The sequence below is a fragment of the Mustela putorius genome, unplaced genomic scaffold (assembly GCF_011764305.1).
Source record: "Mustela putorius furo isolate JIRA1106 unplaced genomic scaffold, ASM1176430v1.1 tig00000682_pilon_pilon_pilon, whole genome shotgun sequence".
In the NCBI taxonomy this organism is placed as follows: Eukaryota; Metazoa; Chordata; class Mammalia; order Carnivora; family Mustelidae; genus Mustela; species Mustela putorius.
Window position 1 is genome coordinate 2,893,872 of NW_025421443.1, and position 72,089 is coordinate 2,965,960.

A 72,089-nucleotide genomic window follows, 5' to 3' on the forward strand; every position below is an offset into this window, starting at 1 on the left:
CTCCTCCAGTCCCAACCATGTTGATACAAAGGTTGGGTATTCATCCTTTCTGATGGAGGTATAATACTCCATTGTATATATGGACCATATCTTCTTTATCCATTTGTCTGTTGAAGGGCATCTTGGTTCTTTCCACAGTTTGGTGATTGTGACCATTGCTGCTATGAACATTGGGGTACAGATGGCCATTCTTTTCACCACATCTGTATCTTTGGAGTAAATATCCGGTAGTGCAATTGCAGGGTCAAATAGTAGCTCTATTTTTAATTTCTTAAGGAATCTCCAAACTGTTTTCCAAAATGGTTGCACTGACTGGCATCCCCACCAGCAGTGTAAGAGGTTTCCCCTTTCTCTACATCCTCTCCAACACTTGTTTACTGTCTTCTTGATTTTGGCCATTCTACCATCTTATGGTATCTCAACGTGGTCTTGATTTGAATCTCCCTGATAGCTAATGATGATGAACATTTTTTCATGAGTCTGTTAGCCATTTGTGTGTCTTCTTTGGAGAAGCGTCTGTTCATATCTTCTGCCCATTTTTCATTGTGATTATTTGTTTTGTGTGTGTTGAGTTTGAGGAGTTCTTTATAGATCTTGGATATCAGCCCTTTGTCTGTAGTGTCATTTGTGAATATCTTCTCCTATTCCGTGTGTTACCTCTTCGTTTTGTTGACTGCTTCCTTTGCTGTGCAGAAACTTTTGATCTTGGATTCCCTGGAGAATTCTATCAAACATTCAAAGCAGAACTAATACCTATTCTCCTGAAGCTATCTCAAAAAATAGAAACAAGGAAAACTTCCAGACTCTTTTTATGAAGCCAGCATTACCCTGATCCCCAAACCAGGCAAAGACCCCACCAAAAAGGAGAATTTCAGACCAATATCCCTGATGAATAGGATGCCAAGATTCTCAACAAGATCCTAGCTTAATAGGATCCAACAGTACATTAAAAAGATTATCCGCAGTGACCAGATGGGATTTATCCAGGGAATGTAAGTGGGGTTCAACATTCGCAAATCAATCAATGTAATAGAACAAATCAATAAGAGAAGAGAGAAGAACCACATGGTCCTCTCAATTGATGCAGAAAAAGCATTTGACAAGATACAGCATTTGTTCCTGATTAAAATGATTCACTGTATAGGGATAGAGGGAACACTCCTCAACTTCATAAAATCTATCTATGAAAAACCCACAGAGAGGGCACCTGGGTGGCTCAGTGGGTTAAGTCTCTGACTTTGGCCATGGTCTCAGGGTCCTGAGATTGAGTTCTGCATCGGGCTCTCTGCTCAGCAGGGAGCCTGCTTCCCCCTCTTCTTCTGCCTGACTCTCTGCCTACTTGTGATCTCTCTCTCTTTGTCAAATAAGTAAATAAATAAAAATCTTTTAAAAATATAAAAAAAGAAAAACCCACTGCGAATATCATCCTCAATGGGAAAAAGCTGACAGCCTTCCCTTTGAGAACAGGAACACGACAAGGATGTTCACTCTCACCACTGTTATTCAACATAGTACTGGAAGTTCTAGCAACAGCAATCAAACAACAAAAAGAAATAGAAGAAGATAGTCAAACTCTCTCTCATCACAGATGACATGATACTTTATATGGAAAACCCAAAAGACTCCACACCCAAACTTCTAGAATTCATATAGCCATTCAGTAATGTGGCAGGATACAAAATCAATGTACAGAAATCAGTTGCTTTCTTATACACTAACAATGAAAATATAGAAAGGGAAATTAGAAAATCAATTCCTTTTACTATAGCACCAAGAACCATAAGATACCTGGGAGAAAACCTAGCCAAAGAGGTAAAGGATCTGTACTCGAGGAACTATGGAACTCCTGATAGAAACTGAAGAAGACCCCAAAAGATGGAAGACCATTTTATGCTCATGGATTGAAAGAGTAAAGATTGTTAAAATATCTATACTGCCTAGAGCAATCTATACTTTCAATGCCATCCCAATCAAAATTGCACCAGTGTTTTTCAAAGAGCTGGAACAAACAATCCTAAAATTTGTATGGAATCAGAAGAGAACCCGAATTGCTAAGGAAATATTGAAAAAGAAAAACAAAACTGGGGCATCACGTTGCCTGATTTCAAGCTTTACTACAAATCTGTGATCACCAAGACAGCATGGTACTGGCACAAAAGCAGACACATAGACCAGTAGAACAGAGTAGAGAGCCCAGATATGGACTCACAACTCTATGGTCAAATAATCTTTGAAAAAGCAGGGAAAAAAATATACATTGGGAAAAAAAAGCCTCTTCAATAAATGATGCTGGGAAAATTGGACAGCTATGTATAGACGAATGAAACTCGACAATTCTCTTACACCATACTCAAAGAGAAACTTGAAATGGATAAAAGACCTCAAAGTGAGGCAGGAATCCATCAGAATCATAGAGAAGAACATAGGCAGTAACCTCCTTGAAATCAGCCACAGCAACATCTTTCAAGACATGTCCCAAGGCAAAAGAAACAAAAGCGAAAAAGAGTAGCTCATGAGAAGTCCAGCAGGTAAGGAACTGGGAAGAGTGCTACTATGAAATCTCTTCTTTTTAGAGCTGAGCATGCAAATTTTTTGCTTATCAACTTAAAGCAATATACATCTAATATCATGAGTCTTAATGCCTATGCACTGGAAATGGAGGGGATTGTCTGCCTAGCACCCCTCATTCTCATGGGTGCTATAGGGCCTTCTCTATAATCCCTCTCTCTTAAGACTGTCCGGTCTAGAGACAGACACCGTATGTGAACTGAACCAACTGGAATCTTTATAGGAGTTTTAGATATGGAAACCAAGAAATTGAAGTCAATATCTTTTAGTATGCGAGGTACAAAGGTGGGAGTGTGGGAGTAATTAGTAGCCATGTTGTCTACTCTGCGGATAGGAAAAGGCAGGGTGCACCCACTAGTGTGATATTTGAGTTAAACAAAGTTATGAAAAATATGCAAGCTCCAATATGCTATTTAAATCTAAAAGGAAACATAAAAAAAAGAATAATTGATTTAAAAAAAGTTAGCTGAAGTGCTAGGTGGCAGAATTCCATTTATTTGACTGAGGTGGAAATATTCGATAAAAGAATGTTTTGAACCCAGTTGTCAGTGGCAGGATTGATGTCAGTCTGTCTACTGTTCCAGGTCTTTCATTCTGTCCCCAAATGACAGGTCAATAACAATTTTAACACACTGCAACGGTGGTACCAATTCTTCTTTGAAGAATAAAATTGTCTCCTTGAGGAGGTTTAAAATTAAATCAGAGAATGTTCAGTACATCAAATTAGTGTTTTAGTAATAGGATAAGAATTATATGCCCATATTTGGTGTTAAGTATTTATAATGTTTAATAAATATATTAATTATCTATTGATGCTATGATGATTGATTTATGTGTCAGCTTGGCTAGGCCATGGTGCCCTGTTTAGTCAAATACCAGTCCAGTTATGGCTATAAAGGTAAGTTTTAGATGTGATTACTATTTACCGGTATATTTTGAACAAAGCAGATTACCTTCTATAAAGTGGATGGCCCTGATCCAAGCAGTTGAAAACCTTAAGAGACAAGATCGAGGTTCCTAAAAGAGGAGCGAGTTCTGCCACTCCCCTCCCCTGCCCCCACACCCCAGATTGCCTTTGGACTCCAGGTTGCAACAACAACTCTTGCTGGAACTGACTGCCTGTCAGCCTACTCAGCAGATTTTGGACTTGCCAACTCTCCATTCTCTCTCCTTCTGTACACACACACAACCACACCCCCACACCCACACACATTGGTTTGTTTTTCTGGAGAATCCTGACTGTACATACTTATGACAAATACTCAAAAAATTATTGACTTAAGGCAACAAACATTTATTATCTCACAGTGTCTATAGATCAGGAATCAAGGTGCAGCTTTGCTGAATGCTTCTGCCTTAACGTCTCTTCGAGGCTGTAATCAAGGAGTTGGAGATGCAGTCTCATCTGAAGGCCCATGTGGGGGGTGGATCTGCTTCTACATTCACTCACCTGGTGGTTGGTAGGATGTTTTCTCATGGCTTGTTGAACTGAATGTCCCAGTTCCTCACTGGTTGTTTCCTAAAGGTTTCTCTCATTTCCTTGCCTCGTGGGTCCTCTGTAGGAAAGCTCTCGATGTGGAAGGTGGCTACATTAGAGCAAGCAACCAAGGGAGGAAGAGAGATCACCACAGACAGAAGTCAGGTTTTTTACAATCTAATCTTAGAAATAAGAGAGTGTCATTTCTCATGGAAATTCACTAGAAGTCACAAAATACCAGCCCTCCAAGAGGAGGGTATTAGATAAGAATGCGACTACCAGCGGCATCTGGGTGGCTCAGTCGGTTAAGCATCTGCCTTCTGCTCAGGTCATGATCTCAGAGTCCTGGGATTGAGCCAGGTATTGGGCTTCCTGCTCAGCGGGGAGTCTGCTTTTCCCTTACCCCTGTGTGCACTCCTCTGTGCATGCTCTTTCTCCTGCTCTCTCTCAAATAAAATTTTAAAAATAGATATAATTGAATGATTGATTTGAACTTGTAATTTAATTAAAAATCAGGAGAAAATTTTTCTAAGTTTGCAAACATTGCTAAATGCATGAGAGAACTTCATATTTGGCATATTTATGAATTTGGTTTAGGAGATTTACTAGAGCAATTTAAATAGCTGAGAAAGTACCTGAGAAAATTTTGCTTCTTATGTCAAGCCAGATCAGGCAACAAATACGTTAATTATAAATGCGGTCTGTTAAAAGCAATTAAATTAACTAATTTGTAAGAAGGCTGATTGTTCAGTGAGTTCTGCAACCTGAGCTATTCAGACAGCAGCGACCAATCTGAAAGTGAGAGTTAAATTTTACTAATTTGAAAATAGAATTACATGATATATATAAGATAAAGTTAAAAGCTTAAGGAAAACTAAATTCTAGAATTTTTTCACTTTACAAAACTGAATATTAATTTAAAAAAATCCCAGTAACTAAGATATGTCCTCTCTGTGCAAAAAAAAGAAAAAAAAAAACTGAGAAAAAAAAAAAAAATCTTACATTGACAAAAGCCAGTCTGTGGAGAGAGAAAAAAAGTATTCAAATAGGTGAGAAGAAAAGGGCAGTGATGATACTTTGGTGATCTTTTCAGCAGTCCCTCCATACCCGTCCTTCTGTTCTTGGTGTGCTAAGAATTACTTTCACTGGAAACTAGGGGTGTCAACTCAGATACGTTTTTTCCCAGAATCCCTTTTGCAAAAATGTCATTCGTGAAATACAAACTGGGCATAGTATCTTCCCCAGTAATAGTAATTTTCTGAGAGCCAGAAATGCTCTCCAGTGTGGAAACCCTGAGACCCAGAGCTCACTCCTGAGCTGCCATTCTTCCTTTCCAGGTCAATTTCCTGTTTATTAAAATAATGTGAATTTAATACTGGACAGCTGCCTCATATAACTATCGAGAAAATAAATAATAAACTTTGACATGTGTTGAAAAGAATATTTAAAGTTGCTGGCACTCCAGTTCCATGTCCGTGGTCTCCCCAAGGTAGTTTAAATTTCATGTGTTTTGTAATATTGGGATAATAATGGCATCTGTCTTAGAAGATTGTTACCAGGTTGGAAGTGAAGAGCTTGACACGATGTCTGGAACAGCGCAAGCCCTCAATAAATGCCACTGATGATGTTGATACTGCTTTTTTAAACTTTGCACACGGCAACACAGAAAATCTGTCAGTGGCTCTCCCTCCTTTCCACTGCTCATTCCCCATACAGCGCGGCCGATTCTGATCTGTGATGGTGCTCCTGTCTGTGCCTACCTCTTCATCTCCATTATTATTACATTTATTAAGGCCTCATCATCTCTCCTATAGGATTTTGCAAATCTTTTCCCATTTAGTTATCTGCACATCCAGGACAGCTTTTGTCTATTCCATTCTGAACACATCCCAAGAATATCTTTTCAAACACAACCTTTTTCATACTTTTCCTTATGAACATCCATGAAAGGTTCTTTATTGCCAACACAAAGCACAGAGCTCTTAGAATGACACATGGGATGCTTTACACTAGCTTCCAGTACTCAATTTTATGCTGAACTCACAGAGAACTGATTATAGTTTGCTAAACTAATTATGCAGTACGCCTCTCCGTAGGACATCTTCCACACAAATTCTTAAAACTCTTTTGAGGCTGGGCTCAAAATTTTCCTTTTTTATGACGCTTCCTCTTCCCTGACTCACTCAGAGCAAAGTTTCCATTATAATTTTCCCATCAGCCTTCTGCATAAAGCCATTACAATCTTTATGTTTGTTTCCCAAACACAATTGAAGGCAAGCATGTGACTCACGTACTCAACCGTGGCTCCTTGATGTCTAGTACTATTCTTGAAGCAAAGGATTATTCAGTAAATGTATGTAAAATGGAAAGGTAGATCTATTGCTATTCTTGAAATGTACAATATTAAATGTAATTTAAATTGAAAATTAAATTTAAAACTTCAGTCAGTAAATATCCTACTTAAGATATCTAAGAAAATTGTTTTTTTTTAAGTTATTTGTTCTTTTAATTTAGTGATTCATCACTTAACATATAACACCCAGGGCTCATAACAAGTCCTCTCCTTAATGCCTGTCACCTTTCTAGCCCGTCCCCCACCCCACCTCCCTCTGTCGCCCCTCAGTTTGTTCTCTATAGTTAAGAGTCTTTTATGGTTTGCTTCCCTCTCTCTCTCTGTCTCTTTTTCTTCCCATAGGTTCACCTGTTTTGTTTCTTAAATTCCACACAAGTAAGATAAGAAAATTATTTAACTTTCCCTCCTATTGGGGAAGACTGTTTAGACTATAATACAGAACTAAATTAGTAAAGCAAGTTTATGGGACGCCTGGGTAGCTCAGTAGATTAAGCGTCTGCCTTCAGCTCCTCATGATCACATGTCATGGTCCTGGAATTGAGTCCCGCGTCTGGCTCCTTTCTCAGCGGGGAGCCTGCTTCTCCTTCTACCTGCTGCTCTCCTTGCTTGTGCTCTCTTTCTCTCTGGCAAATAAATAAATAAATAAAATCTTTTTTAAAAAATAAAGTAAATCAAGTTTGTCCCTTTAGGTAGTGGAAAAGGGAAGAACAGAAAAGTGTTTCATTCTTTGTTTTTCCGTGCAGCTTAAGACACAGTTCGAGTAATATTTTCTTTTTCATGGTATGTTCTTTTTTTGTTGTTGTGTAATTTTATTTTATTTTATTTTTTCAGTATTCCAAGATTCATGAATGTACCACACCCAGTGCTCCATGCAATATATGCCCTCCTTAATACCTACCACCAGGCTCAGGAATCTCCCCACCTCCGCCCCTCCAAAACCCTCAGTTTGTTTCTCAGTTAAAGTAAGATTTGTCACAAACTGCAATACAACAGAGTTGATGGACTGTATTTAAGTGAAACAAAAGGGAGCTTTAAGAATGGCTTACTATTTATTTATTTTTTTTGTTGTCCTGTTAACAAGGAGAACAGCAGAAGAGATGAATTCAGGGAAGCTTGTGACTGAGAATTCGTATGGGGATTCACCCTCTTCTCTCTACTCTAAAATGCTTGAGAAACCAAGAAGAGGTGAATGAAAAAAGACACTAGCATTTGCCTTAGAAACCTTTAAAAATGAGCAGTTTTTTAAAAGAGAAAGTTTTATTGGAGATTGCCAGCCTTTCTGGCTTTCTAGACATCAAGTTGTGTTGTGTTTTGTGTGTGTGGTGTGGTGTGTGTGTGTGTGTGTGTGTAAGAAGATCTCCAAAACGTGTTTATCTGCTGATTTATTTATTTATGTCTCTTTAAGTTTTGAATGTCTTATAGCAATGACGGAAAACAGGATTGTTTGGAGTTGGCAATTCCTCATTACGTACTCACCATAACTTGTAATAAGATGAACAAAGATGATGGGAAGAAGAGATCAATGCCCGCTCCCTTGCATTGTGCCTGAAGTGATACTGAGAGACAGCATCCCAGCAACCCTGGTGACTGACTTGTGGTGTGTTAGAACACATGAAAAAAGAATTGTCCGGGATGGAGTCCTGTGATGGACGAGGAGGTTTGGGATCCTTTCTCATACACGCCCTGCCCCCTCCAACCCACTAAACAGTTCAAGTCAACTGGCTAGTAAAAAGCACTTAACTTGAACCAGTGGGGTTTGGGGAGCCACGGAAAGGCCCGCTTTTCTGTCTTAGGTGCTACTATTACAATATGAAAAGCTTATTTATTGTTCAACTGAATCTGAATCAACGCTGATTACAAACATCTGTACGTAGGCAATTAAATTCAGAAATCTATGCCTTATGCTTTTAAACCAGGCTAAATCTGAAAAACATTTTTCTCTCTAGTTTAGCTAAATCTCCTTCTAGTATCTTTAGCCTAAAATTCGCTTCACCCCCATCACCCACCCCCTCAATTTTAATTCTCTTCGCTTTGCAGGAATCCTATCCTCACCATCCCCCTTGCACAGAGTCCTACGCCTGGCCTTATGGGATAGATTCAGAGAGAGGATAAAAGAGAAACAGGATAAGCAAAAGCCAGAGGCGGGGCTTGGGGAAGCCTGTAATTTGATAAGGATTAGCTCAGATAAGGCAGGATTGGCAAATTGTGGTCTGATTGTGAAAAGTCTGAAATGTCTGGCTGGAGCTCCAGATTTCATGCCTTTGGAAGTAGGAGGCAGGAAGTTTTGAGTTGGGGAGTGACCTGGTTAGATGATACAAACACAATATTGAGGGTTAATTGACTAGGACAGACATGGGAAGCTTGAGAGTAATTATGAGAAAATTAAAATATATTAGCACATGTAAGATGTTATGAGAATCTGATCTTAGGCAGTAGAAGTGGGTCAGAGAAAAAAGGATAGGGAAAACAAAAAGACCTCAGGCTAGAAAGATTGAATTCTCTGTCTCAGTTTTATAACAACATCATGTTCACCATCATGAAACCCTAGGTGTCTACTTGGGTAATCTCATAAATATATAACACCCCTTAACTGATAAGATATGGGAAGAGGATACAACAACAACAAAAAAATCATTTTATCATATCATCTTAGTGACCACCAGAAAAGAGTGATAAAATTCATTTAAGAAAACTGATGCTGGGCGCCTGGGTGGCTCAGTGGGTTGAGCCGCTGCCTTCGGCTCGGGTCATGATCTCAGGGTCCTGGGATCGAGTCCCGCATCGGGCTCTCTGCTCAGAGGGAAGCCTGCTTCCCTTCCTCTCTCTCTGCCTGCCTCTCTGCCTACTTGTGATCATTCTCTGTCAAATAAATATATAAAATCTTTAAAAAAAGAAAAAGAAAAAGAAAACTGATGCTTAAACCATCCTCATTGCCAAAGAAACCTTCATACCCTAACCCTCACTCCTACCCTGATGGGCAGGAAGAATGGAGCAGACTGTTAATCAAGTAATATTTTTTCAGCCCTTTACAACAATTCTCAATAAAATAAGCATTGATTTCTCCAAAATTAGGTGGCCACCGGGATCTATTTAAAACGGTCCTTGCTTTTATAAATGGATCACAAGGTAGGCTAGGAAGGCTAGGAAGGCTAGGAATTAAGGCCGCTCAGTTCTGGAGGCCAAAACGCTTAGCTATTAAATAGATATGAGAAAGTCAGACAGGAAGCAGAACAATGAAAGAATACCACAGTTACCCTTTATGATTAAGAAAAGTGTGACCATAAATGGTATTAACTTTGTATAAACTTAATCGCAAAGACCATTATTTAGAACTATAGAATAGACCTGAAGTTCAAAGTAATTTAAAGCTCTTTTGGCCAACTTCTCAGCTGTGCAGAGATGCTGTGTACAGGATTCCCAGCACATGCTTAGTATTAGACTTGCCTATCTCCATGATCAACACATTTTCTACTTTCAGGGCAAATGTATTTCACTTGGAGTATTCTCATTCCAATGGTATATTATACCACATCCCTTACACTTCTTCGTAGTCACAGCCTTGTTCCCTGGAGAAAACTGGGTCTATTCTACTTTCCTCCAAACAACTCCAAGTATGTGAAGCTCTGTGCGTTTCTCCTGTTGCACTTAAGACAAAAATCCAAACTCCAGATCTCCAAAGTCCTCCTAAAATGTGATACTTTGACTCCAACCCAGTATCCTAAAAGTCATCTGATCAAGACAAAGAAGAGTGGAAATGTTAACTTCTGGTGTTTGGGAAACTTACGTTTTTAAAGACAGTCTAGAATGCTTTAACCACTTAATAGACATTTCATTCAGCAATTCAATAATCTCTATTTGATGCACATCATATTCCATGTACTGGGTGTTTTTTTGTTGTTGTTGTTTTGTTTTGGTTTTTATTTTTTTAAATATTTTATTTATTATTTATTCAGAGAGAGAGAGAGAGAGAGAGAGAGCGAAAGCATGAGTGGGAGGGGCAAAGGTGGAGGGAGAGAGAAAATCCAAAGCAGAATCTTCGCTAAGTGCAGAGCCTGTTGTGGGGGTCCATCTCACAACTCTGAGATCATGACCTGAGCCAAAGTCAAGAGTCAGATACTGAACTGACTGCACCACTCAGGTGCCCCACCCCCATGTACTCTTTTCTATGCTGGGATTAGATGGAGAACAGAAACCGGATAAAGTTAGAGCAGAAAAGCCATAGCGCTGCAAAAAAAATAAATGACCAAGACAAACTCATTGACAATCAATGCTATGAAGGTAAAAACTAAAACAAGTGTGATGGGATGGCCTAGGGTAGGAGAGCTGAACGGGCTGACTCTTAAACTGGGGCTGACTCTTAAACTGTGTTCTTCCCCACATGTGATGCTGGTGCGAACAATGTTCCATTCTCTTAGCAGCCACTTTATATTAGCTTGTCTGCCTCTGAAACCAATATGCTTATGGGTTTTTGAATGGCATGTGCTGAAACTGGCTCCCAGCTTTGGGCTTTTCTTTCTGTACTTCCTTTTTCTCTATAATTCTGCTCTCTCAAATCCTTGCCACTTTGTTGTTGTCCTAAGCTCCAATACTTGTCCTGCCATCATGTACCATTTTTTTAAAAGATGTATTTATTTACTTTACAGAGAAAGTGACTGAGTGAGAGTAAGAGGAGCAGCAGAGGGAGAGGGGGTGAGAATCTCAAGCAGATTCCCCACCAAGTGTGGATCCTGATGTGCTCAATCTCATGACCCTGAGAATTGTTACTTGAGTTGAAATCACAACTGGACAGACACCCTTGCTTAATTGACTAAGTTACCCAGCCACTCCTGTGCAACATTTTACCTCCGTTCTATTTCACTTCTTTGCAACTTAGTAGCTGTGATCTACTGTTTTTCAGCACTCTTGAGGGTTTAAAAATTATCCAGTGTCTCCAAGGAGAAGTAGTAAAAACACCACACTTATTTCAGTGAGTTTCTATTCTCTCCCGCATCTTGGGCCCTCAAAATTCTGATTGCTTGGTTGGATAGCTTTCCTTTGCCATCAGTGAGATGTGTTTTATTATTATTATTCAATCAACCTTTTTGATTTTCATTTTTTTTTTAAGAATTTATTTATTTGAGAGAGAGAGACAGAAGAGAGAAAGGATGAGATGGGGAGGGCTGGAGGAAGAAGCTGACTTGCCACTGAGTGGGTACCCCCAAGTGGGACTTGATTCTAAGACTCAGCATCTTGCCCTGAGCTGAAGGCAGACACTTAACCAACTGAGTCACCCAGGAGCCCCATTAGTTTTCTTTTGCTTTCTATCTCCCTTTCCTTCCTCCTTCTCTTCTCCCCCCCTCCTCCCCTCTTTTTTTCTTTCTCTTTCTTTGTCTCTCCCTCCCTTGATTCTTTCCTTCTTTCCTTCCTTTCTTCCTTGAAGCCCATCAAGACCAGAGGCTACTTGGTAATTTTTGTTATCGAGCATACTGTATTTTAAATATTTTTTTTTCTGTTTTTAGATTTTCACATATTTTTCTATACAATCTTTGCTTTCAGAGACTTCTTATACCAGTTAGCATTTTCCCCATAACAAAGAACTCATACATTTGTGGATTAAAACAGCAATTTATTTATCTCACAATTCTATGGGTTGGCGATTTGGGCTGGGCTCAGCTGAGTAGCTCTGCTACATGAGTTAGGGTTGGCTAATCTTGGATGGTTCACTCACACATCTGTGGCAAGCTACTGAAGTCTCTGGGAACTGGCCAGTTAGCGGGGTTGGTTCTCCTCCATGTGGTCTTTCATGCATCAACTGGTTAATATCAGGCTTGTTCATGAGGAGGGGGGATTCCATGCACAAAAGTAGAAGCAAGCAAAACCCTCATCAGATATCACACAATACTCATTCTCCTGCACTGTTTTGACAGAGGAGGTCACAAGATCAGCCCATGCTGAGGTGCAGAAACAGACACCAGCTGTTGTTGAAAGAGACTGCAAAGAATTGTGGCCATTTTTTTTTTTTTTTACAGTCTACATGCTTGATAAATCATTAATTCTAATAATAGAAGTTTCTTGGACTTTTGTACATTGATAGTCACATTCACAGAAAATAATGATAGTTTATTTTTTTCCTTTCCAATTTTTATACTGCCTTTTCATTGCCTGATTGTAGTGGATAGATCATTCAGTCTCAAATGAAACCTGAGATAGTGAACATTCTTGATTTGTTCCCAATTATAGAGGGAAAGACTTTTTAAAACATTTCACTGCTAACATCCTTTACTTTTTTGGTGGATACTTTTCATGAGACTAAGAAATCACTCTTCTATTATTAGTTTTTTATACACATAATTAAGAAAAGATGTTGAATTTCATTTTTTCTGCATCTATTAAGATAATCATGTGATTTCCCTTTTTATTATGTTAATATGTTCATTTTCACTGAATATATTTGAAAGTTGAACTAAATTCAGTTACTATAACAGCCCAACTTGTTTTCTGTTATTTTTTGATGTGGAAGAATTTTTGTGTTTTAACTTTTAGGATTTTTATACTTTTATTCATTATGGGAAAAGTGTGATTGGTCTATTTTTTTTTTTTAATAGTGTCTTTGGCAGGTCTCAAAGTCAAGATTATAAATTGTGAATTGTCCACTTTTTCTGTACTCTGGAGGAGTGGATATAAAGTTGGAATCACTTCTTCAAATATTCGGGAGGATTAACCAGTGAAGAAATCCAGGCAAAAAAACCTCTTCTTGGCCTATTGTCTTCCATTTTGTGGGGGAGGGGATTGATGGTACCAAATCTCCTGGGAAGTGGTGTTATTTTTACACATTCTGTCCTGTCAATCCAAGTTTCATAACCCAAAGTTTATTTTAAGTCTTAAACACATAAAAGGTTTTTTCATTCTGATTTGTAATTTCTTTAGCTGAGCAATTCTCTAAAAAATTAGTAGATTTTTGATCTATTTACTCTAGTCAATTTTGTTTACCTGAAAAAAATCTCAAATATCTTTAATTGTGATAGTAGTCATAATTCTCAAGCCTGATATGTTTCTTTGTACCTCCTCCCCACATTCTTCTCTTCTTTCAGCACAAAAGCAGCTGTGTTGAGATAAGGAGGCCTAGCAATTGTGCAGACTTATACTTTTTTTTAAGTTTTATTTTAATGCCAGTTAGTGTAATATTAGTAATATTTTAGTGTAAAATTAGTAATATTAGTTTCAGGTGTACAATATAGTGGTTCAAGTTACACACAACACCTGGTGCTCAACACAGCTAGTGCCTTCTTAATTCCCATCTCCTATTTCGTCAGTCCCCCCTCACCTCCCCGCTGGTGGCTGGTGACCATCAGTGTGTTATCTATAGTTAAGAGTCTGTTTCTTGGTTTGCCTCTCTTTTTATCTCTTTGCTCATTTGCTTTGTTTCTTAAATTCTACATATGAATGAAATCATGTGGCATGTCTTTCTCCGACTGACTGACTTTGCCTAGCATAATACTCTTTACTTCCATCAATGTAGTTGCAAATGTCAAGATTTCATTCTTTTTTATAGCTGAGCAATATTCTTTTGTGTACACATACCACATCTTTATTCACTCGTAGTCGATAGACACTTGGGCTCTTTCCACAATTTGGGTGTTATAGATAATGCTGCTATAAACATGGGGGACTTTATACTTTAATGCATTTTTAATACATCTTTAATGTAGAAAATACTTCTTAGTCTTACCTTTTTGTATTTGAAATCTAAAGCCAGTTAAATTTTCCAAACCAAAGGCTCCAAATTTCTGGATTCTTTACTCTCCTCTCCCTGCCATTTTTATCACAAACTAGCCAGTTCCAGCCTGAGCGCACCTCTGGTTTCTCTGCCTTGCAAATGTATCCAGAAAATACTCAAACACATTACTAGCATTCTGTCTTCCAACCTCTTCACCTAGAAATCATCCTCAGAAGGCACAGAAGCAATATCATTAGCAAACGTTTTATTTTTGCTTTACATCGTCCTCCATTTTTCTAGCCTCACTGCCCACTATCACCTACTAAGCCAATGCCACATAGGTAGGATTTGGTTGTTGTTTAGCAGCATTCCATTTCTATAACAACTGTATAGCTAAGGTATAGTGCTATAGGAGATGCATCCCCAAATTGCAGAAACTTAACCAAATAGAATTTATTCCTGTCAGACACAGAATTCAATGTACAGTGGGCAGCATTCCAAGATGGTGAGTTAAGGATTCAGGCTCCTTCCGTCTTGCAGCTCCACCATACTTCAAATCCCCAGAGTTTACTCAGAGAGTGGACAAGGAAATTCCTCACTTCCAGGAGAGAGACCTCACAATGCTTACTTGTAGGATTGCTACCACTGCTATTGATCAGTGACCCTGGTCTCCCCTTTTCCAAGAGAGATTTTATTGTAGATTTTCTCCCACTGGTCATCATTACAAAGGGTGTGTGTGAACAAGTTAGATAAATTTTCTTTTGAGTTCACAGGTCACTGCTCATGAGAAGCCACATGTCTTGATGGAGAGGACTGTGAATCTACTGGAGATCTGGATTTGAGTTGCATGTGGTAACTGCATGGGATATTAGGTTGTTTCCCTCGAGCAGGAATGTGTGTATTCAGTGTGAGGAGCAAGGGCTTTATAGAGATTGCTAGGTGTGGCAAAAAATACACAAAGAATGCATTTGCTAGTCAAAAATGTATGCTCCTTTTCTATTGCGTAGAGTTGTTTTGGGAAGCCTGTGTCTACAGATTCTACATTTCCCAGCATTGCTTGCATTTGGATAGGGTCATAGGACTAGATCTCACCAATGGGCTATGAGTAAAAATAATTTATGTTACCTGCAGGCTGAAATGTTTAAGAAGCAGTTTTCTTTCCCAGTCTACTGCTGAAAGTAAACTACCCCAAAGCCCTAGACAGTGGAGCTATAAGGCAGAGGATCCTGAACCACTTCTGGAAAGTTGCACTCTGAATACTAGCATTGGATTGCTGTGGAAGCCAAGAAAAAAGTTTGATTATGTTAAGCCACGAATTTCCAGGTATGTCTGAATCTTCTGCTACTCTTACTCAATGATTACAAAGTATACATAGTTCTAAAAATTCATTTGTGATTACAGGAGCAAAACATTTGGAAGCCAGAGATCTATTCTAGTTCTTCCATTCTATCTATCTATCATCTATCATCTATTTATCTATTTACCTATATCATCTATCTCTTCGTGTATATGAAACTTATGTATATATATGCACATATATGAATTTAAGGGCAGATAAATAAAAATTTATTTACACTTACACACTTGAATTTTAGATAATGGTGTCTGATTAGCGTGCAGTTGCTTTAGGGCAAACTAAATCTGGGAATTTACCACCTCATTCTCTTACAGTTTAAACTCAACCAGTTGAGCCCAAGCATGATAGGATTTACTATGATGATCAACATGTTTTAGTATCACCGAATCCTTTTTTAGCTTCTATGCAGTAATGGTGAGACAGTATTTCTTTTTTTATTTTTGCAACAGTATTTCTTAAGTACGTAGCTAAAGTCACAGCATAAAACAAACAAGACAAATGATCTTAAGGATGAGTGATAGGAATTAGTAATAAATCGTACATCTGAGTGCATAAGTGCATGGGCTGTTAGTTATCTGCAAGTTGTCTACAGGATCATTAGCTACTGTGCAACCAAACCCCAGACCACTGCACCATTTTATTATGGAGTTAGAGTGCTATCTTTACTCATGGCTCTTAAAAAATAAGCTCTAGTGGGTGCTAAGTAGCAAGCTCAAATCTATGGTTGCAGCAGGATAAATATCAAATGTATGTTGTGTCTGTCACTTGTCTATTTATTCTCAAATCCATTCCCTTCCATTATATTGCTCAGCCCTGTATCACAATGGACAGATCCTGCAAACTCCATTTTCCTTCCTCAAGAACAGAACACTGAAGGACAGGCAGATAGGAGATTTCAGGATCATTTCCATCCTCTCCTCTCTCCTAAGGGGACATGTCTGGCAGTGGCTGCCTCCTGCAGGGTTCCAGCTCCCACCAGGCAGCTCCAACCCTGTAATCCTAGCCTTGCTTGGTAACCTTCCCAGTTGCTTCCTGGTTCTGACACCATCCTGAATCCCACCAAGATATGGAGGTGATCGGGCCTTCCTGCTGGTTGCTTTGTCATCCCATCCATTTCCTTTGGTTCTTCAGTTCCTCTAAAACCTTTGCATCTATTTCCCCATATTAGATTCCTCAGAATTGAATGCTCTGCCAGATCAGATCTTAATCAATGCATTAATATTTGTACTAATATCCACATAGAACACAATTTATTGAAACATGTACATATAAATGTATCAACAAAGTAACTGGGAATTTTTTGTTGAATGAGAGAATTTATGTGTGAAAGTGTCATTTGAAATCTGGGTCAAAAATATATTTTAATGGTTTAAAATTAAACATAAAAATTTCTTTTAAAGGGGCAACTGGGTGGCTCAGCCGGTAGAAGATCTGACTTTGGCTCAGGTCATGATCTCAGAGTCCTGGGATCCAGCCCTGCATCCGGCTCTGTACTCAGCAAGGAGTCTGCTTCTCCTTCTCCCTCTGCCCCTCTGCCTGCTTGTGCTCTCTCTCTCTGACTTTAAAAAAAAAAAAAATCTGTTAAAATTTAGTGTAACTATATGTTGATAATGAAATTTTAGTAAGAAACAGAAGTTGTGCTAAAACGTTTGAATGGAACCATTGGATTAAAATGGTAGTATAATTAGAAATTCAAAAATAAAATTAGAGGCAATGCTTGCAGTCAATATTAAAACAAGTAGCTTTTGAACCTTTTTGAAACTGACTGTGATTCACAATAATAAAGATCTTAGATAGAGAATGTATATATTACATATCATGAGACAACTGCTGTGTTTTCTACTCATTTTCTTCCATTCTCTTTCACCATATCCTAGTCAATGTGACCCACAGAGTTTTGAAAACATGGTTCTAGGTGTGCTATAGGAACCATAACAGTCTTCACAGATTTATCCAAGAGATTAAGTTATTACTAATCCTTGTTCACTCTGTCTTCCTCTATTGCTTTTGTTAGCTCAGCATATTTTCCCACATTTTGGTAATGGCAGCATAATTTTCCACTTGGAATTATTCCTGCCCACCTCTCCTGTCCCGCAATGCTCTTTTTTCACTACCTCTGGGAGAGGCATGTCATCTGGTTCTGGTCAAGCAGAATGATCTCTGACCACACAGACTGTCTCAATACCCAGTACATAATCTACACAAGGCCAATGAGATCTGCTGTCAGAAACAAGTACTTCTGCCAGACTGAAAGCTGGTGAAACTCTGGCTATCGATCCTGAAGCCATCATATGGACAGAGCTGCCTAGGAGGGAAGCTAACAAAAGGGAAGAGATGAAAGACTGAAGCCAGCATTTGTGACCCAGTAGACAGTCACCCCCCACCCCCTACCCCGCCAGTGCATGAGTAAATTCACCTTTAGAAATTCAAATGTGAGAAAGAAGCTCCCCTTCAGATGATATTTAGTATGCGAAATCACTGAATTTTATTAAAAATTTACATCCTCAGATCTCTTCAGTAGCCTCAACTTGTGAACAGATAGAAGAAAAATAGAAATCATCACAGTCACTTAAACTTTAAATGGCACAGTAAGTATCTGAAATTATTTGGATACAAAAATTAAGTTTGTTGGACATTTCAATGCCATTATCAAGTCTTAATCTTATTTCATTGTCCACATATTTTTAGTTAGGCTGTTCTGGGAACTCCCCATTTATTAAGAAAAGTACATTTGAAAAAAAAATACATATTATTTACATTAGGATTTTCACTGAAAAAATACAGTTAAAGAAATTAAGGCTTCCCCTCCCCCAAATTTAATTTTTTTTTCCCAACCAGTATGCAGAGATATTGTATAGCGGTATATATTTATTTAAAAAGCTATTTATAGCAGATACATTTTAATGTAAAATAAACTTTTACAACATAGCTCCCTTTTTTTCAGTTCTACTCCGTATTTGATTTTAAATGTCTGCAGAGTTCACTGATTTGGAACAAATTCCATTCAAAGCACAGAGTATACTAAAGGGTGCCCATACAAGAAAATCATCTATAAATGAGAAGTTTTTAGCTACAGCGGTTAACACTACAGTAGGAAAATATGTAAGGTAAGTGACATTGCCACATGCCTGTATTATTCCCTGATGAGTTGCCACCACAATGTATAACCCTTCTCTATCAGACATTCACAGATGCTCATTGTTGCTTTTCAAATACATTATGTGAAACTCTGGACAGGAGTTATTCTTATTAAAATTACTCCTAAAAAGTGAATACAGTAGGCAGTATTTCCCTATGGCAGAATTAAAGCAGAGCAAGTGATGGTAACACTCCGGTGTCTCTAGAAAATCCTCATGAGTCTCTCACATGGAGGCCATTTGCTCCAAGATGGGACCTTTGGACTTAACAGGCAGAGTGAATCACTTATACAATTTTCTATGAAAAAATGATTGGTTTGGAAATCTTGTGCTTTCACTAATTGTGGCATTAATTGCTTGCAAATAATGTTACCCAAAGCAGTTGCATTTACTGATCCTTTCTGAAAATACTTGACTGGGAAAATAGCAAAACTTCACAGGCTATCTTTACCTCTTGTTATTATGACTTGGAGCACACAAAAACATTTACAACTGAGGCTGTGGAAAAATTGATTTCTTCTCCTCAATAGCTATATATAGAATACTAATTAAATTCTGGAGATTAGAAAAAGAAGAGAGTTCTATTAAAAATTAGGCACTATGGAACTTGGTATAAATGAAGTAACCTGAAAAATGTTACATTTGAATTTTTTTCTTTAATGAGGTGATCTTAAATATAATATCTTAAGAGCACTACCGTTTTTGCTATAACTGTTAAATATTTCATTCCTGAGATTTCTGGAGGAAATTAAATTTCTTAAAGTAAGCAAACAGGAAAGAAATTGTTTTCCTAGATGGGAGGCTGAACTGTGGATCAATATCTCAGCCAGTTACTTTTCATTTTCCCATACATCAGATTCCTCATTTGGGATATATTCACACTGTAGTTTATTCTTTAACTACTGGTCCCAAAATGTGCCACATCTGTAAAGAGCTGAAATGTTCAGCCAAAAGATGGAATATAAGTAAAAGTTATTGTTACTAAAAATTTGCCATTTTAGGTAGCTTCTCTTTTTTCAAGTGAAAACATAAAAACAAAATGAGATTTTTACATCTGGATTGATTAAATAACAATTCAAGTATCTCCTTTAAAATGATATTCTGAAAAACATTAATGTTTATGTACCACAAATTTAAATACGTTTTCTGAAATGCAGAATATTCCTTGGATATTCTTTGTTTCAATCATTACATGGACTATAAAGATCAAGTTAGCTTTGGTTCACATCCTTATTTTTGATAGTTCCTGATTTTTATCCAAATACCTAACTAATCATTTAGAAATAAAGTTAATATCAAATGCATGGAAGAAAGCTTCAGAGAATAACACAATTACATTTCATTTAAAAAGCTATATTCTAATGAAGATATAGTCTAATAGAAGTCATTTGTTCTTGTTATGGCAGATATGTAAGATGTTCACTGAGTTTTTGCATGAAATGGAGTTGTTTCATAGTCCTGAAAATGAATTCCCTTAGAAGTTGTGATCTTCATAATAGCGCCATTCAAACCATCATCTTCAATAAGTGTTATTAATCCACTTGCAATCATTGATGGGCTAAAAATAAAGGGAACATTGGTTTTTAAAAACCCAACATAAGGCATAATTATCACTACACTTTGAATTGTTTTTGAAAAAAATCTACCTTTAACATGTAATAGGGAACTGGATATCATGAAGCTATGGTTACCTCCATATTTTAGTCAGCTAGATAGATATCAACTAAATCAGATGATAAACTGAGTGGTAGATTTCCATGCCATTCTGACAGGAAGAGTTTATGAACTTATATTTATTGTTCAGAAAATGATTATTTTCTCATCTTTATCTTATAGTAGATCTTAGGCTTACCAGATAAAAATGGTATCAAAATAGAAATGTGAGGAATTATAGAAAACATTAACTGAACATCTATTATCTACTTGTTGCTCTTTTAAAAACCTTCCACATATCAATGTATTCGCGGACTTTCCAAAAATGCTATTTTAGCATTATTTCTATTCTATAAGTGAGAAAATTGAGGTATCCATGGGTTGACAGATAAGTTTATGGTCAGGGTAGAGGCATGGTTTGCTCCCAGGTGATGGTCTAATTCCTTTCTCATGACAGTTATGACTCTGTGTTGTGAAACCAACTGCTTGAACTCAGACACTGTTCGCCAAATACGTGTGTTGAGAAACCATTTCTTAGGAAAACGGTTGAAGCTAGGGGGCCATATGAAATTTCACAAAAAGTAAATGTGAATATTGCTTGGAATTTAGTCAAATTAGGTATCATAACTTCCACAGGCAACTAAACACCATGTTTGTTTGTTTGTTTGTTTGTTTTAATATCTCATTATGGCCAACGGCATTATGATGCTCTGTTTCTTGGAATTCATAATGTGTAAACATTCTATTCAGACACCAAAAAAATATTTTTTTAGTGTGTCTGCCAAACCAGCACTTTGAAGCACCCTTAGTTTCTCAGATTTAAAGGGTTATTTTTTCCCATTTTATTGCTTATGTCCAGATAGTACTTTGCTCCATCATAAAAAGGAAGATTGGTATAGTTTTACTTACTCCAAAATTCCATAGAACTTCATCATATCCTTAATATGATCTTTATATTCTATATATTGTCCCATATTTTCTTCTTTCTCAATGGATTCGAGAATGGGTGTATTAACAAAGCCTGGGCAAATGGCATTCAGTCTAACACCACTGTTCATGAGATTAGCTGCCATCTGTGGATCAGAAGTAGAAGGTTGCAGGTTTCAGTTGCTTTGTAAATGTATACCATGGGACACACTGATAATTAAAACCATTTCAAAGACTCTGATGTGAAAAATACTAGTCAGATATCCTTCTAGCGATCTAACAAAGACAATGTTAAGGTTGACTGGTAGCAGAAAATAAAAGAATACATACTTAAAGCATTAAATTAATTCCTGAAAGCCTCAGATAATTAATTCTTTAAAAATCAATATTTCTGGGAAACTCCTGAAAATACTTGATTATCTAAGCTGCTCTTATCTACTGAACTCTGCAGGAAGCGAAACGTAAAAAGCCAAGGCTCAGAAATTAGTATCTCAGGTTTGCCTTCAAAGATTGTATAACAATCTTTGAAGAGAATATTTCCTTAAAAAATACTGTTAGGGGTAAGTCTGGGACTCTGATTCTAAAGACACTCCTGATAATATGCACTATGCAGAGGACAATTTAAGCATCTTCAGACTAGCATTTCTTGGCTCACATTCAACCTATTGATTTTATTTGAACTATTTATAAAACAAAATGTAGTCAATTATTTTTGGATTCCATTTACTTACTTGCTAAAGTTTCTTTGTAACCCTTAAAATCAACAGTCATGGAGTGCTTGGGGTCATTTATGGATGAGCACAGAGCAAATGTTCCAACCACGATCAAAAAAATGCCCTTGCTTCAGCTCTTACACTATAAACACACGTCCTCTTTGTGATATATTCAGTCTATGTTTTTCCCATTTTCGTGCTTTCTGTTGGTGACTTTGCTACTTAAAACGCCTCCCAAGCATAGTGGTCCCAAGCGAGGGAAGGCTGTCATGTGCCGTACAGAGGAAATTCATGTGTTAGATAAGGTTCCTTCAGGCATGAGGTATAAATACTGTTGCTCATGTTCATATATTACATAGTGAACACCATGCATATTAAATAACATGTCTTCACATAGAAATATATGTAAGACTAGGCTATGTATGGACTGATTGGTCAAGATGCTGTGAGCATAGGCTCGAAGGAACCCCACATTTCCCTGAGGAACAACAGTTCAGTATTCTCTGATGCAGTGTTCATAAGTGATTTTATAGAGCTAACTACCAAAAATAATGAGAATTGATGGTACAGATTTACATTCTTGTCATTGTAAATAGGAAATTTCTGGTATTTAAAAATTGTTTTATTTTTTAAATTTAAATTCAATTAGCCAACATATGGTACATCATTAGTTTTTGGTGTAGAGTTCAGTGATTCACTAGTTGCATATAATACCCAGTGCTCATCAGGATTATTTTGTTTTGTAATACTTTTATGTGTTCATTAAAAGTTGAATTAAAGATTAAATCTATGCAAGTAAATAAAAATTTCCAATAAATTTGAATTAAGAGCATGAGAGCTGCTTATCTTTCCTTTTGACTGAACACTTACCATTCATGCATCTAGTTTCTCTATCCCCATCTCTTCTCCAATTCTGTCTGGCCCTTCTCTTGTCTCACCTAGATTAATCATGGCAGAGATTCCCCAAACTGTTCTATCCTCTTCTACACCTGTCCTAATACATTCTCTCAACAATAGCCAGAATGGTCTTCTGAAAATGGAAACCTGATCTTGTCACTCCTTAGCATCAAAGATTTGCTGATGGCTGCAGTTAGAATCCATCTAAGCTCATTCCTGTGGTCCATAAGCTGCTTTTTGTCTAGCTTCTGCTTCTGACTCTCTCCTTGCTCCTCAGGTTCCATTCAAAAATGCCCCCTTTTCAGTTAATAAAAAGGCAAGCATTCTTACTTCATGCCACCATTGCATGTAGTCAATCAGGCCTACACTATTTTTCTTAGCTCTGTACACCTGTCACCCTAGGCCCCAGGGAGACATCATCCTTGACTACTCTCTCTGGTAAATTCCAGTCCCATCTCTCTGTGCTAGCATTTTTATCTCCAACAATAAGTAATATCTAGAGCACAATACATGTTCTACTCAAGAAGGCCTCAAGTTAACAATTTTTACATTTGGAGTCAATTTTAAAAATAAAGAGTGCCTTCCTTTTATTTTTGACCCTGAGGAAAATTTCAATAACATATCTGTGTTTAGAGACTTCATTCTTAAAAGATCTCTTCTTCATTTGCTCCTTGATGGGATCTGAAAACCATTTTTATAATCACGATTATAGGATAATTTATTTTTCGTTCTTTAAACCAGAGGCACTGAATTCCGAATTTATTCCTTCTGCTTTCTAGAACCCATGTTTCACATATGCACAGAAAGAGAACAAGAGATAGTTCGGTTGTTAGATCCTCACCGCTGCTGAGCGTGTGAATCCAATTATGCCGTGCTTGGAAGCACAATAAACAGGCTGTTGTGCCACAGGCATGAGCCCTGAAACAAACAAAACATTTACAGAATTTAACTAAAAAATAAGCAGACAAAAATCCAATAATTTCTACACGATTGAGTAATTTGTGCCTGTTCCATTTGAAACTTATTCTACAAAATACACGAAAATAATTATGAGACATTTTTCCTTCCATGATCTCTACTATATTGGCCAGAATTGATGGCGTGTAAGTTACAGCCTAGGAATGAAGCCAAGAGTGATATGGAAGTCTGTTTCCATGACCCTCGGTCGAGACAAGTACATGTTATCTGAAACATAAGCAGAATCACCTTTAAACCCAGTAAGTTACCACCAATTTTCAGTTTTTAAGACTTGATTTTTAAAAAGGATCTATTCTACATTTTGTAAAACTCCCACATGGCTGAAGTGTAAATTTCAGAAAAGAGACATAGAGAGGACTTCTCTTTGCTATGAATTAGTAGGCATTTCCCCCATCACTGACTGTACTGATGATCCCTCTAAAGTATTTAAGAAAATTCGAAGTAACTGCTTTTGATTCTGATCTATAAAAGATACCTAGTTCTTCTTGTCCATGACTCAGGTAAAGAAAGCCAGAAATTAAATTTAAAAAAAAAAAGAAAGAAAGAAAACCAGAAATAAAGATGTATGATGCTATTTTGTTTCATTTCATAATCATGTGCTCTAACAGAATTCAAGCAATTTCAGAATTGGTTTAATTTTCCACACATACACAATAGTAACTATTGGAATGTATGATTAAATTCCAGGCCTGCAGAAACAGTAATATTGTAACACACGTAGCTTCTCTTCCCCCCTACCTCCTCGCCCAACCCTCAAAAATACACAAAACAATAGGCAAGACCTTTTACTGAAATGTTACTATCTAGTTTATTTCTTATCATTGTCAATTCCATGATGAACAGCAAGGTTTTAAATTAGAGCCATCTGTACATTTCAGTTTTTAACAAATTTCCCCCATTAACTCATTTTAACATTTTTCTAGTTGGTGATTTCTGAGTCAAGAAACAGTGATCTCTGATTACTATAATGTTATTAATATCAAATGTCACGCTAATAAGACTAAATTATTCTGCTGAAACATGTTTATCTCCACCCAGCTAACCAGTCCCAGAGCACCACCAATCAGTTGTTGAGTGTGTTATGCCAAAGTTCAGCAATAAATGCAGACCTTAACCACACTCTGGGTGCCTGCCAGGTCTCAATTTATAAAGTATGTTTGCTCAACAGCACTTTAAATCACTGAGGACGGTAGATCACACATAGCGCGTCCACCCAGTGATCTCAAAGGACTGTACTGTGTGGCTCTCTCTTGTTGTTGTTGTTTCTTAGGTTAAGTAAAATGTGTGAGTTAATTAAGTTCATCGATGTCAGTCAGCAAGAATTTATGATGCCTGCACAGGGTACACAGGTGTGTTCGGGGTTGGGGACAAAGGGAATAAAGTAGGCGCAGCCAGGCATTGGGGCTGCGTGCTCTTCTAAGTTCCTTGCTGTTTGCCTCTCTGTAAAACTTTACAAGACAAAGGCAGTTGGTTGAAGAATGGTGTTCACGGATGGCAGGAAATGCAGAATGACCCTTCATCAGAGATATGCTGGCGCAGCCACCGAAACAAAAAGCATAAGGACTCCATTCATAAATGTTGTCAAAGATGAATTTAGGATGAATTTTTGTTACTTGTGTGAAGGCACTGAACTTCTGAACCCATGCTAGTTCAAAGTGTCACAGAAGTGAAATAAATCAAATAAGGTGGTTCCATTTAAGAAGCAAGCACAAAACATAGACATTCCTCTAAAGGTACAATTGGAGAGGTGACCAGAATGTGAAAAGTTTGTTTGCATTTTTAAAGTGGCACTTGCCTTTATGAATCTTATTAACATTATAATGACATTTTCACTGACATCCTGAAAAATGTCTACTTGTGCATTGCTTTCCCTTTCTGATATTAGCTCAAAGGCTGTATAAGTCAGTATCAAACATTCAGAAATCGTGTCCATTTTAATTTTTTTACAGCTTTACTGGGGTATAATGGACACACAATAAACTCCATATATTTAAAGCATTGGGTCTGATAAATTCTGACATATGTATACACTCATGAAACCATGAAACCATTATCATGGTTTCATGGAAATCAAGATAATGAACATCTCCATCACCAAAAAGTCTCCTCTTGCCCCTTTGTCGTCTCTTCCTTCTGCTTTCCCCCTCCCTCTAGGCAAACACGGTTCTGCTTTGTGTCACTGTAGTTTATTATACAAACATAATCATATATTATAAAATCTTTTGGTCTGACTTCTTTCACTCAGAATAATTATTAGAAGCTTTATCTATGCTGTAGTGTATATTAATAACTTCATTTTTTCTGAAAAGTATTCCACTGTAAGGATATACCCATCAATTGCATATACATTCATCTGTTGATAGATATCTGGATTGTTTTTACTTTTAGGGTATTATAAGTTAAGAGAATTCTTTTTTTCAATTACTTAAGCAAGTCATAGTTAACTTAGCTAAATAGAGGTTTTTTTTTTCTTTATCTTCCTATACATATAGATTTTTCACTGCTGCTTCTTATGTTTCAAACAGGTAGGGTGGGTTAGTGATCTGCAGTATTTTCCCCCCAGCTTGCCAATGGACAGTCCAGGTGGAGACTTACCATCTGTACCTCAGTTTGCTATTGTGAAAAGAAGACAAAATGGGTCGAGAAAGTTTTTTTTTAAGGTTTTTTTTAAATTTTTCACTATGATTTTTTCTGAATATTTCAGACATCCAACATTTTCTATTAGACCTCAAGAGCCACTTCTCTTTTACACACAATATTATTGCTATCGTGGTTTAGTTTCAGTATTGGTCAACTGTACTTCTGTTACTTACCTTCGCCCTACAATACTAATATATGTTGTTTCTATGTGCTTCAAATAAAAATATATTCTGAGGCTGGGAATCAGGGTCAGCACATAGAATTGTGCAGGGTGTGCATGCTATCACTCTGGAAACACCATTAACTTGGTCGTGTAAATTGTGCCGTGCCCTAGCCCTCCCACCCCCTACGCCCCCACCCCCACCAAATTTCTGCGGTTTACAACCTGCACAACTATACGTGACAGCCATCTCTGGTAGAGGAGGATGACTGAACAAAAGAGACTGTGAAGAAAGAACCAGTGGAGGTAGGAAGAAAACAAGTTAGGCACCCTGTCATAGAAATTAAAGATAGTATTCTAAGAAGCCTAGAGCGGTCACTGTTATCAAGAGAAAATCAAACAAGAGTCATACCCCTTGAGATATGAACATGTCTCAAGATCACTTATCTATAAGTAACACCCATAGTCTCACATTTTCCTCCAGCTACAATTCTGTATCTCTTGACAACACGAAGTATTGAAAAGAGTTTCTCTACTCCTTGTTTCTACTCTCCTTGCTTCCCATTTGCTGCCCAACTCACTCTACTCGAATTTTCATTTCACAGCTCCCATCAAACAGGTCTCATGACCAACATTTTCTTATGCTATTTAACCACTCAAAAATATCCTTTTAATCAAAGTTGTCGAGAGGGACTATAGCACAGTGGTTTGGACTTTGGGTGCTAGGCTGGCTGAGTTAAGAAAAAAAAAATTTTTTTTCAGTGAGAACATTTTATTTTTAAGATTATTTTTTAAAATTTATTTGAGAGAAAGAATGCATGCAAGCACAAGCAGGGGGAGTGACAGAAGGAGAGGGAGAAGCAGATTCCCCGCTGAGCAGGGGAGCCGGACGTAGGATTGGATCTTAGGACCCTGGGATCATGACCTGAGATGAAGGCAGACACTTAACTGACTGAGCCACCCAGGTGTCCCCAAATACAAATTGTGAATCCATCACAATGAGCTATGTGACCTTTGAAGAAGTGAGGGCTACCAAGGTGTTTCTGTTCTGTAAACTAGAGCCATCATGGTAGCTGCTGAGTCCCAAATGAGCTAATTTACATAAAATACTTTAAGCAGTGCCTGGCACATAATCAGCTGTACAATTTGCTATTATTTTGTCCCAAATGAGCTAATTTACATAAAATACTTTAAGCAGTGCCTGGCACATAATAAGCTGTACAATTTGCTATTATTTTATATAAATATTTTTCCTTAGGATGAAACATCTCCAAATCTTGTTTTATAGACTTATTTATCCGCATTATATCTTTTTGTCAGAATGTATATTTTGACATTTGAATTAAAATGCCACAAATCTGGTCCATGTCCTAACTTGTTTTGGTTTCTGGACCCTGGCAAACCGTGGACTCTTGTTAATACTAATTCAAGAGGATTTACAGAAGTACATTCATTTAAGATCTGTGTGTTTAGTAGCTTTCAAGTACAAGGCATAGAGAAGTAGTCTTTAAAATATATTGAAGGGTGCCTGGTTGGCTCAGTTGGTTGAGCACCTGCCTTCAGCCCAAGTCATGATCTCGGGATCCTGGGATTGAGTCCTGCATTGGGCTCCCTGCTCAGTGGGGAGTCTGCTTCTCTTTCTGCCTCTGCCCCTACTCCTGTGCTCGCTGTCTCTCACTCTCTTTTTCTCTCTTTCAAATAAATAAAAAATTAAATACTCTATTGAAATGTGTCATATTAATGGAAAGACCCCTGGTGCAGGGCAGAGAGTAGACCTTCATTGGCTGAACTGCTAGATCAGTGCCTGTCATCTGACTTCAAGGGACTTTTGCCAGTATTAGAACTCCATGACCAGCTGCTGGAATTAATTTGGGTTTCTAACATCTTGCAAATTGATACCTTCATGTTAAAGGCTCTTCATGTTAAAGGACTTAACAACAACAAAACAAGGGATTGTGGCAACAAGACGGCAGTCTCCAAGGAAATGACATTTTTAAAAAAATATTGTAAGACATTTTTATTTATATTTAAAAGGTCGAGAATAGAGTATTTATCTCTAAAACTCTCTGAAGCTTTTATCTTTAAAACTCTAGACCCAGAATGGTACAAAGTTCACTCTAGACCCAGAATGGTGCAAAGTTCACCTACAGAATCCCAAACCGACTCTCACCAAAATATAACATGTCTAATTAGTTACAGGATTGTTTATCACGACAATAGGTTTAGAAAAAAAAAATCAAAAGAAGGAGAAATTCTACCCACAAAATAGAGAAATCGTTTCTAAAACCACTCAGGATAATAACACCAAATAGTCACTGACTGATGAGATAATTACGAAGAAAAATTTAAATACCTGAAAATTACATATGCAATTACAGAACATACAAGGAAGTCATTTAGAAAAATATAATTTCCATTTCCACATTAGTTCTTCCATCTTTAATATCCTTCCTGCCCATATTTACAACAGATAGCTTTAATCCCTATGTCTCATAGAAGTTAAAAACTCAAAAAGATCTTGTGTAAAAAAACTGAAATCTGCTTGGACAGGGCAATTGTACTGGACCTCCAAACAGATTTTCTTTTAAATGGGTAGAAGCCATGTGAAACAGATTACAGAAGTGCTAAAGAAATTCAGTTTAGGAAAATAAATTGAGAGTCTAAGGATACCAGTCTTTGCATGATAAATGGTAGCTTAGCAGCTATGCCAAAAAGCAGGAACCCGAGCCCTTCATGTTTTCTTCACAATCCAAAAGGAAACCGTGTACCCACCTTTCTGTTTTTAACTATCACTTCTCTAAGATGAGAGAAAAGGGAGAACTGGTGAGAATCTGTGTATGTTCGTGCAGAAAGCTGACCAAAGTAATGGGGACACCTCCCCATTATGTGATGTGCCACATAACAGAACACATTATCTGCTGCTGCTTTTTTTCCTCTCAGTATCATGTCTGCCATTAACAAATCATGTTTTATGTATTTATTTGAGAGAGAGAGTGAGCGCACAAGCAAACAGTGGGAGGGGCAGAGGGGGAGGGAGAAGGAGGGGAAAGAATCCCACCCAGATTCCTGGCTGAGCATGGAGCCCTCCGTGGGGCTTGATCTCACAACTTGGAGATCATGACCTGAGCTGAAATCAGGAATCAGATGCTTAACCGACTGAGACACCTAGGTGCCCCTAAATCATGTTTTAAAGTGTGACAGGATATAAAAAGTGGTCTAAACCTTCCTAAAACCACTACATCTTCTACAATAAAAATCTTTCCAGAAAGGTAATTTTGTTTGTTAATAATTAACTTTATTAATTCTTGGAAAGTGGCTTCTAATGTTCCACCAAAAGTCTCCTTCCTAGAAGTTCAGGCATTGCCTGTGCTGTGATCATAGGAAATGGAGATGAACTTCGTAGCCATTCCATGAATCTCTGCAAACTGGAGGCTAGTTGCTCAAAGTGTGGTCCAAGGACTATCACCAGAATCTCATGACCTCTCCCAGACCTCCTGAGTCAGAATTTACATCTGAACCAAATCCCTAGGTATCTAATCATCTAGGTAATCATCTATACATGTTAGTTCCAGAAGACTATTCATTGCCTAATCTGTCTAGGAAACTCTAAACATTTTTATCCATTCCTCAAAAGACCAATTCATATATATTTCATCTTTCTTATTGATTCCTTCTAGTCTGTCCCTTCTTAATCATTTTAAGCCATAATACAGCACAATAGACACCATGAAGCATGTCGACAGTACTAAACAAGAAAGGTGGCTCGCAGGTTCTTAACAGTTGGCATTTGGCCAGTAAAGATCCAGATAATGTAGGATCACCTACTCTATGGCATACACTTAAAATAATGGCAAAATAAAAACTGCTGTTATTACTACTGCTAATTCTCATCACATTTTCCAAGTTATATACAGTTGTTTGGAATAAGTTGTAGGGAGTTGGTCAAAGGTAAAACTCATATAACTAAGATTTTATCACAATGCCTGTAACGTGGCATTTCCTAAGAATGTTAGGTCTTCTTTTTACTTTTGGCCTGGAGATGATAGAAGGTGATGAGTATTTTAGCTCACCTGAAATTTCTGCTCTGTTGTGACATTCCAGTCCCACTACTGCTCTTCAGGCCATGGGAGACCCAGGGCCTTGAAATTCAGTATCCTGTTTCTGTCTAAAAAGTCTGTGCCACTCTATCCATTTGGTTCTGCCATGCTCATAAGAGATACCAGTATATAGCTCTTCATGTAGAATATTTGCCTAGTTACTCTCACATCCCCCTTCTCCTTTCTGTACTCGCTCAATGTAGGTTTAAGTGGAAGCTGCCCCTTGGAGAAGTATCTTTAGCACATTCACCTCAACATTAACTTCAAGCTAATTATATCAGTTTAGATGAAACATAGCCAAGTAAGTAAGATACTGGGCTGGTATTTTAAAAATCAATGATTTTTCAAGTATTTTCTTAAGACTCTAAATGTTTTTAAGTTTTCTTACTTACCGTTTTCCATCTCAGGAAATGAGACCCTAACAGGATCTCTCACAAAATGCCCCTGAGTGGTTGTCTTAGAGGCACAGAGGATGCCCCCAGGGCTCACTAGGACTTCTGCAGCTAAGTACATAGGCAGGTGGGAGAAGGATTAGCAGGCAAATTGCTTTTCCTGTGACAACTACTTCTTCCTTCCCACTGTCAGAAGCAATGAACTGTGTAAGAAGCACACTTGACTCTCATGGGATGTCTTGTGCCAGGTGATGGGCATCAAACCCGACTTCAGGCTGATCTTTTGTTGTTCCTTTCAACTTTTTTTTTTTTTTTTTAATAGTTAAGGATGACTATGTCAACATGAGCGCAGCTTTACAGACTGTGTTTATAGACAGAAACTCATAGAGAGGAATCTAGTGGTCAACAGTGCTCAGAACATCTTCTGGAGCTCCCAGCTGGCGCACACCCTTCCCTCAATACACGGTGGAATCACTCTCCATTTGACTCCTGTTTGTTAAACTTATTAATTGCATTTGATACTTGGTCTGCGTCAGTGGTCATTACTCATTAACTTCTCTGCCCAAACCAGTGTTTCAACTTAAGGTTTTACTGACAGCGTAAGAGACTGTGAGGAAAGACTGGTAGAGTTGAACAGCACTCACAGCTATTCCATTAGTGAACTGACCAGTGGGAGGGAAGTAGGAACAAATCTGAGAAAGGAAAGTTCAGAAAGCACTTTTGGAAAACACAGAGGAAGTAAGCACTAGAAATTTGGTCATTTATACCTCAGTAAAGCTGAGGGGAAAAAATACTTTGACTCTGGCAACTCCTCAGACATTTTGGTCATCTGACCTCTCCCAACAGGCTATGACTTCAAGGGTATAAAACTGTTGGTAACATTTCTGAGGAAAATGTGAAGCCAAAGAGGTTCTCACTGATATTTTTCTACTATTACAAAACCCCGAGTGTTTATCAAACTCATCTCACTGTGGGAAGAAGAGATGTTCTTGCTGATAGGATAGACTACAGGGCAATGCATCTTCATCCTCTTTGTGAGATTAAAGGACATTAATGCCAAAGCCCAGGTGGGAAGAAAGGTGGCAAAGCCTGTCCAGGTTATCCAGAGACAAAAAAGAAACTGTATAAAGGCATCAGGTATGGAGGTCGGGCGTTATGGAGGGAGGGTACGTCCCTACATAAGGATGAAGGTACCAAATTAAACACAGTGGACAAAGATAAGCTAAGCAACTATTATAAGCAGAGACACCCTGCTGGCTGGGAGGCATAGTAAGTGGAGAAGAAGTCTGGAATGCTATGCTAGTCATTAAATTGTAAGAGTGCCAGAAAGGTAATTTGAAACCAAAATGATCTTATTGTTGAATTTGTATTTATTCAGTTTCATCTGCATGACTAGAGAAAGATCCACACATGGTTCCCAATGTTGACTCTGAAACAGGTAGAAGCCAATGAACACCCAGAGGTGGGTAGTGTGATAAAGCAAGCTCTTCGCCAAGAGAGCAAAGTGGACGTCTAATTGTAATCCTTAAATTGCGCTTGCCAAAGACGTGTTTTGACTTGTGCCTTTGGTAAGCTCCTCAGATGTTTTCAGAGCTTAACTCTGTGTGTCAAATGGGGCAAAAGCTTAAGATATCACTGAGAGTTAGTCATGTGGTCTTGAAATTAAAGCAGTGCCCAGAAGGCTTGAAGATAACTAGCACATTTCCCTGGTTTAATGGAGTTAGAGGAATTCAGTTTCTTTTACCTCACAGTTGGGCTAAACTCATCACGGATGGAGAGCCAAATTAACCATCTCATGGACAGAAGAGTTAGATAACCCGGTGGTTAAGACAGAAGAGGTCCTAAATCAGGTTGCTCATGTGGGAATACCAGCTTTACTGCTTCCTTGCTGTGTAAGCTTGTGGAAGATACTCAAATTCTCCTACCTGGATTTCCTTCCCTACAAAAGGGAGATTACAGAATCCACTTTGTGGGGTGGTTGTATTAAATGAGGTAAGGCACACACAATGTTTAAAATAGTAGCATGCAAACAGTAAGTGTTCAATGTGTTAAGTGTGATGACACCTTTAAATATTTTTATTGGCTAAAACGCAGTACTGCATTGCACATCTTTATTCATGCTCTGAGGCAAATAAACCTCCTTTTTTTTTTTTTTTAAGCCTCCTCTTATTGTACAGAATGTCTTGAACAGAGTTCTAAATTGATTCAACCTGGAGGCTTCCAGACTTCCTGGGAATGAAAGAAGTACTTCCAGTGACAGAAGGGCAAGAGGCTCCCTGAACAGGATTCAAGCTTCTCCAATCCTTGTTAGCTCTCTAGCTTTAAGACACAGCCCATAGGATTATCTCTTGATCACCACCCCAGATTTTTTTACATTTCTATTTTTATTAAGATATCGAATACTTCTTATTAAATCTCTAATTGTTTATGTATTTTTCTTTATAATTTTATTTCAAAATAGTGCAGATATAGCCATGGCAATTTGACTCTAGGGTTTCAGATTCCCAGAATTTAAATGTGGCTCTCTCTTAGGCCAAATATCTAAGTCTTGCCCATGCTCTCACCTTTTACCACATCCTCAGAATTGAAATCTTATCATTTATAAGTAGATATTACATTAGGAAAAATAACCAATTTACCCTGAAGAACTTGTAGAATTGGTTCTATAATAACTTTAGGGATGTTATTTTGTCTTTAAGCAACCCCGAAACGGAAATGCTCATTTGTTTTTTGAGAACTTCCCAAGAAGGAAATTTCTAAGCCTCCCTTGGTGGCAGTTTAAAGAGACTTAAGGACCATCTGACAATGACACCCAGAGGAAGGAGAAAGAACAATGCTGAGAAGCAGATCTCTGGTGTTGTCACAGGTGTCTCCACACCTGACCCCTGAAATACAACTGGAGCTGGGAGGTGGGGCACAGTGGGAGAGGCGGGGAACACCTGTTTTGAGCACCTGTTTTGAAATTACCACATGACTGAAACCAGATAATGTAAGGAAGTGTCCGTACTTTGGGACAAGCAGAGTTTAGACCACTCGCTGTCAATACTGGTCAGACTTCTGAAACTTTAAATGAAATTATCTTGCTGATTCCTGAGTTGATAATAAATGTACTTTGAATATCTACTTCTGTGATCCAAATTATCAGTAGGAAGTTATTATTAATGAAGATTTATTTTTGTGGCCCAAATTACCATTAGGAAATTGTTATGAATGTCATACTTGTCCTTACCTGCTAAAGAGGACATATTGATAATGATGCCGCCTTCACCTCCATTTTGCTTACTCATGTAATCCAAGCCAAGGTACGTTCCGCTGATAACAGAAACCTAATCCAGAGACATAAACGGGAAAAGTAACATAGCCATTATACTTTATTATATATCACAGACTGAAGTTTTTACGGTGATTGTAGACATTCAGGGAGATTTCTGCAAATACTATCTCTGAAAGGCTTTCAAGCGGCTATTTGCTTTTTTTTTTAAAGCGAGTCATTCTGTAGCTTTTCTTTGGTTTGCCTACAGTTGCCGAGCTTCTCACATCTCCCCAAAAGTTCACTTAGTTGCCCAATCTGAGACTTTATGAAAAAAATTGTATTTCCTTAGTGCTTTGTCACTTGACCTCAAATCTCAGAGCCTTAGAGAACTGCATATGCAATATTCTTTTTCTTCTCTAAATATTGGGCACAAAATTTATTTACCCTACTTAGCATATCATTCCCAGATCCAGGTCTTTCACACACATACATCTACTCTGTTTAATTCTCTTGGATTTGGGGATACATAATAGTGGAAACCCTTGATTTCCTACACCATTTTCATGCCATTTAAAAAAAATTTTTCTAATAAAAAGTCTATTTGGCATTTGTATCTACTTCTTCCCCATGTAACACAGAGGAAGGTGATCTCCCCAGGTTTAGGGTGGGCACTGATTAATTTCATTCAGTTGCAGAAATTCCATTCTCTTTGCTAGTGACTGGCTTAAGGCCCACAGGTGACCCATTTCTAGCCAGTGAGACCTGAGGTGCAGTCAGCAGGAGGAGGTCCAGGTCAAGAAAGGGCAGTGCGAGAGAATGTTGCTGAAAAGTCCGTTGCTTTTAAGAAAACCAGAAAGATATGATTAGTCCTTTCCCACCCCTCTGTATGGGTATAATGGCTAGAATATGTAGTTACATTGCTAACATCCTTAAAATGAAAGCTCTGGGAAGAGAGGCAGACCAGAGAGATGAAAAGACATTGCATTCTGGGATCACTGCATGGCAATATTAAGCACTCCTGACTTCTGTGTTGTGTGAGATCACATAACTCTTTCACTCTGTTTCAAGACCTTGACTTGGTCAGTTGGACAAGGAATCTTCTGTAATGTCCGCCTCTTAAACTTGTTCATCACTCTTGCACTGGCTTTTTGAGAGTTTACTCTGATTGGTGACTCTCCTCCCCATGTAGGCAACCTTTCTGGTTTTTTGTTTTGTTTTGTTTTGTTTTTAAGGTTTTGCTTATTTGTCAGAGAGAGAGAGAGTGTGCACAAGCAGCGGGTAGTGGCAGGCAGAGGGAGGAGCTGAGCAAGGAGCCCTACGTGGGACTCATCCCAGGACTCTGGGATCATGAGTTGAGCCTAAGGCAGCAGCTTAACTGATGGAGCTCCCCAGGCTTCCCTTTGTATTCTAACGTCAGAGAATTTACCACTACATAAACAACTTGCGGTCCAAAACTTCTACTTGAAGCTCATTTTCCATTTTAGATTTAAGAACTCTTCCTTCCAACTTGACTTTGAGAAGGTGAACATTTTCCTTTGACATCTTAATTCCTACTTTTTGTATTCTTTACAATACCACAAAGAAAATGACATGACAGTAATGAGTCTGGAACAGAGGGCATACAGTGGTGGTTACCTTCTTTTTTATTTTAAAAAGTCCCTTTGGAGTTTTCCTGACACACATTCAATGTTGCCACTCTCCCTAATACTAGTTCTAGAACAAAAAAGTAAATTGAAGATTCTATTCACTTAAACCATGTGTCAGTATGATATTAAGTAGGCTTAGGGAGAATGAGTAAAATTTCCATGAGTCCCTTTACAAAGAAAAAATACAAAACATTAAATGGTTTATATAAGAAGGAAAAAATGTCCATGGCTGAAATAACTAAAGTCAGTTAGATTCTGGTTGTTTCTGCCTAAGTCTCTAGCATGTCCGGACAGAATTTCTGTTTACGCATATTGGCGCTATGCTTTATTCTCAGGTATTTACGGCTTTGCTGACACCCTGCTTTTGTGTTTTCTAGATCTACTAGATGCAGCCAGATAAAAAATTTGGGAATACTTCAGCTTTAATTTTTTTTAAAAAAGGAAGATTTATTTCCAGGTCTTTGGTGGAGGAGGATAAAGGATTATTTTCCCATCCATTATCAAGTTAAGAACTGGGGAACTTTTCAAATGAGAGTGCTCCTCTGAATACATCTACAAAACAGGGTAATGCTTTGGCTGGGGCATATGTGATATTTTTACCTCCTCTCCTACAACAATCTCTTCCTTATTATCCCAGGCAATATAATCAGGAAAATGTTAGGAAGCCACAGAATAAAATGTTTTTGTTAATATTCTAATAATTCTAAATATTTTGTTAATATTCTAAATATTCTAAATAAATGTTTTGTTAATATTCTAAATATTCTTATTCCTTGGCAATATTTATATAGCACATAGATTGGGTCATTAAAATATCAAGCATCTAGGGGAAAAAAAATGAAAATTACAGGCTTGTTCTAGCTACAAACACAAAATAGCGGGGATCTATATAGTATTATTTTAGTCTATCATAAAGGTACTCTCAAATTTGTATTTGACCTCCAAAAAATTGGGATTTGACTCTCAAAAAGAGAAAAAGAAAATTTTATGGTTAATTTCACATAGTGTGAATAAAAATTCACTTACTGACAAAATGATCTAATTAACACATGCTTACTCAAGTTTTGATTATGAATAATTTCTAAATATAATACCAAAATTATAACTGTGCTCTATTCCAAATCTTAAATTAGTTTTTCCCACAGATTTAAGTACCCTATAAATTAAAACCACTCATAAATTTCCCTGTACTGGGAATAATTATTAAGTAACAAAGACAAATGGATAGATGGTAATAGCATATTTGTTTAACTCTTACCAGGTGTCATGTCTTCTTAATATATATTAATATATATTAAATATATTCATGTTAATACACTATATTCATATATTCACATTAATATATTAATTATAGCATATTAATTATATTTTAATATTAACTAACCACAATTAATTAATATCAATTAATTAAATCATATGTAAATTATATGTACAATACAGTATATATTGTTTATATAATATGTAATGTGCTATATATTATATATATATTTCCATAACCTATATACAAAAAACACATGTGCATGTATTCACTACTGAAATTTCCTAATATATCATTTTCCTTATCTTAGCTCTCTCCCTTCTGAGGTTCCTTTTAGTTTATTTCCGGTTCTTGTGCTATGCTCTTAACTCTCATTTTAAAAATTCTGTCATCTAAATCATGAAATATTGCCTTTCAGGTTTCTTATCTTTCCTTCAGCCCAATTCTTGAGGAGTACTAATACAGGTGACCACTCTTTTTTTTTTTTCTTTGAAATCCTTCTTCAGCTTTTGTTTCTCTGTGTTCAGTCTTTTTTCATTTTTCTAATGTGAGAAATATTATTGTATTCCCCTTTGCAGAGCTACTTAAAATTTAGCAAGTTCTGCCTAATCATAATAGTTCGACTAGATCTTTAAACATTATGGAGTAGGAGTAACAAAACAGAGAGCAGTTACTAATTTAATTTGTAATCAGCATCCTTGGGAGCCAAGAAACAGGAGTACATTTGACCACATTTCTTCCCATCTCCTCAACTCATCCTTAGAGGCAGAGTAGGACAGAGGAACCCACTTTGTATATAAATGAAGTATATAAATTGTATATAAATTCATTGTGACAATGAAGAAAATGTAAGGAGGAGAAATATAATTTATTGAGTGATGTTATGTAGTAGCCCTGTGCTGGATACTTCATGTAAATTAGGGCTTACTTAAGCTTAATCATCCTTCCGGATAAGGAAATTATCTTCATCTTTTACAACTGGGAAATTGAAGACCAGAGACATGAAATAAAAGTCCATGAATTCTAAATTCAGAACTTTCATCTAGTTTTGATGGAATCTAAATGCATACTCTTATTAGTACAAATCTTTTGTCAACCCTTGCATTTCTGAAAAAAATAATCAACCACAATAAGCCATCTATTTTGTTTCGTTTTTATTTGAGTACACTAAGAGATTCAATAAATTAGTTACATACCCAAATTAGATTATAAATCCTATATGAATGGGAATGAATTTATTTAGGCTTATTAAAGATCAGAAAGTAAAGAAGTATATTACAGAATGGGCTTATCAATATTCAAAGTTAAATCTACCTCTACCCACCCAATTGCCAGAGTAACCTTTGACAGTCAAAGATTCAGTCTTCCCTGAACATTCCTAATGAGCTCTGGGTAGCTATAAATAAAGCTACTGCAGTTGGCTTCAGATTAAGGAGGAAGCACCGAATAGCCTCATGAAAACAAAAGAATGGGAAGAGGTTTAATGTATCACTTGTGTTACATTAAAGTAACACAAGTGATAACATTGTGTTCTGCTAAGTTAAGGATAAGGAAGTGGTAAGTTTGGTAAGTAGTAAAAGTAGAAGGACAAAAGGTACAGCTTGGCAACACTGATGCATTAGGAAATAATCTAAACATTGTATTAAAATATGAAAATGAATATCCATGTATGTAAAATATCATAGAATGTTAGCTTATGTCTCCAGTAAATATCAATTGAACACCTACTCTGTACACAGAACAAAAATTTTATGCCTTGAAAGAGCTTATAGCCTACTGGCATAAATTGCACAGGTATAAAAGTAATTCTAATACAATTTTAAAATTTGTAAGCCCTATAAGCATGGTATCATTAGGGAATACAAGATTCCAGAAGAGGAAGAGATACATAGTAAAGTCCTTTAACTAAGTGGTTACTCTGACAGAGATGGGAACATAGAGGAACATGCAACAGAACATGCCTGGTCTCGTGGAAGGAGGCAAGTTACATCCAGAGTCTAAAAAATATACAAACCAAACACAAATATTTGCATTATATAACACAATAATCAAGTCAGAAGGATAATGATAGGTCAGACTCCAATCTAGTCTTGAACTGGGTGTTGCAGGTAGGAGAGGAAGTAACATGTTTTCAAGTTATATATAGGTAACAAAGGTTATATCCCGCTCTTTAGATGTAAGTTAAATAAATGTCCTTAGTTCCTGGAGTTAAGCTAAGGAGTGCCTTATGTCAGCAGAGTCCAAAGAAAAATAAAGGCCAGATAATTTCAATGAGGAAGAATCCAAGACAGTGAGTTGTAATCAAAGGAGTCAAATAAAATTCTCCTGGTCTTCTAGAATTTTCTATTTGCAGATATTGTAAGAATTTCTAGCCTGCAGGAAGTTTTTATTCACCCAGGACATGTTAGAGCAAACACGCCCTCTCAGCCAGATGAAGATTGATAATTCTAATCCCATTTTCTTTGTGATAATGTCTTCATTATTTTCATGTTCTTTATATTAACTCAAATCATTGCACTTTTCTGAGAGCTGATTTCTGTCTTTTTTTTTTTAAGATTTTATTTGTTTATTTCAAAGAACAGAGATAGCACAAGTGGGGAGGGGGGAGTGGGAGAGGGAGAAGCAAGACTCCCCATTGAGCAGGGAGCCTAATGAGGGACTCCATCCCAGGACCCCGGGGATCAGGACCTAAGCCTAAGGCAGATGCTTAGTTTTTTAACTGACAGAGCCACATAGACACCCTGACAACTGATTTCTTAAGGAAAAGACATAGTAGGTGTCCATTATGAATGCAACGAATTTAGGAACTTCATAGTGTAGTGATCTTTGTCTATGAAATATCTATAGATATTACAGATGAAACTATTAAAAATACCAGTAGGGAGAAAATTGTTGTGTGATTCGTGCCTTTTCACTAGTAGACCTTGATGCAAAGAAATTATTGTCACTTATGTGGTTGTGGAAAGTGCCATTAAGTTTATAAAAATATATTCTTAAATATTCCTGAAGTTTTCAATTCATTTTTTTTCCATCTGGCAACCACAGGATGCAATGAAATATGGTTCATAATAAGTCAGGGACAACCACCAAAGATTAATAAAATGTGTAATTTCCAGGGCGCTGGGGTGTGTCAATCAGTTAAGCATCTGCCTTTGGTTCAGGTCATGATTCCAGGGTTCTGCGATCCAGCTCTGAGTCGGGCTCCCTGCTCTGTGGGGAATTTGCTTCTCCTTCTCTGTCTGTACCTCCCCCCTGAACTCATTTGCATGCATGCTCTCGCTCTCTCTCAAATAAATAAAATCTTAAAAAAAAATAAAATGTTCAATTTTCTTATCAGTAGAGAAGAAGTAGAGGTATCCAGTGGAATTTAAGAAAAAAATGGAAAAAGATCGAGAGCAAAAAAAAGAGAACTTAGTAAATTCAAAATATGAACTGAAGGGACGCTTGGATGGCTCAGTCAGTTAAGTATTTGACTCCTGATTTCAGCTCAGGTTATGATCTCACAGGTCTTGGGATTGAGCCCTACATCGCGCTCTGTACTCAACAGTAAGTCTGTTTCTCTTTCTCTCTCCCTCTCTTGCTGCACTTCCCCCTTCTCATTCTCTTCTCTCTAAAATAAAGTCTTTAAAAGATTAATTTAAAAATAAAACATGAACAAAAGTGTAAGACATAAATCCCAATAAAGGGTGATGATGAGTATAAGTGGCTTAAATCCACAAATATAAAATGTAGATATGCTCAGATGTGACTTAAAAAATAAGAGCTCATGCTGTACTGTCAGCAAGAGACAAATTTAACATGAATATTGACAGGTCAGGTCTCTAAACACACACACATCTCCCAGAAAGACTTTGGGAGAAATCTGACACATAAATTTTAACGTTATTCTGAAAACTGATGATATCTAAGAACACTGGAGACAAATTTTAAAAAGAGCTGGAAGGAGTACCTTTCAATCCCAATTAAAGAACTTCAGGTATCTGTCAAGTATGGGGAGAAACTTTGTACCCTTATCAAAGTGGTTCAGCTCTTTTGTGAGGTACTGTAATTCTCACTACTCCCATCAAGTTATTAGAGTTAAGAAATTATTCATGGGAATGTAGATTCAAGGCAAATATTTATTGATAAAGCACTATCTTCAAGATATTGTGTTGATTACTGAGAAAGAAAGAAAGAAAAAAAAAACATAACACATCCTGTTTTAAGGAGCTTATCGTGAAGTAGGGGGCCACTCCCTGTATGTTGATACACACACAGTGGTTCTTCTGTACTTGACACATGCCTGCTTTGCAAGACTTGTAGAATGACCTTAGCAAGGGCAGGGTGACCCCGACACACAGCCTAGCCCTTACAGCTTTCTTTGGCTAAGGCTTAAGTTTTACTGAACCCCAACATCTTATGTCAAGTGTGTTTATAAAATGGGATAACCAATCAACTTGTGATACAGAGGATAAAACAGAAATTTTATTTTCTAATTCTACAGTTCTGTAATTTAAGAGCTAACTGATCATCAAACATTGTAGAAATTATACATAAACACATACACACACACACAAATACCGACTTTCAGATAAAAATCCCAATAATTACAAAGTAACAGTCACTTTAATCTTGCTTTCCGTTACATTTCTGGAATTAAATTAAGACTTAGTTTTTAAACAAGTTAAGTCAGGATTGGCAAACATTTTTTTGTAAGGGGCCAGATGGTAGTTTAGTTAGTGCACATCATGGGGTCATTGTCACAACTATTCAACTCAGCTGTTGCAGCAAAAAGTAGCCATAGACAATACATAGATGGATGACCAGAGCTGTGCTCCAAGAAAACTACAGACACTGAAATTTGAGTTCCATATATTCATGTATTTCATATGACTTTTACATTTTTTCAACAATTCAAAAATATATGACTCATTCTTAGCTTTAAGTTGTACAAAAACAGGTGGCAGGCTAGTTTCACCTATGGACCACAGTTTGCTCACTTCTAAGTTATGCAGTAAACTACAGGTTTTTTTTTTATATTTCCTTTTAATATTTTTAAGACAGATTTATTTGCATAATTAGAAGCCTCAAATGCCTGCCTTCCCATTTGTAAAAGGAAATGCTTCTTTTCCAGCTTTCTGCAACTTCCCTTTTTCTATGTTGTAAGTCATTGTATTGATTCCATGAACGTAAGAACCTTTTCTTCTTTAGAAGCATTGTTTTATTATACAAATTTAGACAATAAACATGGCGAAGATAGCTTACCAAATTAATCTGCACAGTTTTTTCCCAGTTTTTCTCATTATTCACACCAGCATTATTGACCAAAATGTCCAATCTCCCAAAGTGGTCTACAACTTTTCTAAAGGTATCTAAGAAAAAAAAAAAAAGAAGACATTACAGATATAGTCTTGTGTTCCATATGTACATTTCAATCCCACCCTGTGTCTTGAAATTAATTTTCATTTATCTACTTTTGTAATAAAAAATATGCTCTTAGACTGAGACTTAATGCCTTGCTTCCCAAAGCATGGTTTGTGAGCCAACAGTATTCACAGCATTACCTAGACACCTGTTAGAAATGCATCATCTGGAGTGCCTGGGTGGCTTGGGTGGTTGAAAATCTGACCTGGGATCAGGTCAAGTGAGGTTGAGCTCCGCTGGGGGCTCTGTGCTCGTTGGAACGCTGTTTGAAGATTCTTTCCCTCCCCCCTACACTGACTCGTGTGCACTCACAGACTCTAAAATTCTTTCCTGAAGAAATTTCCGAAGTTCTGTGGCTTAGACTATGACAAAAAAATCCTTTTTTAAATATGTGTTATATTAAACACAAGTCGTCTCATGTATTCAGATCCCTTATGATCATTTCAGAGAATCTGATATCCCAACTAGTAAAAGTGTACTTTTCATCCAGTTGATTTGGATACTGTAACTTCAATATTGACTATTCATTCTTTTCTCTTTCTCACTATTATTGCTACTTTGTATTACTCATTTGTGTAAAAACTCCACTGGACCTGACAAAGTCTTCATAGATCCTCAGGCCAGAAGTTCATCCATTACGTTGTCCAAAATCCACATACCCAGTCCAGTCCTTGTAAATCTTCCTCAGCCATTCATACTTGGCTTTACCACTTTTGTATCAGGAAACACATTATTTCTCAAAGCAGCATTTGACAAGAGTTCTATAGATTTAAATTCTTTTGTTGGGCCTTTTACAATTGGTTCTAGCTCTACTACCTGAGACTTTAGATAACAATCATGGCTGTTCTTCCAAATACCAGAAAAGTATTCTCTGGTCTTAGGGCCCATCTATGAGTTCCTTGAAAACAGCAAATCCACACAAACTTTATTTTGATTGAACAAAATCTAGAATGATTAACAACTACCACGCATACTGAAGAGGGCATGGATTCATCAGTTCCCAAATGGATAAATTACTAGGCAAGTTAATTGCCAAAAATATTACAAAGGCCATTATATATAGTATTGTACCATACTGGAATAGAAAACAACAAAATAAAAACTGTTTACTTTTTCATGGAATTTTTAAACTGCTTGAAATCTCAAATTGATTCCAGAAAGGCCCTCTAGCAGAAAGCATCTAAGGAACACCTTTTTTTTTTTTTTTTTTTTTTTTTTTTTTGGCATTCCACCTGAAGTATGTTCTACTCTTCAAAAATCACATCCATCTTATAGGAAATTGGGTTGTTAAGTTCATAAGTCTAATTGCTTCTTTAATTTTCTTTTTCATTCTGGTCTCTATTGCATTCCTTATACTCTGCCCTTATCAATATCTAATTCATCATCTTCTCTCTGGCATACCACAGAATTTTAGGCTCAGACAGTTTACAATTCAGCTCTTGTTGACATTTAGAAGCTTGGGAGACTCTATAATTTACTTACACTCTCGACATTGTATTATTTTCTTTTCTTTTCTTTTTTTTATTTAAGATTTTATTTATTTATTTGCCAGAGAGAGAGGAGCAAGAGTAAGCACAGGCAGACAGAGTGGCAGGCAGAGGCAGAGGGAGAAGCAGGCTCCCTGCCAAGCAAGGAGCCCAATGTGGGACTCGATCCCAGGATGCTGGGATCATGACCTGAGCTGAAGGCAGCTGCTTAACCAACTGAGCCACCCAGGCGTCCCAACGACATTGTATTATTTTCATTTGTAATATGAACTATATCCAGATCATCTCCAAGAAACTTTCACTTCTGTATTTATGTGATTTCAAAGAAGTCTCCCTTGGCCACAGCCTAAACAGTTTCAAAAGCTATAGATAGCATTAAATCCTAAAATTGTTGGATTCAAGGCCATGTCTTCCTTAAATGCAAATAAATGCTGATGTTCAGACAACATGTGGATTTCTCATGACCAACATGCCTTCTCCTGGTCACTCATGATGTGTCTGAGTTTCCTCCTCCACAATCACTTACCTTAAGGAATGTGTTTACAGCCAGGATACTAATTTTAAATACTGGGAAGCAAAACAATTAGGGTTAAATGTCACATGTGAAACTACATAAATTCAGGCAGAAATAGCTTTCAGATGAGCTATACTGTTTTCTACTTCATCAGCATGGATGTTGGAATTTGGCGTGACTTTATCCTTGATCCAAAATATCATGCACAATCAACAAAACTTTATCCTCTGGCAAATTATATTCCACTAGCACTGTGGTTCAAGATCTCTTCTAGTTGTGCTTGTAATTCACGTTATAGGTCTTTATTAGTGTTTTCAGATCTAATTACATAATATCCTTTAAAGCAATTATCTTTAGCTAGAGGGGAACATTCCCTTCTAAGGTACCTCTTCATTTTCATCCTCATACAGAATATCCCAACGTGTCAAAGAAATTCACATTTCAGTGTTTATTTAAGGATGGGGTGCTAGAATGACTTTTATGGAAGATTTTTGGCCCCTTGATTAATGAAGTGCCTAACAATTTAATATTTCTTTTTTTTTTCAAAGATTTTATTTATTTATTTGACAGACAGAGATCACAAATAGACAGAGAGGCAGGCAGAGAGAGAGAGAGAGAGAGGAGGAAGGGAAGCAGGCTCCCCGCTAAGCAGAGAGCCCGATGGTGGGGCTCGATCCCAGAACCCTGGGATCATGACCTGAGCCAAAGGCAGAGACTTTAACTCACTGAGCCACCCAGGTGCCCCCAATTTAGTCTTTCAAATAAACTTTGTGAAATACATATATATTACTTTTCTACTTATTTTTCCAGAAATTTTTTTTTCATACAAATCTATCAGGGCTCCATTTGACCAAATCTCTTTATCGTGCACACCAATATTGTCCTTGATATCTCACAAGCAGATGGTTCTATTTTAAAGGAGGAGACCAGAAACAGGAAAGCATTGAGGAAAGTCTGATAGAAACTTTTCTTCTGCAATTCTAACACTGCAGTACGGCTATTATTATTCTTAAAGTACCATATCAGAGAGAACATTTGGTTGGAAATATCTAGCACGTCTGTGATTATGGTCCTTGAACTTGCATTCTAGTATGTTTAAAAGGAAACATTGCCACATTTGGTTGTCATTGAACTTTGCATCTTCCAGCTTTCTGGGAGTTGTTTGCCACAGTTCCTTAGCCTATTTCAACTTTCCAAGTTCCATCTGCAAGTTCAATCTTTCAGTAATCACTGCAGCAGCACGGCCTTTGACTATATAAAGGAATTTTGATTACATCATGTGCTGCCAAATGACTAAAATAAAAGATTTCTCAAGCAGTCTTGGTTTTCCCCCCTTAGTTTTTAATGGCTATCGGGATGTCAGTAGGAAACCTAACAGTCCAGGCTATCTATTGGAGTTCAGAAGTGGCTGCTCTCCAGGAGGCAGCCGATCTGCCTGCACCGAGGCTGGCTCTCTGGCCAGGGCTGCCTTCAGGTCGTTGCTTGTTCAAGGCGTGTTCGGTGTTGATGGATTGATTCCCCTCTCTTACCTCTCAGTTGTTCCTGGTCAGCCACATCGCACTGAATGAAGAGAGTCTTCTGAGGTTCAAACTGCTCATCCAAGGCAGCTTTACATTTTACACCTGCTTCAAGGTTCCAATCGACCAGCGCTACCTATGGACGAGAGGAGAGGGAGGCATCGAGGTCATCGCAGCTAGTGAAACAGAAGAACAGTAAATAAACACCAGACGCTCCCCCTCTTGGACCTCAGATTATGCAGTTAAAGTTCGGGGTCTCTCCCTAGGCACTTTGGAGGTCTGCTCGAGACCGTCAGCCTTGGCAGCTTTTGAAAGCGGCACGTTGGGCAGCCCGGGGCGCGGCCCCCTGTCTCCTGCGGGAGTCCTTTGGTTGGTGCTGGAGTCTCGGGGTGGGAGGACAAGTTTCCGCGGCCGGGCGCCACGCTTGCTTACCTTAGCGCCCTTGTGCAGGAGCGCCTCCGCAAAGGCTCTGCCGATGCCCTGCGCCGCGCCGGTCACCAGCGCCACTTTGCCGTTCACGTGCATGGTGCGGCCGGGGCTCCGGGGCGGTGGGCAAACTCCCCGTCTCCGCGCGGCTGCAGCTTTTATGGTCCCCTGCGCGCGCGCGTGCAGCCCTGCCGGGCGCTCTCCTGCGAGTGGGCGGGGATGAAACTGTCAAGCCCGCGCCGGGGAACCCAGGGCTGTGTCACCTGGCCCTGAGCGCTCCCAGAAGCCAAGCTTGGCGATCTTTGCCTTCCTGACTGGCAGCTCGGGTCAGAGCCTCCCCTTGGCCTCTGGCTGAGTGGCTGGCAGGACGCTGACAGGAAAAACAGAAAGGTTATTTCTTAAAAAAAAAAAAAAAAAAAAAAAAGCAAACAAAACAAAACAAAAACCTTCAGTGCGCAAAGACCACCCTGAGAAGAGGAGGGAGAGGAGGGAGAGGAGGGGCTCGGGAGCTTGGTTTCCTCCTACCCTAACGTCTTCCCCTCTCTCACGCCCCCTTCCTTAAAATAAACAATAAAATAAAATAAAATAAAATAAAATAAAATAAAATAAAAAAAAAAAACAAGCAAACAGAGCAAAATCTTAGGGGTGTTGCTTTTTGTCTCAATCTAAGTTTATGTCTGAACTCCCAGGTCTTGGAGACTGGAGTGTCAATTGTGTGTCATCTTGAGAGGGCTCCCCAAGGGCGGTAATCATTTACTTGCACAGGACTTCCAGAGTCGCTGTTAGCCTGGTAAACTGTTGGCTCAATGGAATGCTTATTGAATCTTACTAGCTTTGAAGGCTCAGAGTCGCCAGAATGGAAAGAGGTTCTCAGTCCTCCAGGAACTTGAGTACAAGCTGTGTATCCAAGATGGGCTGTTCTTCTGACCTAACCACTCCTTTTCTTGTTATCACCTGCAGGCTTCAATTTTAATTCCATAAGCTTAATACCTGGTTGGCATGTATTATGAACAAAGAAACCTAAGCATTCGGGGACATGAAAGTCAGGCAAAAGGCTTAACTAACAGCAGAATGAAGCCTTTGTGTAAGTCTTTGCTGTTTACTGCAGATATGGTTGAAGGTGACTGGGTCAGCCGTGAAGGCATTGCGGAGGACTGTGTGATATACGTGTTGTCAGTAAGCTGCGGAAGAAAGACTTCCAAGTTGATCTGAAACTGGGTCTTCAAAAAATGTTGAGAAGTTAAGACAGGAAAAGAGATTTACATTCTATCATGATACTGCAAAGTCACAATGTGAAGAGCGCATTGAAGGATCATATTGAAAGGGAACAGCAGAGGACAAAAAAAAAAAAAAGGAAACAAGCAAAAACCCAATACCTCTAGTGGCATGCACAGAACAGAGAAGAAAAGGGACGAGCTCCTCAGCAGAAAGAAACGAATCACAGAAGAAACCACTAGAAGAGCATTGGACCATGCTGAGGGAGCAACCTGTTGCAGTACATATGGGGAAAAATAGCTTCAAGAAGAAAGGAGTGGTTAATTATTCAGACTAAGGAGCAAAAGCGAAAAACAGATGGAGGAGTGCTTTGAATTTTTCAAGAAAAGAATCAGTGTGAATAAATTTACAAAGCACAGAAACCAAATGGCTGAAATTTAAAGAGAAAATGGCTGGAGAGAAGATGGGTATCGCAGGAGTTCCAGACATTAAGTGGAAAGAAATAGATTGGATGGTAGTTGGAAAGATGAGAGAAGGCAGAAGGACTGATTCAGCTTAAAAGGCAAGCAGTCTGTGAGGGGCGGAGGAACCCGAAGCCACGCAGGTGCAGGAGAGCGCAGGCTTCAGACTCACACAGGGTGGATTTGGCTCTTACCTCTGCTTCTGACCAGCAGTGTGACCTTGGGCAAGTGTCTTCAACTCTCTGTGCCTCAGACTCCTTCGTAGTAGAGTAGCAGTTTCTGTAAGGATTTGGTGAAAATTAAGTTAGGTAATACCTATAAAGCACTCTTCCAGTTTCTGGCACAAAGTCATGCAATAAATACCTGTTCTAAATAATTATTTCTGGATCAATCGTAAATAATACATGTGAGATAGAAAAGGAAACATGAGAATGAGTTTGTTGGTTTGGTTGGGGTATTTATTTATTTATTTATTTATTTATGTATTTATAGTACATGGGAAGAATTGGGATCTAGGGCAGCGAGAACCTTTCAGTCCCTTTTCTCTCAGCTTCCATTGTCACCATCTTTGTTCAGACCCTTAACTTTCTCCTGTGGTAGCCATAGCAGTTAACATCCTGAATTACTTTGCCCACAAATTTCCTAAATCCAATTCAGCTTCCACACTGCTCCCAGGAAACATTGTAATTGATTGATCTAGTCACGTCTAGACATTCTCATTTTCAAAATCTGTGAAATATCCAAACTCTAGGGCACTGCATAGGAGGGGGAACAGCCTAGCCTTCTGTGCCCTGTGTCCTTCCTACAGCCCCTCTTTAGAGTCTAGGAAGCAAAATCAGTTAAAACGTACCCCACTCTCCCAACCTCAGACCCCTGCCATTTTCTGTCTTCTCACTTGAGGATGATTCCCTTCCTAGTTTCTTCGCTTGTCTTCCAACTCAGCTATGAAAATTCTGCAGTGGAAACACCAATCTCTTTATTCTAATGATCTGACTATCTCTGTCTCTCCAGCTTCCCTTAAAGGGAGAACTGAGTTTTTTTTTCTGGATATCTCTACCATCCAGCATAGGGCCACCTGTAGTGTGTGTTTGTACATGTTGAATGAAGAAAAGTACAGATAAATAGAGATATGTGTTTGAGAGAAGATGGAAAATTTGAACTAGATGGTGAGATTCCCCCCTCTATTGTGATTACCTTTTTACAAAATTTACAAGTTAAGACTGGAAAAAATATATTGGCATGGCATTTTTTGAAGCAGAGTGTCTTGATAGTTTTTCATATTTTGTATTAAATGTATGTTTTGACTTAAAAATACTTACAGGACACTATATATGTATATTCTAAAACCAAACTAAGTCCTCCTTGCCCAGTAAACACATACCCCCTGTGGTTTCTGATGTACATTTTTCAGCTTATGTGCTGATAACATTATTCAGTTTCATTGACACTAACTATACAGTTTTATCATCAATGTAATTTGTGTAAGTAAAAAAAATAATTCTTTGGTGAGACTAAGTTAAATCTGGGACAAACCATCATTCATGTAATTTTGTGAAGCATTCCTACTTACTGTTATACTTTATTAAGTAATTAAACAAAATTCTCTTTAAAAATTAAATAACAGATTAAAAGGGATGGTTCTTCTCTCAATACAATTCCAAGTATTGGGTACTGAACATTTACTCATCTCATAAAAACTAAAATCATAGCCTCAGGAATCAAACTGCCTGCCTCTGAATTCAGCTCTGCAGCCTTCTAGCTGTGTGACCATGAGTAAATTACTCAACTTCTCTGAATCTCAGCTTTTACATCAGTTAAATGAGGATGAAATAATATTTATTTCACAAAGTTTTTGTAAAGACTATATTGAGATAAATAAAATCAAGTGAAGTGCTTGGTCCAGTGACTGGTACATAGCAAATGCTCTGAAAATGTTACTGTCACTAAACACTGCACATATGTAATTGCATTTATTATTTACAACCAAACAGTGACGCAATTATTGTGGTAATTTCACAGATGAGGAAAATAGGGTTAAGGATGCTAGGGAATTTGGCCAAGGTCACTGATTTAGAAAATGGAAGGAGGCGGTTTTGAATCAAGGTGTGATATTGAGTGGTACTTCTTCTTCTTTATAATTAAACTTTTGAGATAATTATAGCTGAGCAGTAGTTTTAGCCATGATTGAATAGTGATTTCCTTAAGAAAGGCAAGGTAAAAATAGACTTAAATTCAAGTCAGAATTCCTAATCAAATACATGTTTTCAAACACACTTGTCTCTGTTGGCTCAGTTCTGACCCACTAAAACAAACCACTCTTAACTTGATTCTCCTTCAGCCCATGCGCGGGGTGTGCATAGACATTCCAAGATGCAACTCATGATGGGCCAAGTTAAAGATAGAGACAAATCAGTTACCTGCTAGTGATCAGCTTGTTTAATTTTGAAATGACTGCATATAAATAAATATAGCAGACTTTTTTTTTTTTTAAATAAAACCAAATAAGGCAGTTTCTACAAATGTTGGGATCTAGGATTCTTGTTCTGGATTTGCCTGCATGAACTAGAACAAAAGACTTCTCTATGCTTGAATCTATACTATGTTCTTAGTCTTTCGGGTGTTACCACATTTAGTCCTACAAGATACATAGTATTATCCTCATTTTACAGTTGAAGACACTGAGACTCATGGAAGGCAAGTGACCTGCCCAAAGTCACACTCTGCCATTTAGCTTCAAACCCAAGTCAAGTAACTCCCAGAGCCTTTGCTGTTTCTGTTCTACTCAGCTGTCTTAGGTGTATGCTCAATGCAGTCTCTTCTTCTTTGCTGATCTTATGATCTTGGGCCAATTACGATTACTCAACCTCTGTAGTCCTGAGTTCCCTGAGCTGTGAGATGGAGAAAATTTTGACAGACCACAGAGCTCCTGACAGTGTCTCGCACATATTTGGTGACCCATGAATTATTACTATTAGAGTCTTCTTCCTTAATGTTCATATTTCTTTCTGGACTTAGATATAAAGACTTCATTCAAAATGGGAAAACAGTGGTGTTAAGGGTAGAATTTCAGCTCCAGGATACAGGTACAAAGTGTTAAACTTTCATAGGGTATTAGTCTACAGGGGTTCCCATAACAAAATACCACAGTCTCTGCAACTTAAATGAGAGAAATTTGTTTTCTCACAGGTCTGGAGGCTAAAAGTCCAAGATCAAGGTGTCGGCAGGTTTGGTTCCCCCTGAAGTCTCTCTCTGGGGCTTGCAGATGGCTGCCTTCTCCCTGCGACTTCCCCTGGTCTTCCCTCTGTGCACGAGCACCTGGTGTCTCCCTGCCTATTCAGATTCCTCTTCAGACAAGGATACAAGTCAGATTGTATTAGGGACACCCCTAAAGGCCTCCTTTAATGTAAGCACATATTTAAAGGCCCTATCTCCAAACCCCGTCATGTTTGGAGGTACTGGGGGCTTCAACAGATGCCTTTAGGAGGCAGGTGGTGACACAATTCAGCCCACAACAGACGGGGTTTCTGGTTTGGAAATGGAAGTCTACTTATTGACTAAACTCTGTTAGTGGGGCGGGGCGGGGGGCGCTTCTGGGTGGCTCCATTGTAAAGCATCTGCCTTCGGCTCAGGTTATGATCTCAGGGTCCTGGGATCGAGTACCACATCAGGCTCCCAGTTCAGTGGGAAGCCTGCTTCTCCCTCTCCCACTCCCCTTGCTGTGTTCCTCTCTCTCTCTCTCTCTCTCTCTCTCTGTTAAAGAAATAAATAAACTCTATTGGAGAGCCCAATAGATGTAGTAAGGATTGAGCCTGTTTTGTAGCTTGTGATCACCAAAGCATCCCACATTCCTGTGACTGGAAAGAACTAGGAGGCCAGAGACCTGGGAGTCTCTGGGAGGAGATTGGTCAAGATGACACCCGTGTCGGTAAACTGGGCCAAGGAGGGAGAGAGAAAGAAATTCCTCTCTTGCCAGTGATCTGAGGATTGTGAGAAATGACTCTGAATAATTGCTGTACCCAGTACCAGCTGGAATCAGTTGTAAACCACAGCTCAGAGTTAACTTCCACTTACTATGCTATGCTTAGACAAATGTGCCCTAGGCACCAAAGATATGTCCTGCACTAGGACACAAGGACATGCCGTCAATAAAACACATGTTCCTACCCTCCACGGAGCTTGTAACCTAACCTGGCTGGGGAGGCAGACACTCATCGGGACACAGGCAGGTGTGTGGGAGGAGGGGGTCAGAGAAGCTTAACCTACAAGGTGCGACTGGGGAGAGGCGAGTCTTCCAGAGAAAGTGCTAGTTCTCCTGAAACCACTCCTTCTCCGAGAGCAGGAGAAAGTGTAGATCTGAAGATTCTAGGACCTCGAAGGAAGGGGAGGTCTAGGTATTCAAACAGTCAGGAGAAAGATAAGAGTTTGGGATGATGGTGGGTGTGTGAAAGATGCGGCTGAAGAAAAACGCAAGAGTCAGACCATGGAGAACCTTTGAAGCCATGCCCACTTAAGCCCCCATGTTGCATCACCACTTCCTCATATCAGGGAGATCATATAATAGTTGTCTTTCTCCGCTTGACTTATTTCGCTAATGAAATCAGCTTCAGATTTCACTCTCAGATGATAGCAAGTCACTGGATGGCTTTAAAAACCCGAGAGACCTCTCAGATTTGGGTGTTTGAAAGATTATCTTAGGCTGTGCTTGGAGAAGGAGCTGTAGTCAGGAGCAAGAGGAGCAGATCAACCGTATTGATCCTGCTTTACTGTTAACAGAATTTAGGGGTTTGGGAAGAACAGTGGAATTAGCGCACCGTTAAGACTCCAATACGATGCCGACCACAAAAATCAACCTGACAGGACAGAATCAAGTGGAAGAATGTCAGTGAAACCTCTGGGGACAGTCACCCATTCACATTTCCATTGGACTGTTTTCTATTTTGAGTTGGCTGTAGTCTGTATAACAATGAAAAAAATGTTGTATATAATTCTGGATGTCAGGGCTTGTACATTTGGATCTTAAATTTGTGGAAGGAAATTTTTTTGTATTTGGATGAGCTGTGCCCCATGTTGGAGGGTATTTATTCTTGCTGAATTTGGGGGTAGTATTCTAGAAAATCTTTTAGGACTGGCCCTTTGGCAGTTTAACAATCTTGGTCAGAGAAGAGTAATCACATTTCACAGTACGATGAGGAGAATGAAATTCAAGTTTCCCACATGTAAGGGATTCTTTATCATTTTTAGATCTTCCTAAACAGAGGGGAGAGAACAACTTCTATTTTTGTGGTTGTATAATAGGAGGTCTTATTAGACATGGAGACTTCTGAAAAGTACCAGCACAACTGACCTAAGTCTCAAATACACAGCCAGAGTCCTCTGTGGAGGAATGATTTGGAGTCTAGAATATGCGCATGTTGCGATGTGCCCTTAGCCATGAGAATTTTTTCAGGAGATGCCACCACAGGTCCTGGTCTTCAGTATCTGGTAACAATATGGGGTACATTTCAGAAGCTCATTGCTTAAACATTTTTTAATAAGTGATTTCCTATGTTTTGTAAATTCTTAGAGATTTTAAGTAGTAAACCTAAGAGACTTCATAGAGTAAGGTGAACACACAATCAGTGAATCCATTTTGGGTACCGAGGGATAGATATATCATAGAAATCTAGTCTTGGAAACTTGTAGGATTTGTGACTTGGAAGTCAAACAAATTTGACCTCGTGTGAGCTGATGTGAATAAGCTGCGTACACATTTGCAGATCAAATGCTCAGTGTTCTCATCTGTAACATCATGGCTTGACCATAGGCTGCAGCGGTTCACATCTGCCCATCCCACTTACCACATGCTCTCTGCTCTTAAACTATTTCTAAAGAGTAGTATTACTTTATAACAACTTAATTAAAATCACTAGAAAGAAAACAATATGGAGGCTAGATATAACACTTACTGGTACTATGAAATTTACAATATAGGTCTCTGCTATACTGGATCTAATAACACAAACTGCAACAAATCATATATGTTAGGTTGTAGAATTCAAACTGGCCATCTTTATGTCAGAAGCCTACAAATATCTATCTATCTATCTATTTATTTATTTATCTATTTGCTTCAACTCTCCCTTTCATTTTCATTTGAGATTGGAAGCAACATAGTGCAGAACTTGTCAGACAACAAGGGATTTTTGAATAATAAATAGGAGACACATTTGTTTCAAATGGGGACAAATACATTAACTTTTAGGTTGAAAAAATATTATACTCAAGTTATATAACTCAGTAACTCAAGTTATTGTCATATCCTGGGGCTGTCTTATGTTTATGAACTGACCTCATCAAGATAATCTAAAATGAACAAGTAGCAATAGTGAAGTGCCTTTACAATTTACTGAGTACATTTCATGAACATTTTCTAGGTGATCAGGGAACATGCTAGAACTTCTGGAGCTATAGCTGATTAAAGAAGCCTTTCACATTTCATCTGCTCCATGTCTCACAAAAGACCACAATTAATAAAGGAAGTCAGGACAAGTGTATATTCTTCCAGATACTCCTTTTAAAAAATGTTATAGTTTGTTTCATTTTGGTTTAAAATGTATTTGGATATATCTAGAGAACTCAAACTATCAGGCTTTTTAATTGAATCCTGACACTGAAGTTGTCTTTTCAAGATTTTTACTTCTGTATCGATATGCCAGCTTGTTTGCACTCTGCTTTGGAATTTAGTTTTTCTAATTGCTGTCAACCTTTGAACCTACAAGGTGAGATCTCATATTACACTGTGTAAACGACAGTACAAGCTAACTACAGAAAAATTTCCTACTGATAGGCCCTGTGGGTTTCAACTATAACTATGCAGTACCCTAAATATCCTGTGAAATTAGGGTAAGAGTCTGGCTTAGAAAGAAGAGTATGGACGTGAGGACAGAGACAGAGACAAAGACTGAGGAAGGGAGGAAGAAAGGAAGGAAGGAAGGAAGAAAAGAAGGAAGGAAGGAAGGAATGAGGAAGGAAGGGAGGGAAACATTAGCACAGAGCTGCCTGAATGGGTGTCTAAGCTTCTTGCTTGGGAAGCAAGTCCTCTCTGCTCTAAAGCACCGTGACTGTCTGGGAAGGCAGCTCTCAGTAACAGGAGCAATACGAATGACTGGTTTAACAGTCAGATAAGACCAGATGTCTTCCCAGTGACTCACTGTGAAGAAAAATTCAGTTTTTGTGCAGTTTCACTGTGTGAAGACAATAGCACTATTAGTAAACTTCTTTGAGAAGATTGGACACTTTGGAAACTTGCCTGATCTGGGTTTTGGGGGCAGTCCAGACTTGAAGAAAGGAAGGGAAATGATCTGTCCTTTCCCTATATTTCTCATCTGTTTAGCTCACTATCTCTCATCTTCCTTAGGTATACTGGAATCGTAGCTCACAAATTCAGTTTCTCCTTCTAGATTTCTACTCAATGTTCTGGGAAATTTTAGGCAAAATATGTATTTCCTCACTTTACATACAGGTGGCTTTTATTTTTCTCCTTCTAAGACAAAAAAAAATGCTTCTGCAACATGCTACTTGAGTAATTTATAGGGATTTTGTATGAGTTAATAAGGTAATAGAGCATAGCAGGTGAGTATACTTATTCCAAAGAATGCACCATTATGTCTAGTTGACATTGCATTGATTTTGGGGGAGTAAATACTTTATTAATTTCTACTAGAGAGAAAGGTCTTTGTGTCTTGTTATTTTTGTAGTTAAAATGATGTAATAATTCTCTCTGAGAGCTAGGAATCAATTTAGTGAACTGGGACTGGAGAAAAATTTATTCCTTTGCTACCACAGATGTTAATTATTTATCATAAAATGGAGCGGGCCAAGAGATAATCTTGGACCTTTGCTTTGGAAGAAGTCTTTGCTGTATATTATATGTTCCAATTCTTTTATGTTCTATATGAATAGATTAAAGCAGTAAGGTAAGTGTCTTTTCTTCGGTGGCACAGCTTTCACTGGTTGGGTCATATCTGAAAGCCTGATCAACTGTTACAGCAAGTACATTTTGTATTACATAGGTATCTTGCTGAAGAAGACAATTATAGGATTTATAGCTACTGAACATTACCGAAAACCTTACAGTAGAATAAAAGGAGTCTGTTACAGTGTTTAGGGTTACAGTGGCTTGTTTTGGTTAAATAGATGTGCATTGTTTTCCTGGAGTGTGTTTCCAAAATAGTGATGATGATGATGATGATGATGATGATAGTTAACATGCATTAAGTTAATAAATTAATTAACTTTTCTCACTAATGGCATTATATTTAGACATTGACACACATTATTTCATTTATTCCTTAAAGTGTTGTGGTGAGCTTGGAGCCTGTTATTTTTTTTCTGATTTACAGAAGAGGAAAGTGAGACTTAGAGATGTTTAGTAAATTGTATGAGTTGACACCATTAGAAATGGCATAGCTGGGGCACCTGGATGGCTCAGATGGATGGCGGTCTGCCTTTGACTCAGGGATCAAGCCCCACTTTGGGTTTCCAGCCTAGTGGGGAGTCTGCTTTTCCCTCTCTCTGCACCCCCCCCCACTTGTGCTCTCTCTGTCTCTCTCTCTCAAATGAATAAATAAAATCTTTAAAAAAAATGTTGTAGCTAACCCATGTGACACCACCCTGTGACTTGGCACTTAGTGTTCTGATATACATTTGAAAGTCTGCCAAATTTCATGATCATTTATATACTACTATTTTTTTTCTGACTTGTGTTGAAATGAATGACATTTCTAGAAGACAGTGTTGACAATATTTTAGGCAAATTTTAGAATTGTAGAGCAGGACTAAGGTACTGGACATTGAGTTATATATATATATATATAGGTGGTGCTGAGTAGCAAGATCCTTCTGGACTGAATTCTAGAAAGAAGAGTGGTAAGGGAAGTCTTCCCAAGTGGAAAGAGCGGTAAACACGTACCCCCCCTTACCACTTACCAGCTGTTCAACCAGAGGCAAAGTTACTTAATCTTTCTCACGTCAGTGAAATAAAATCTGAGATGAGGATATAGTTTTTCTAACGATATCAATAGGAAAGTCAAGTGATAAGATATATCTTAGCACAGCACAAGGAAGATCATTAAATGTTAATTGATCCCAGGGAGTTCCTGGCAAAGTTCGAACACATTTCAAGGGACTGTATTTTAGCAAAACATTTAGAGGAAGGGGGAAGTGATTAGATAAAATGAAAACCCAGATACTTTGTAATGGCTTCCTGGTAATTCTTAAATGAAAACAGGAGGAGAAAGAATTAAGAAATGTAGGGGAGTTGTGAATAATGAGTAAAATGAAATTTAAATTTAACCATAAATAGGTGAACATGTTCTTAATTGTTACTATGAACCAGTGAGATGGCAGAAATAGGTTGAGAGCAGGGACAGGGGAGTACAAAGCATATGCGCCATCACAATTCCAAGACTCTAAAAGAGAAATTATTTGAGCCAAGAAAGAAGGAAAAAGAGAGGTATGACATTACTTATATGGTGCATACTGAATCCAGTTTGTATGAATAAAAGGGTATATTCAAGTCCATTTAACTTAAAGTTACTGCTGCCACTTCCAGTCAAAGTCTGGTGCTGAATTTCGAAGGGATTTTTAAAAATGAAAAAATGAGTCTTGACTTTAAACAGTTTATTACCCAGTGGATGTGAGTTGAGCAGGTGGACAGCACTTGGCACGCAGGGAAGGCTCCAGAGTGATGAGGCTGGTATATTTTGTCTCTTTTCAGCAGAAAGAGCAAAGCGTGTCAGTTTGGAGTTTCTGAAGGTAGATGAAATGCAAAGAGGGAAGTATAACTGTGCTAAATTCTAATCCAAAAGGAAGAACCGATTTGTATCCTGAGATTTGATAATAAATTCAGCATCTTGGTGTTCATATTGGCCAAAGGAAGAAATGCTGGAATTGGTCTTTCAAAAGCCAGATTATGGAAAATGGAGAAAACATGAGAGAGATACCATGACTAGGGTTCAATATAAAGCAATATTGTTTGAAATGTTCATGAGGCTTGCAATAATCAAGTTCTGATTTACAACCCACAGTGATCGCTGTTAGAGGTATGGATTTGGAAGATGTTCTAAAGACAGGTGACGGGGAAAGTGTTAGCTCTGTATTCAACAGCTTATTTAATATTGACTCTGTGCATGGGTCCGTGATAAGCCCTTGGGTGACAGTTTACTCCTTTCTTCATGGAGCTCACCTTTCATTTGAAGGAGACGGAAAAAAATTATTACAAGTAGTGATGAGGGGTACAAAAAACAATAAAACATTACTGGGATAAAGTGACATGGGGGATTGGGGGAGGGGAGCTGAAGGATCCCTTGGGGTCTAATGGTGATCAGAGGCCTCTGAGAAGTCAGTGACCTGGGAGCTGAGAGGAGAACAAGAAAGGTCAGCTCTATGATGATTGGTCGAAGAATGAAAAGAAAGCATAAGATTTGAAGAAGAAAATTAAGATCAAAGCTTTCTTTTTTTTTTTTTAAAGATTTTATTTATTTATTTGACAGACAGAGATCACAAGTAGGCACAGAAGCAGGCAGAGAGAGAGGTAGAAGCAGGCTCCCCGCTGAGCAAGAGAGCTGGATGCGGGGCTCGATCCCAGGACCCTGGGATCATGACCTGAGCCAAAGGCAGCGGCTTAACCCACTGAGCCACCCAGACACCCCAAGACCAAAGCTTTCTAATGGACTGAGATTTTAAAATCACGGTTGAAGTAATAAAAATGCTTTATAAAATATGTGAAACAAGGGGTACTCGTGTGGCTTGGTCGGTTTAAGCGTCCTATTCTTGATTTGAGCTCAGGGAATGATCTCAGGGTTGTGAGATCAAACCCGTTGTTGGGCTCTGTTTAGGGCTCTGCACTGAGCATGGAGGCTACTTGAGATTCTCTCTCTCCCTCTCTCTCTGCCCTTTCTCTCTCTCAAGTACATGATCCAGGGTCCTGGGATGGAGCCTCAAGTCGGGCTCCCACCTCAGTGGAGAGCCTGCTTCTCCCTCTCCCTATGCAGTTTTGTTGTATTCTTCTTTACCTGGGAGAACACTATTTGAATTAGAAAGAACAAAGCAAACATGGTCTGTAGATCACAAGAGACTTCGCAGATTGAAAACTATCACCTGAGTACTTTTAACATGAGTCAATGATTTATCCAAATACTGACGTTCTTCAGTGTCTAAGCATTTTTTTTTCGTGATTGAAGACCAGCCATGAACAAATGAGGAGGAGTACGTGACAGATGCCAGAAGACCAGAAATGCACAAATGGCTATATTTCCAGTGAAGGTGAGAATTGGGGGAGTGCAACTGGGGAAGGGGTTAGTCTAGATAAATTCCGGAAGTTGTGCTGGGATGACTCTGACATCTATCTGCAGCATAATTTTATGTTTGAGTATGGACCAATTATTTGAGGGCTCTTAATGAGGCAAGATGATTACTACTAGGAGCCAGCCCAGGTTCAGTTAGGATTTCTCATGCCAGACTAACCTATGGATTTCCCAGGCTAAAAAGGCAAGTAGTAAAATAATTCTAGATTTGAGAAAGGCATATGAGGAAGAAGTCTGGTTTAATAACTTGCTTTCTCAAGTTAACATTTTACAAATTCCATTCCATTTCAAAAAGCACACAACTACCTTAGAAGGGGCAAATGTATTTGTTGATAATTAAATGCCATTTTTCATTATTAATAATTCTCTCTCAATCCCCCCCCCTTTTAAAGAAATTTACATTCCAAGTAAAATGCATAAGATAAATGACAAGGTGTTTTTAGTAAACAAAATATCCATCTTTGTTTTTTAATAAACTAACTAATTCTAAATTTGCCTTTGGATACTATAAGGTAGGATAAATCTATTCATAATGAATATATGGTTATATTTACATCTGGTAAAAAAGTATGTGACCTAAACCCTGAGTTTATTCATTCTTTGAAGGTGGAGTTAAATAGTATACTTCAGCCTTCAGTCTATTATAAATAAAACTATGTACAGAGGTGTAATCTTCCAATTCTGTTAGTGAGCTATAATATTATATGTGTGATTTATGAGTGAGTTCACTTGGTAAGATTTTAAAATTATTTTTTAGTTTGAAGTAACTTCAAATTTGGAGAAATGTCCAAAAAAAAAAGTACGAGGATCTTTTTTTTCATAGACCCATTTGAGAGTTGTCAATGTGATGCCCTGTCAGCCCATATTTCTCGCCAGTAAACATTCTCCTACCTAAGTACAGTATAACCATCATGTTTGAAATCTAACAGGACTAAGGGATATTGGATCAGTTTCAGAATAATTCCAGCAAATGCTTCCTGTTGTTCCATGTTATAAATGCTGTATTGTCCTTATTGTTGTTATTCTTATCAATTTAGTTTTATACGTGTTTTGGTACATGTAAATTAGTAATTTATTTTTTGATGTTTTCATAAACATGTATTTCAGATGTCTTTCTGTTCTATTAAATTCGTGTGGTCTCCAAAAAGGATATAATAACTGAATATTGATTGAATTATACTGTCATTGACAAAATGGCACCTGTTCATGACTTTGCTAACAATATGAAACAAATCATTCACACTTAAACATGTAAATAAATCAGTCTCAATTATATTTACATAATGATGTGATCCATAATAAAATATTCATATATTATTCATTTTATCATTTTTGTCTGTAGCAAGTAGAGTTATTTATAAGATTTGTACAACTTGGCACATGAACTAGAATGCATTTGCTATCCTATCAGCAACATTATTTTGAAAGACAAAATATTTTTTAAAAAATACAGCAACATTTATTTTTATTTGCTAATATCTTATTGTCAGACATTTAGATTACTTGAATTTTTACTCTGTTTTTACTTCTTAAGTTATTTCGTTAGGTTAAATTCCTAAAAGTAAAATTTCTACATTAAGAGGATACGCCAGATTAATGTCCCAAAAATGTAGTACTGATGGATACTCCCACCAACCAGTATGAGACGGACCATTTTCCTGCTAACTAACACTGTTATACTTTTAAACCTTTGCCAATGTGGACAAAAAAAATTAAACCATTGTTTTTATTTGAATTTGTAGATCTTTATTGCTAATGAGATTAAATATTTTTCATTTTTTTAAAAATAATTTTTAGTTTTTTTTTTTTTAGTCTGTGAATTGTTTACTCATTCACATTATCCAATTTTTATGGTATGTTATTTTTTAAGATTTATTTATATGAGAGAGAAGGAGGGAGCACATGAGCAGGGGGAGGGAGAGAAAATCTCAAGCAGACTCCTCACTGAGTGTGGAGCCAAAGCTGTGTGACCCAAAGCTGAAATCAAGAGTTGGACACTGAACCTACCATGCCACCAAGGTGCACCCAATTTTTGGTCATATTTTAAATAGTTTCTTTTGTGTGATAGTTACTAATGTTACGAAATTACATTTTAGAAATACAATCTGAAGAGGTTATGCATTAATTAATATGATATCTGGGATTCTAGGTAGAATAATCCAGTAATGTGGTGGGGACAGATACAATGAGAGTGGTCATGAGCTGACAGAGAATGTGGGAAAACTGAGGAAGACTTCAGGGATTTTCGCAGGGCATCCCTCTCCATTCATAAGTACATACAGAATATCCATTCCAGAAAGTGGATATGTTCGTATATCAATGATTTTGTATGTCACAAGAAATGGATTTAAAAGGATAAAAAGAAACTTTTGGTTTTAGGGCTTAAGCATGTATCAAAACATCAAACTGTATGCTTTAAATATGTAGCTTTAGGGGTGTCTGGGTGGCTCAGTGGGTTAAGCATCTGCTTTCAGCTCAGGTCATGATCCTGGGTCTTGGGATCAAGTCCCACATCAGGCTCCCTGCTCAGTGAGAAGTCTGCTTCTTCCTCTTCCTCTTCTGCTCCCATGCTTGTGTTCTCTCTCTCTCTGTGTCTGTTTCAAATAAATAAATAAAATCTTAAAAATTAAAAAAAAATTAAATATGCAGTTTCATTTGTTATAGCCCCAAAGTGGAAAGAGTCCAAATGTCCATTAATTACAAATAAATGGATAAACAGATATTATATCCACCCCTACAATGGATCACTATTCAGCAATAAAAATAATGAACTGTGACATTTAGGAATCTGAAAGTAATTATGTAGCATGAAGGAAACCAGAATAAAACAAAAAGCAAACACTTTGTGGCTCTCATCATACAAAATTCTAGAAAATATAAACTAATTTATTGTCAAGGAAAGTAAATCAGTCATTGTCCAAAGGGCTGGTAAGGGCAGGGTGAGATGATAAGAAAATACTTGGTAAATATAAGGGTGTTGGGTATGTTCATTAACATGATTATGATGGTTTCATGGGTTCATATGTATGTCACAGGTAATCCAATTGCACACATATGTGAGTTTATGGCATGTGAGGTATACCTCAACAAAACTTAAAAAAAAACTTTCCGTGAAGGTTTAGATCTCTTATATTTCACATATGAGTGAAACCACATGATAATTGTCTTGCTCTAAGGGGAAGGGAGGGAAAACTCAATGGGAAGAGGTCAGAGAGGGAAAGGAGCCATGAGAGACTCTTGACTCTGGGAAACAGAGAGTTACGGAGGGGAGGTGAGTGAGGGGACAGGGTAATTGGGTGACGAATATTAAGGAGGGCATATGATGTGATGAGCACTGGATGTTATAGGCAACTAATGAATCACTGAACGCTACATCAAAAACTCATGATGTACTCTGTATGTTGGCTAACTGCATTAAAAAAAAAAAAAAGTTCTCTCTCTTTTTTTTTCCCCCCCCAGATACCAGAAGGTTCATCAACTCTATTTAATCATCTTTCTCTTCATGCTTTGGGAAGGACAGCCCTCTTTTTGTGGCAAGTAATATTGGCAAGGAATAAAAATTGTTTCTATAAGTCAACAAAAATTCTAGTTGAGTGAGAAAAGTCACATTTCTGGACTATGGGATTCCCCTTTTTTCTATTTTCCTTTGCTTTCCTGACTGGAGAACAATGACCTTGAAGTGAACAATCCAGAGGTCACAGGAGCAAACAAACCCTTATTTATTTGGACAACTCCCTCAACTCCAGGAAACACACCAGAATGAAGTGGACACACTCATCTCATATAGCTGTAGTCACTAGAACTAGGCATTCCAGAACCATATTCTTTCTAGTGTGGTACAGTCTTCTCCAGACCCTATTAGTTACACACACTATTTCAGTATGGTCCCTGTAGTCTTATGGCAAGTGCCACCAGCAAATGGAATTCTGGACATCAGGGGACATGCTTCCTTTGAAGTACTTGGGGAAGAGCTGGGTGTTATGTGATGTGATGTGAAGGGAACAGATTTTTCTTTTTCACAACCTCCCCTTCCTCCAGGTGATCTCCGGACCTGCCCCCCCCCCCGAAAAAAATTCCCTGGATCCAGGCCACAAAAGAGGACCACAAACTCTTTCTAGCTGGCCTTTGTCAGCTATGCAAATTAAGTCAAAACTGAAAGAACTAAGAGGTTTTGCAAGTTGCCAGTATTATCCATACTGAGTCGTCTTGCCCAAAATTGTGTCAAGACTATGCCTTAACCAGTCAAAGAGAAGAGAAGGAGGCCCCCTAAAGGCTCAGACAATTCATGGTTTTCTCCAGGCATGGGAGAGAGAGAGAAGAAACATCTGCCTTCCCTTACTACACTGGGGTGACGAAAATACACGGTGGGGACCTGCTAGGTAGTAGATGTTGAATGACATTTGCCATAGAAACTGTGACATTAATCTGGCATTTGCCCTGGCCTGGGCAGGTTAGAAAGTATGGTGCAGCTCATTAGATCTTCCCCCATTCCTAGAATTTACGGGGACTCTCCCATGTGTATGTGCAGATATATGGGATTCAATTCAGGAAGATGGCTCTCTCACAGAGGCTCTCTTCCTGTGTTTTTACACTAAACGTGAAAGCTCTTCTCCAGTGTGAACTCAGATGTCAAATGACATCAAATTTATGGTTAAAGAATTTCCCATATTCAGTGCAGGTATAAAGTCTTTCTCAAATATGATCTCTGCAGCATCAAATGAGGCCACAGTTTGCCCAGAGGATTTCATATTTTTTTTAAAGATTTTATTTATTTATTTGACAGACAGAGATCACAAGTAGGCACAGAAGCAGGCAGAGAGAGAGGAGGAAGCAGGCTCCCCGCTGAGCAGAAAGCCTGATGTGGGGCTCGATCCCAGGACCCTGAGATCATGACCTGAGCTGAAGGCAGAGGCTTTAACCCACTGAGCCACCCAGGCGCCCCAGGATTTCATATTTTTAACACATTCATCAGGCCTCGCTCCAAGGGACTCTCTGTTGATTGCCCGGGATGGAGCCGAAGCTAAAAGATTCCCTGCATTCACTGTAGTAAGAAGCCCTGGCTCAGGGGGATGCATAATGTTGGAGCTTTAGCTAAAGAATTTCCTACACTCATGAGGACTTCTCTGTTGTGAATTCATGGATGTTAAACAAGCCTGTAGTTGTAGCCAAAAACTTTCCCCAGTTTACTGCACTTGTCATGACTTTTTCCATCATGGAAAGCCTCCTCATACTTGGGGCTTCTGAGTGGCATCTTTCCAGTTGGGAGCAGCTGGCACTACAGAAAGCTGGTGTTGTCAAGAAGGCCTTCCCACAGGTGAACGGCAGCCCTTCCCAAGGGAAGACCTGTCCACATCCCGTCTTCACTGTGCTCCTTCTGGTGCTGGTGAAGCTGTGGGTTGAGCCAGAATTGTTTTCCACAGCTTCACAAGTGCTCAGCCATGGCACAAAATGTGTCTCACCACCTGGACCCACATCTCACAGAGATGAGCCTTCGGGAAGGATGGACCTAGCTGTGTCATTCTGCCCTGTGACATTATTCTTCTGAAACACTCTATACTGAAGGTGTCCCCTTATCCTCTGGTCCACACCAGCCATCTAGGGAGGCTCTGTGTGCAAAATTCTCTGGCATCACATGGTACTTCCATCTCAGATCCTTCTCAAGGAAACCCTATTCCTCTTGGGAGATGTCACTCAAGGTCAGCCACACTCTTAAGACAGTCACACAGAGGCAGTTTCTGCTATGGGATTCCATGGATACAGCAGGCTGGTAGCCGTGCTAACCAAGGAGGAGACCCTGGAATGAGAACCTCTGTCCCCAGCTGGCCCAAGTGTGGTCACCACAGAGGGAAGGGGCAAAAGATCCAGAACAGCGAACACAGTTTTGAAGAACAAAGCTGGAGGACTGACATTATCCAACTTCAAAGTTTACTATAAAGCTAGGCTAGTCAAGACAGGGTAGTATTAAATGAAAGAAAGACAGATGAAATCAATAGAACAGGGGAGGGACCTGAAATAGATCCACATAAATGTAGTTAATTGGTATTTGACAAAGGAGCAAAGAAAAGACAAAAAAGCAAACAAAATAATTTGAACAAATTGTGCTAGAACAATAGACCACTACACGCCCCTCCCCGCAAAAAAAATCTAGACACAGACCTTTACAGTATCTTTCATAACAAAATCAACTCAAAATGGGTCACTTACCCAAATGTAAGATGAAAAATTATAAAATTCCTGGATGATAACATAAGAGAAAAACTTGGGTTTGGCAAGGACTCTGTAGATCCAACACCAAAGGTACAATCCATGAAAGAAAGAACTGGTATATTGGATTTGATTAAAATCAGAAATTACGTCTCCAAACAAGACTCTTTCAAGAAAATGAGAATACAAGCCACAAACTAGGAGAAAAAATTCACAGAAATTGCTTGTTAAAGTGTTGTTATTGGTTGAAAGAACTCTTAAAATTCAACAATAAGAAAACAAATGACCTGAATTAAAAATGGGCCAAAGGCCTTACTGGACACCTCACCACAAAAGATACAGGGATGAAAAAGAAATATATAGTGCTCTATATCACATATCATTAGAGATATGTAAATTAAAACAACAATGAGATAATCACTGTGATTAGGTTGGCCAAAATCCAGAATGCTGACACCACCAAATGCTTGTAAAAATGTGGTGCAACAGAAACTCTCATTTGTTGTTGGAATGCAAAATGGTACAGCCACTTTAGGAGACAGTTTGATGCTTTCTTGCAAAACTAAACATACTCTTACCAAAGGATCCGTCAATGGTGCTTCTTGATATTTACACAAAGGAGTTGAAAACACGTTCACACAAAAACCTGCACACAAATGTTTACAGTAGTTTTATTCATAATTGCTGAAACTTGAAAGCAACTGAGGTGTCCTTTGGTAGGTGAATGGATAGATAATCTCTTGGAATCTAGGCAATTGGATATCACCAGTGCTGAAAAGAAAGAAGCTATCCAGCCAGGAAAAGACCGGGAGGAACCTTGAATACATGTTACTAAGTTAAAGTAGCCAATCTGAAAAGGCCACATACTGCATAATTCCAACTACAGGACATTCCAGAAAAGGCAAACTTTGGAAATAGAAAAAACGTCAGTGGTTGCTGGGGGCTTAAGTGGGGAGAGAGGGATGAAGAAGGCAGTAGGAAGCACTTTTCAGGGTGGTGAAACTATTCCGTATGGTATTATAATGATGATGTGTCATCATGTATGTCTTCAAAGACACAGAGTGTACAACCCCAGGAGTGAACCCTAGTGTGAACCATGGCTTTGGTTTATAATAATGTGTCCATGTAGTTTCATCAGTTCTAACAAATGTACCACGTTAGTGGGCACTGTGATCAACAGGGAGGGAGGCTGTGTGTCTGTAGGTGTGTAGGGTATGTGGGAAATCACTGCTTGCTTTTTGTTTGTTTTGGTCTGACCTGAAAATTTCTCTAAAAAACAAAGCCCACTTTTTTAAAGGATCCTTTCCTTATCTCCCTTTATCTCTCTGAGAATTACTGATCACTCTGAAACCGATGTCTCCCTAGCACATGTCCACACTGCATTTACCTTTGCTTCTGAAGATCTGCTTTTATGTCCCTTCCCTGACAAATAAGTAAGTCCATACCACTACCACATCCAGTTATCTTCGTGGCTTTTCCTATAAAACTTCCCTTACACCAGAAGATCAAAAAATCATCTAAATCTTTTCTATCTTCAGCACGTCCAAATAAGCCGACCATTTGCTTTTTGCATACCTAAATTTCTGGGCAAATTAAATTCAAAAACCTAATAAAACGTTGGAAATTATTTGTGATATGATAGAAGAGAGGTAAATCAGTATTTGCCCAAAAGGGTCTGCTATACAACTACTTTTTCAAGTAAATATTCAGTTTATATCTTTGAAATGTTCCCGTCATTTAAGCATTCGCTATTCAAAATGTATTATTATCATCCTTTGAGGCTTTCAGACATTGGACTTCCAGATCTTTGGCCATTCTATTTTTTGCCTCATAGGCTTCTCTTGCTTTTTCTCTATTTGTCATCTCTTCTAGAGTCCACAACCCATTATTTGTCTTGCTTGCCCATTCTCTGGTGCCATTGTCCACCCATTGACTCTATACTAACTATCTACTCTATACTAATACTCTTATTATAGAGTAATACTCTATACTAATAGATCCCACTTCTTCATTGTCAAATCCAGGCTGCTCAGGCACCATGAGTGCAGATCACAAACTGTAATGGTGAGTGGCCCTCTCTGCGGCTCTCCCTCTCATGCCCTAGCATGGCTAACGTCAGCGTTCGAATTACATTCTAACCCCTTCATCTCTATACTCTTCTCTCCTTACTAGCAACATACTTGTGACTATATGTCCTCTCTCCTTGCTTCCAGATCACGCCAGCAGTGGCACTTTGGCATAATCCTGATCTCTCTCTTTTCACTGTGAAAGCACACCCTTTCCCTCTTCCCAAAAGTACTATTTCACCATTTATCTGTTTTCCTTTCCCCTTACTTTTGGTTCCTCTTTTTCTAACAGCATCAGTCCCATGGCATGTAAACATTTTCAACTTGCTTTTTTGTTGAATTAAAAAAAAAAAAATCCCTTCCTATCATGTTGAGCTAATTTATTTTAATACAATTTCGCATTTTCTAATTCATCTGACATTTATTTGGATATTTTCTATATTCATTATCTCAAATGCATCATTCATAGTCATTCTTCAGTCTGCTGAAATTCGGCTTCCCTTCACTTACTCTTTATTGTCTGTTTTTCTGACATTGGACTGACTGCCCCACAACGGCAGAGGTTTTGATCTGTTCTGTTTTTTTATGTACCCCAAGCACCTAAAAGAGTTCTCTTTGTCTTTCTAAAGAACTCCATTTCCTGAGACAGTCTGGGCCCTCAATAACTATTTTTCGAACGAGTCAGTGGATGTTGGACACGTTAACGTTCTCTTAAGATGATGACAATATCCAATATCCATTCTGCCATGTCCAAGTACACATGGACATTTTGGTCTTTATCATCTTTTACTTCTCTTCTCCACCTGACCTTCTTTATCTCTTACTTTTTTTTTTTTAAGATTATATTTATTTATTTGACAGATACAATGAGAAAGGAAACTCAAGCAGAGGGAGCTGGAGAGGGAGAAGCAGGCTTCTTGCTGGGCTAGGAGCCTGAGGGGAGCCTGGATTCCAGAACTCTGGCATCATGACCTGAGCTAAAGGCAGACACTTCATGACTGAGCAACCCAGGCACCCTTTCTTTTACTTCTTGAAACATTTTCTTGCCTTGAGTTTCATGACCTTGTACTCTTTTGACCTCTAATTTTTTAGTCTTTTTAGGATTCTTTGCAAGGTCCTCTTCTGTTAATCTGTGGGTGTCAGCTTCTAAGTGTCAATGTCTTCTCTTCTCTTCAGGCATTATAACGACCCTTGAATACGCATATTCACTTCCTGGGGCGTCAACTTTTTCTAAATGCAGAGCATTCTTAAATCTAGAGCACAGTTCTTGGGACAATTGGGTGACTCAGTGGGTTAAACTTCTGCCTTCAGCTCAGGTCATGGTCTCAGGGTTCTGGGATCGAGCCCCACATCGGGCTCTCTGCTCGGCGGGGAGCCTGCTTCCTCCTCTCTCTCTGCCTGCCTCTCTGCCTACTTGTGATCTCTCTCTCTGTCAAATAAATAAAATCTTAAAATATATATACAAAAGTCCAGTTCTTGAACCTAAAGTCTATCCATACTTGTCAATCTCTCCTTCTGTCCTCCAGCTGCCCACAGAATCATGTCCTTATTCTGTGCTCTGCAAATTGTGGCACTAGTCCTTCACTTTCCCAAGTCAGAGACCATACTGATAGTCTCAGTCTTCCTTCATCTTGTGTTTCCTTTTCTAATCATTTTCCCCTCCCAGTTTATTTTAACTCCACAATATCTTCAGACTGACAATAAAAAGCAATTGATTTGTGAACAATACTAGTCAACCAATAATCTTAAACTTACCCATTACTGTGAAAAAAATTGCACTGTATTATAATTCTCTGTTCCTTTGTCCCTTTCACTCCAGAGTGTTTAAATCCCTTAATGATAGGAATATTCTGTTACATTCCCAGCTCCTCACACATGACTTGATGGTCAAGGTGTAGATTAAAAGCATTTGTTGGTCAGTTGGCAACAGACCACTCAGCTTAGAATGTAGGGCAATAAAAGGGGGAGGACAGTATACAACAATAATAAATGTAAAAACCTGTTTTAAAAAAAGTTTGTTGGAAGGATAGGTTATTCTATATAAATTATAATCTTTAATGATTTACTTGTGTCAGCATGTCTGGTTTCATAGTATGGAGTACATAACTGCGAGTGCATATCGGGGCAATATTTCAAAGCGCTGTTTTGATAGAGGAGATAAACTAGGTTTACAGATTTGAATTTAAGTACATTATTTGATGGGTACCTAGGTGGCTCAGTCGGTTAAGCAGGGGACTCCCTTGATTTTGGCTCAGGTCATGATCTTATGATCCATGTGAGATGGAGGGCTGTGACAGTTTCCATGCTGGGCATGAAGCCTACTTAAGAAAGAATCTCTTCTTCCTTTCCCCTCCCCATCCTCTCCCCCTCCAAAATAAAATAAAAAAAAAATAAAGTAAAATCAAAAAACAAAGTATATTATTTGAATATAATTTATTAGTGTAAGAATTTATATTAGTGTAAGATAAAATTAGTGTAAGATAAAATTCCACGTAGAATTCTCAAATAATTTCTACTTCTCTTACTAAACATGAAACCTGCCCATTGTTTGCACATAGACTCTAAACATCAGTGGATAGAGGATATATGGCTGCTGAACAACTAGCATAGCATGTTTGGATCCAGGGAAGATTCCCTAAGGAGATACTTGCCTTGCCAAGTAATAATTATTGGCAGTGTGTCAGCAATGTAAAGAATCTGAGAAATTCAAACTACAGCTTGGCCAAATTAATCTTAATATGCTGACATTAGAGTTTTTGAAAACTCTAACACAGGTGAGAAAAAAATTTACCTGGAGACAAAATTAAGACCCTTAAACATTTTATTTTTTGACACATTGTTCAGAGGATAGACCTTAATTTTAGGATAGTTTTAGTTTCATAGAAGAATTGAGCAGAAAGTACCATGTTCCTATGTATCCTCCCTCTCCCCACACTTGCACCCTCCCCCTCATCCCGCTTGCACATTTCTCTTTTTATTATCTTGCATTTGTGTGGTACATTTGTAACAATTGGTGATCTAGTATTGATATATTATTATTCACTAAGGGCCATGGTTTCCACTGGGCTCATCCTTTGTGTGGAGTAGTTCTACGTGTTTTGACAAATGCATGTCATATACCCACCATTATAATGTCATAGAGAATAGTCCATTTGCCCTAAAAATCTCTGTGTTCTACTTGTTTATTCCTCCCCTGACTCCGCCCAAATGCCTAGCAACCATTGATCTTTTTAGTATCTCTAGAGTTTTGCCTTTTCCAGAATGTCATGTATTTGGGATCATACAATATGTAGACTTAGAAACTGGCTTCTTTCACATGGTGATAGGTGTTAACACATTTTCAGTGAATGCTTTCAATGTACAAAGCATTAACCTAGAAGCTGAAGAAATAAGAATTTCTCCATATGATGAGCTCATGATTGAGTAGGGTATGCGTATATGTAAATAAATAAAGTACAATAGATAGGGATAAAGTATCAGATTCTTATTAAAAACACAGGTAGGGGGGCACCTGGGTGGCTCAGTGGGTTAAGTGGTTGCCTTCAGCTCCAGTCATGATTCAGGGGTCCTGGGATCAAACTCGGCATAAGGTTCCCTGCTCAGTGGAGAGTCTGCTTCTCCCTCTCTCTCTCTGCAGCACCCCCACCTTCCTGCTTGCGCTCTCTTTCTCTCAAATAAATAAATAAAATCTTTAAAAACACAAACACACACATAAAGGTAGGGGTGCCTGGATGTCTCCGATCAGTTATGTGTCTGACTCTTAATTTCTGCTCAGGTCTTGATCTCAGGGTCTTGAGTATAAGCCCCACATAAAATATATATAAAGCATAATAGAAAAAAAAAAAAAGGAAATTATCTACAGGTGGGGGCAAATGGAAGACAATTTAGTTAAGCTTCCCAGAGCAAGTGATTTCTTAGTTGTGTTCTGAGAGATAAGTAAGGTTTTGCCAGAACAAAAAAGTCATCTTTCTGCAGTTTCTTTGTTTTTCTAATTTCAGAATTACTAAATACATTTCATATATAACCACTTAAAAGCCACCCCCTTCCCTATATTTTTTTACATGACACAGGATTATATTGGTAATGTAATCTGGGTACACAACAAATAGATATGTGAGCACATTTTAAAAGAGCTTCTATTCATGCGGGAAAAATGATGTTACTGGCCCAATCTGCTCATACTTTGTTTTTCTGTCAGCAATAATAAATTTGTGACCAATATGGCTGGAATTAAGGGTGTTGTCAAGGA

At 38.2% G+C, this 72,089-nt stretch overlaps 1 protein-coding gene across 1 annotated transcript; it reads right to left on the reverse strand.

Moving 5' to 3' along the window:
* Window positions 1-17,912: 17,912 nt before the first annotated feature.
* Window positions 17,913-46,928, reverse strand: HPGD (15-hydroxyprostaglandin dehydrogenase). The gene is made up of 7 exons (XM_004766088.2): window positions 46,556-46,928; window positions 46,136-46,259; window positions 42,447-42,553; window positions 34,275-34,371; window positions 23,620-23,696; window positions 21,151-21,314; window positions 17,913-20,146 (listed from the first exon to the last, which is right to left on the reverse strand). The coding sequence occupies exons 1-7, from the start codon at window positions 46,646-46,648 to the stop codon at window positions 20,008-20,010; spliced, it is 801 nt and encodes a 266-aa protein (XP_004766145.1). The 5' UTR covers window positions 46,649-46,928; the 3' UTR covers window positions 17,913-20,007.
* Between the last annotated feature and the right edge of the window lie 25,161 nt (window positions 46,929-72,089).

Excerpts from the sequence above, each read along its gene's own strand:
- HPGD (XM_004766088.2), bottom strand. The coding sequence starts at position 46,648 with ATGCACGTGAACGGCAAAGTGGCGCTGGTGACCGGCGCGGCGCAGGGC. Across the intron at positions 42,554-46,135 it reads TGACCAGGAACAACTGAGAG|ATACCTTTAGAAAAGTTGTA; the intron begins GTAAGAGAGGGG and ends TTTTTTTCTTAG. Across the intron at positions 23,697-34,274 it reads CAATATGTCCTCTTTAGCAG|GGCTCATGCCTGTGGCACAA; the intron begins GTAAGGACAAGT and ends TGTTTGTTTCAG.